We start from the raw sequence: 71,425 nt of genomic DNA on the forward strand, positions 1-71,425 counted from the left end.
GGATGGGAAGTGCTGTTGACACAGTCTAACCTGCATTGAGCAGGGGGTGGACTAGATGGCCTGTCTGGACCCTTTCAACTGTATGGTTCTATAATTCTAAGCAGCGGCTGGACAGAGACTTCTCCTGGATGCTTTAGGCTGATCCTGCATTGAGCAGGGGGTGGGACTAGATAGCCTGTCTGGCCCCTTCCAACTCCATGATTCTATGATTCTAAGCAGCAGCTGGACAGAGACTTTTCCTGGATGCTTGAGGCTGATCCTGCATTGAGCAGGGGGTGGGACTAGATGGCCTGTCTGGCCCCTCCCAACTCTATGATTCTATGATTCTAAGCAGTGGCTGGACAGAGACTTCTCCTGGATGCTTGAGGATGATCCAGCACTGAGCAGGGGGTGGGACTAGATGGCCTGTCTGGCCCCTTCCAACTCTGTGATTCTATGATTCTAAGCAGCAGCTGGACAGAGACTTTTCCTGGATGCTTGAGGCTGATCCTGCATTGAGCAGGGGGTGGGACTAGATGGCCTGTCTGGCCCCTTCCAACTCTAGGATTCTATGATTCTGTGAGCTGCCTCAGCCCCACCCCCCACCTCACAGGGTGTCTGCTGGGGGGAGAAGAAAGGAAGGCGATTGTAAGCTGTTTTGAGAGTTGCAAAAAGCAAGCTAGAAAACCCCAGATTGTCTGCTGTTGCTGCACCTTCTCCTGTTGTTAGGCAGAGGCTCGATGGCCCTCTGATAGCAATGCCGATTCTGTGAATTTTGGCAGATTGTGAGAGGGAGGGTTGGGAGGGAAGGGATGAGTCAGTGCTGCGCTGTCGTGGCCCTTTCTTATCAGCCCACCCCCATTTTGACGTTGGGAAGGCATTTTCCTCCAGGTCAGCTTGGCCCAGGGATCTCAGTGGGTTTTGTTTTTGCAGGGAGGGGAGGGGCTCATGGTAATTGTAGTCCATGGACATCTGGAGAGCCAGGGATTGGCCACACCTGCTGGTTTGATTCCCAGACCCTCTGTATGCAGCCAGCTAGGTGACCCTGAGCTAGTCATAGTCCTGATAGAGCTGTTTTCACAGAGTAGTTCTCTCAGAGCTCTCTCAGCCCCACCTGCCTCACAGGGTATCTGTTGTGGGGAGAGGAACGGAAAGCAGTTGTAAGCCGATTTGAGATCCCTTTGGACAATGAGAAGCAGGGTATAAACACCAATTCTTTGTCTTCTTAATTTAGAAATTGTGACTTTCTGGCCTCCTAGTTAGTATCATGTAGTACTTAGAGTGCTAGATGAGGTTTTGTGACAGCTGGGTTTGAATTCCCTTGGAAACTTGGGCCAGCCATGTACTCTCAGTCTATCCTGCCTCACAGGGCTGTTGTGAGGGGAAAATGGACAAGGGGAGAACGTTGCAAGCCATTTGGTGTTCCTATTGGAAGGGTGGTGGAAGGTGGGGGTATAAATGAAACAAATAAATAGTGTAATGTCCAAGAACGGCTAGCCTACCAAGATTAGAAGAACGGGAAAACAAACTTGCCGATTATGCAGTAGGGGTGCCATTAATGACTTGTTTGAGAAAAGAAATCGGGGTTGAAATCTGAGGAAAGATGGAGCGTCTGTTACAGAAGCGGGGGGAGAAACTTAGCATGAGATGCAGTTCAAAGTTTGGAATGAGAACTCGTTTAAAAATAGAACACAAATGTATTGTGATGCATATAAATGTATTGCGATTCAGAAGCAGAACGAGGCCAAGTTTTGAATATAAATGTCTAAGGAAGTGGATTTTGAACAAAAATACCTCTTATCTATTATTATCCGACATAGCATTGACCTTCCTTCAAACGTTGAGATATTAATACCTATAGCTAGCATGTAGACATGACAAAACATGTAGTATAGAATATGCAGTGACGAAATTATTATATATATATATAATATAATAGATATGTTATTATACTTGCAAAATAGATTGTAAAAAAGATCCGTTATGAAGTTTGAAATATAAAAGGTTCAAAAACTGCTAGCATGCCTTGAGATGTAATCATAGAATCATAGAATCATAGAGTTGGAAGGGGCCATACAGGCCATCTAGTCCAACCCCCTGCTCAACGCAGGATTAGCCCTAAGCATCCTAAAGTAATGCAGTTAAATTATCTGGGGTCCCAAGTGCCTTCATACGGAGGAGGCTGCTTGACATGCCTCTGTATGATTTCCTGATCAACGAAAGATGCGTAATGCTTTATCACCCCCACTCAGAATGGGTAATTCTGCTTTGTCTGTCTCAGACATAACACAGTCATTCAATCTGACTTTTGGAAAGACATCCAGCTTCAGAAGAAGCTGCCCACTGCATCCCTGTATGAGTTACTGTACAGAAAGTCTGTGTGGCATAGCGGTTGTTGTACAGAACTGGGATCCGTTATATCTAGGTTTGATTCCCTTCCCTGCCACAGAAACTTGCTTGGGGACTCTCTCACAGCCTAGCTTAGCCTACCTCACAGGGCTGTTTTTGAGGTGGGGAGAACAATATATAGTAAAGCTGCTTTGGATCTCCATTTGGAGGATACAAATATCGCCATAAATAATTGGAGACCAGTGATTCACAAGACATTCCCCAGCGAGTAAAGCTGGGGCCCAGTAATTCTTATTCTTCCACACCACAGAAGTAGACCTTTTCAGTTGTTAAGGGGGTTAGGTGCTTCCAACATAAATTCAGGGGAAAGAAAACAAAACGACAAAAAAGTAGATCTCAGCTGCCAGAACTCTGAGAAACTTGGCTATAATTATTCTTAAGTGTGGGGGGGGGAAAAGATCTTCACAGGGAAGGCTATGAATAAGTGTGTCCAGCAGAGTACGAAGTCGATAGCTAAGCGGACTAGTCTGTAGAAACTCACAAAGTGGAAGGCACAGAGAGAAGCATGCCGGAGGAAAATCTTTGCCGTAATTTCCCAAAGAAGCATGCGGTTAGTCTGAATTCTGAAGCGAAGCCGGTTGGGGGGGGGGGGGCTCCCTGTAGGTCATCAGTACATTCCTTTGAGCTCTGCAAAAGTTAAAGAAAGTTCTGCCTAGTGGTTAGAATGCTGAAGCTTGCCAATTTCCAGTGGTAATTGGGGTTCTTCTGGGCTTACCACTGATCTCACACCGACGAAGATCAGTACCCCTTGGAGAAAATGGCAAACTTTGGAAGAAGAAGAAGAAGAGTTGGTTTTTATACCCTGCTTTTCACTCCTCAAGGAATCTCAAAGTCATAGAATCATAGAGTTGGAAGGGGCCATACAGGCCATCTAGTCCAACCCCTGGCTCAACGCAGGGTCAGCCCAAAGCATCCTAAAGCGATTGTAAAGTCGCTTACAATCACCTTCCCTTTCTTTTATCACAACAGACACCCTGTTGTGAGGCTGACGCAAAAATGAATATTTATTCAAGGTGTGAGCTTTCAAGTGCAAGTCTGAGGAAGAGTGCTTGCACTCGAAAGCTCACGCCTTGAATAAATGTTCATTTTTGTGTCATTGATTCCTGCGGGGTTCCTGTTTCTTATAATATATTGGACTCTCAGTGCTGTCTTTCTGTTGCTCTTCTCTCTCTTGAAGGTTCCTGCTGCATTGTGTTTCCCCTGGGGGTTGGCAACCTTAGAATGTTGTCTCACTGCTGATTGAAGAAAACCGGCCACAACCCCGCAGTCTGCATCCAATCAGCTCCAAGGGCTGGACTGCTCAGATAGAACTGATTGGAGCCAGATGTTTCACAGCAAACGTTCTAGCCAATCAGAGGCCTGGGACAGAAGCCAATCAGAAACCAGTGCCAGCTCCCAGCTGGGTACAGCCTGTGGGTTCTGCCCTTTCCTTGGATAATTAAGAGGGACATCACACATTCTGTTTATGCCAGTACTTATTCGAATGTGGGCAGTTTTCTGGCGCATAATCATGTCTCTTTCTCTTAAAGAGATGCTTATATAGGTAGATGAAGATGTAACAGACAGGACCGAGTCCTAAATTCATCACATCATCAGCAGCAAGAGAAACAGCCTGTCTGAGGAAGGGTGCTTGCCCTCGAAAGCTCACGCCTTGAATAAATCTTTGTTGGTCTTAAAGGTGCCACTGGACTCTGATTTTATTGTCCTAAATTCACAGTCTGCACTGTTAAGGGCTGACCTGATCTGTGATTTCATGTCTCCTTCCAGCTTTGCTTTGGTTCCACTAATAAGGAGGAATCAAGGTCAGCTCGGAATTTATTGCTTACTTCCCTACCAGGATGGGAGCGGAGACCAAGATGTTCCACCAGGCAGGCCATGTGCCAACAGAGGACAAAATAATCTGGGGTTTTAAAAAAATAGGGGGGAGGGGGACAAGGAATTCACCTTCTGCCTGATAACCAAGGGCCGGTCCCAGTGCAGATTTTAAAATCTACCTTGGATACAGTTTTGGGTTCTGAAAGAAGAAGAGTTGGTTCTTAGATGCCGCTTTTTTCTACCTGAAGGAGTCTCAAAGCGGTTTACATTTTCCTTCCCTTCCCTCTCCCCACAACAGACACCCTGTGAGGTGGGTGAGGCTGAGAGAGCCCTGATATTACTGAAGAAGAAGAAGAGCTGGTTCTTATATGCCGCTTTTCTCTACCCAAAGGAGTCTCAAAGCGGCTTACCGTTGCCTTTCCTTTCCTCTCACCACAACAGACACCCTGTGAGGTGGGTAAGGGTGAGGGATCCCTGATATTACTGAAGAAGAAGGAGAGTTGGTTCTTACATGCCGCTTTTTTCTACCTGAAGGAGTCTCAAAGCGGTTTACATTTTCCTTCCCTTTCCTCTCCCCACAACAGACACCCTGTGAGGTGGGTGAGGCTGAGAGAGCCCTGAGATTACTGAAGAAGAAGAGTTGGTTCTTATATGCCGCTTTTCTCTACCCAAAGGAGTCTCAAAGCGGTTTACATTCACTTTCCCGTTCCTCTCCCCACAACAGACACCCTGTGAAGTGGGTGAGGCTGAGAGAGCCCTGAGATTACTGAAGAAGAAGAGCTGGTTCTTATATGCCGCTTTTCTCTACCCAAAGGAGTCTCAAAGCGGCTTACAGTCGCCTGCTCTTTCCTCTCCCCACAACAGCTTAGCCGATGGCACGCCCCTATTCTGGGTATGATTAAAATTGTCTATTTTTAAATAGAGGCTTAATGAGTGGAAACAGGTGAGGAGATGCTGGCCTCCCTGTCTGAAAGTCTGCCTGCAGGCAATATCTTAAGCACCCCTGCCTGATGGAAATCTATCATCTATCAATATTTTATATGACGGGCTACCACAAGTTTCTGCTGTTGGACTAGTTGGGTTTAAAAACCAAATTTTCATTTTAAAATTGTGTTGTATTGAATTACTTTGGTTTTAATCTTTCTTGTAAGCTGCCTTGAGCACTTGTGGGGAATGACGGGGTATAAGTCTAAAAATAAATTTTAAAATAAATACACGGCATGGAGGTAAATAACAACCTGTTAAACCTCTCAGGAGGCAGCTTGGTGTAGTGGTTAAAGAGCAAGGTTTGATTCTTACGAGCTGGGTTTGATTCCCTGCTCCTCCACGCGCAGCCAGCTGGGTGACCTTGGGCTAGTCACAGTCCTGTTAGAGTTGATCTCACAGAGCAGGCCTGTTAGAGTTCTCTCAGCCTCACCTCCCTCCCAGGGTGTCTGTTGTGGGGAGAGGAAAGGGAAGGTGCTTGTAAGCCGCTTCGAGACTCCTTATGTAGTTCTTCAAGAGAAGGCACAATTTTCTCCAGGTCTCATCTCCTTTCTTTCCTGAGAACAGGCTTTGTCAATCAGGGTTTTGGGAAACCCTGGGATTTCTTGACAGCTCTGGAAGGGTTTCCCAAATGGGTGGAAGTTAATTCACTTTCGATATACTTTTAAAATTTGTTAAATATTTATCGGGTAATCTAACCATATATAGTCAAGTCTACCCCCCCCCCGCCAAAATAGCAAATGAAAGGCCAGGAGGGGGTGGGAAGGGGCCCTGGGCAGGTGTGTATACAGCCATGCTTCCCAAACATACTCTGCACGATTGCGCCACTTCTGGGGTTTCTCAAAGCCTAAAGAATTTTTCAGGGGGTTCTCAGTGGTAAGAAAGTTGAGAAAGGCTGCCTTATACTATATGTGCACCTCTTCAGAGGCTTTCTTGAGGTAGCTTATAACTAGTAATCTGTGTGCCAAGGCAGCATGGTGGTCAAGAGTGTCAGACATATAACTGAGAGTCCTGGGTTCAAATCCCCACTTGTGCCATGGAAGTTTGCTGGGTGACCCTCTCTCTCAGGGTTGTCAGGAGAATAAAAATGGAGGAGAGCAGACTAAAGCAAGCTGCCTCGGGTGCCCAGCTGGGGAGAAAAGAGGGATTAACATGAATAAAATAAAATAATCAAAGGAAACTCCAGCTGTGCATGTGCAGAAGTTGCACAACCCATGCTACGGGTGGCACATTGGTTTGCCATAGCAACCTCAAATGCTCCGTGCCAGTTGGGCAGCGGACGCCACAACAAGCAGGAAGGGAAAGAGGGGAATGAAAAGGAAGCCGAGCTGGAGATTTTCAGGAGCAGGGAAGAAGGTGGGGAGGGAGAAGAGAACTGGGGGGGGGGGTGAGTCCTTGCAGATCCCCGTTGATATTCTCAGGTTTCAACGTTCACAGTGAAAAGGGCACGCTTGACGTAGCAAAGCCAGAGGACTGAAAGCAAAATAGGCCGACGAACATTCGATGCAGTTCGGTGCGTTTTCATTTCCTTGTTGAACGAGAGGGAGCCTTTATCAGATCCTGCTGTAGGGTTGCTGGGTCTCCCTGGCTACGGGGAGGGGGGGAAGGGGATGAGGGGTTTGGGTTGCCAGTTCCAGGTTGGGAAACTCCTGGGGTTTCAGGGGTGGAGTCTGGGAGGACAGGGACCTCAGTGGGATACAATGCCATGGACTCCATCCTCCCAATTGTCGGAATATGTAAGATCTGCAGTAATTGCATAACTGAGCAGAATATAAAGGGTATCCAGCAGGGGGCATCGGAGGAGAGGCATATTTAGCATAGGGTGGGAACATCCTGATGTTTTCAAATGATCTCTTCCTGATTGGCTCCCCAGCAGACTTCCTGCTTTTTGAGCACACTTCCTCACTGATTGCCTCCAGAACAGCAGTTGATCATAGAATCATAGAGTTGGAAGGGGCCATACAGGCCATCTAGTCCAACCCCCTGCTCAACGCAGGATTAGCCCTAAGCATCCCAAAGCATCCAAGAAAAGTGTGTATCCAACCTTTGCTTGAAGACTTCCAGTGAGGGGGAGCTCACCACCTCCTTAGGCAGCCTATTCCACTGCTGAACTACTCTGACTGTGAAAAACTTTTTCCTGATATCTAGCCTATATCGTTGTACTTGAAGTTTAAACCCATTACTGCGTGTCCTCTCCTCTGCAGCCAGCAGAAACAGCATGCTGCCCTCCTCCAAGTGACAACCTTTCAAATACTTAAAGAGGGCTATCATGTCCCCTCTCAACCTCCTTTTCTCCAGGCTGAACATTCCCAAGTCCCTCAACCTATCTTCATAGGGCTTGGTCCCTTGGCCCCAGATCATCTTCGTCGCTCTCCTCTGTACCCTTTCAATTTTATCTACGTCCTTCTTGACGTGAGGCCTCCAGAACTGCACACAGTACTCCAGGTGTGGTCAGACAGATCAGACAGAATGGCTTCGGACAACAGCTAGCTAGATAGTTAGGTCTCACCTCTCCTTTTTCTGAGCAGAGTTGTTTCTTTTCTAAATAAAAAAACTATTTTATTCTTTAAGCCACCTGATGCTCCGCCCTATCTGCCGATTCAAATTCAGCCAACACAAAGGGTCCTTTTCCTCCAGGGGAACTGATCTGTGTAGTCTCGAGAGGAGCTGTAATTCCAGGGAGCTCCCCAGGTCCCACCTGGAGTCTGGCGCCTTTATCCTGCTGGATTCTTCTCTTCCTACTTGATCTGGGAACTGGGAAACATTAGTCCCTACATCCCCCCCCCCCCCGCTGATCCAGCAGTAGCTCCCTTAAAACAGTGAAAAATATTGCTTGACCCAAACATCATGGGCTTTTAATCGGGTCTCTGGCTTGATTTCCTGGTGACTTAAGGGGAAACAAAAAGAACTGCTCTCTAGGGGACTAAAAGAAGCAATACTTCCCATTGAGTTTCTGTAATGTTTTTCTAACGGCCTGCTTGTGCTTTCCAAGGTATTGATTTATAGACGGGGAAACTGTCAATCGGCAGCGGTGCACCAAGGGAACTGCCGTACGGCGTACGGCAATAGACCCACGGTCATGCCAGGCTCCTCTCTAGCTGAAATGTGACGGTTCTGGGAGGCTGGCTCAGAGCTTGTCTCTGTGACACAGAGGAAGAACACTTCTTGTGATGAACTGGGCCTCGGGCCACTTAGGGTTGCCAACCCCCCAGGGGGTAAACACACCATGACTCAAGAAGAATTTGCATGATATAGAGGAAAGGTTTAGCCAGTGCAAAACATGGCAACACTGCTGAGAGATTCAGAAGCTGTAGGATGCCAGATCCAAATGAGGAACCGGTAAAGCCCAGGTTTCACTTGCAAATGCTTCCTCAAGTGGACCCCAACTCACATTTCACTGCAGTCATTGTTAGGGGAGCATCCAGCCTAGGTTGTACTTTCCTTATAGAGTTTTATATGTTTAAGGGTTGTTACTCTGCAATTAAACTATGGAGAAACTCATTATTTGGGTGTGAATATTATCTAGAGGCCACTGGGCACTGTGCAGTAAAGTTTTATCCATCCATCCCTCCATCCCTCCATCATCATCATCATCATCATCATCATCATCATCAATTTGATATCCGTCTGTCCGTCCATCAATCTGTCCATCCTTCCATCCACCCATTTATCCATCTATTTGTCCATTTATCCATCTGTCCATCTATCCATCCGTTCATCTATCCATCCATCAATCCATCTGTCTGTCCATCCATCCATCCATCTGTCCACTCTGTCCACCCTTCTATCCATCCATTTATCCATCTATCTGTCCATCTATCCATCCATCTGTCCACCCTTCCATCCATCCATTTATCCATCTATCTGTCCATCCATCCATCCATCCATCCATCCATCTGTCCACCCTTCCATCCATCCATTTATCCATCTATCTGTCCATCTATCTATCCATCCATCCATCCATCCATCCATCCATCCATCCATCCATCCATCCATCCATCCATCCATCCATTTATCCATCTGTCCATTTATCCATCTGTTCATCTATCCATCCATCCAACCATCCATCCATCCGTCCATCCATCTGTCCATCCTTTCATCCATCCATTTATCCATCTGTCCATCCATCCATCCACCCAGAAGGATCCACATCGACCAGTTGTCCTACTTTCATGTCCCACCCCCCATATTGTTGTGATCTTGCCCAAACTTTGTTTGGTACATCACAGCCAAACTACCTTTGTGATCTTTTCAGACAGGGAGGTGCCTATTTTTGCAGGTCCTGCTCACACCAGTGTCCTTTTCCTTACCTAGCTCCCATGACTACCATTCCCTTCCTGAATGGAGGACAAAAAAAAATCCAGAATTGCTTCATTGTCTGGAGCATTATCAGAATGTCACAGCGATCTCCTGCAAGAATATATTTATTCATAGCTTCCATTTTGATTTTAAAAGAGAGCGAGTAAATCTCTGGTTCTTTTGTTCATGCAGCAATAGATGGTCTAATGGATAGGCTTCATCTTTTCTCTTATAACTTTACAACAAAAAGGGCAAGAAAGAAAGCTGAGAATGAGTATGTTGTAGCAAAAGAACCTTATAATGTCATTGTGCTGTTGTACTTAATTACCAATTTCCTTATTTAAAAGTTTGAAAAGTGTCCTGGTGGTGGTGGTGAAATGGCAGCCACCTCTGGGGATGCTCCATTTCCACAGCAGCACTGAGGAGTACACGGAGAATCGTCTCCACACAGAAGGAGCCCTGACAAAGGTATTTATCAATGGAGGCAGGATGGGAGCAGCCTGCAGCAAATTCATTCCACCCTTTCTCATCTAACATTTCCATTGCTAAAAGCCAGAACTATCTAATCGCTCCATGGCCCAGGATAGCTGGGGGAAGAAGCCTGGTCCGTCCTCAGGGCAAATGCCGCTCAGAGATGCCACCCACCCACCCACCCACTTTGTGCTCCATGCTCTTCTGTCTTTTACAGCAGTCTGATGTGCAGCAATGATACCGGAGATGGTCCCCCCCCCTGTCCACTGTATGTCTGAGACAAGAAACCCTTTTTCCCCTGTGCAATTTCCAGCAAGCCAGGCATCACACCTGTGCTCACGGTCGATCGACTGCCATGTTTCTATCTGTCTGGCTTGTAATAAACCCAAAAGCAGAAGTCAGTCTCGGGTGCATCGGCTGGAGATGACAAGAAGGCCTTTTCCCAAGCCTGAAAGACCCCCGTTTTTCTGCTCAAGTGGTTTTTGCAATTTATCAGGCTTACGGGAAGTCAGTGAGGCAGCAGGGAAGAACTTGACAGCTGCCAGAGAGAGAGAGAGAGAGAGAAGTTCTGGCTTTCCCCTGGCTGGGCTCCTGTGCTTTCAACAGGTGGGATTCAACAGGTGAAGTATGCTTTATCCAAGTCTTCGTGCTAGGTGACTCTGTCCTCGTTCGGCTCAAGTTATCAGAAGAAGATGAGCGACATTTTGCTACCTGAAGGAGACCCAAAAGAAATACCTTCCCCCTCCGCTCCCCACAACGGACACCCTGTGAGGTAGGTGGGGCTGAAAGAACTCTAGGAGAACTGCTCTGCAAAAACAGCTGTAGGACTACTGCGACTAGCCCAAGTTGTGGAAAAGTGGGGAATCCAGCTTGATTCTTCAGGTTAGAGGCCCCCAGTCTTGAACCACTACACCATGCTCACTTCTGTTGCAGGGATGCTGAAGATGGAAAGAAAATGCAGAAGAGGGTAAAGAAGTTGGAGGGGTTGGAACATGTTTGCTAGGAAAAAAGGCTAAAGAGTATGGGCCTTTTCAGTTTAGGAAAGAGATGACGGGGGGCATAATAGAGGTTTAAAAAAATATGCCTGGGGTAGAGAGAGATGAGGGGGCACAGAGAGCCATTTCTGCCTCTCCCAAAATACTAGAACTCAAGAGCGTCAAATGACGCTGACGGGCAGTAGGTTCAGGATGGATAAAAGGAAAGACCACTTTACTCAGAGAGTGATTAAAATGTGGAATTCTCTGCTAGTGGATGTAGTGCTGGGCACAGGCAGAGGAAGCTTTAAAGGGGGATTATACAGATTTATGGAGGCCTATCAGCAGCTACTACACCATGCATGTTCAGATGTAGAGCCAGGAAGCAACATTGGAGGAAGCCTCAGCCTCTTTGTCTTGCTGTTGGGGGCATATAAGAACCAACTCTTCTTCTTCTTCTTCTTCTTCTTCTTCTTCTTCTTCTTCTTCTTCTTCTTCTTCTTCTTCTCCTTCTTCTTCTTCTTCTTCTCCTTCTTCTCCTTCTTCTTCTCCTTCTTCTCCTTCTCCTTCTCCTTCATGCTAAAACATTGGGGTGAAAGATGGGATATAAATAAGACCCGTTAACTACAAGCCTTCCATTATGGGCCTCAATCCAGCTTGGGAAGGACTGCACCAAAGGAGGAGGAAACCCGGAAAACAAGCAATTGGAAAATGGCATCGTGTGGATGCTTAAAAAACAAGAACCCTGTTCCAGTTTGGTGACGCTACACCTGGGAATACAGCCGATGTCACGAGTATGTCAGGACGTGGCCAAAGCTCTCCTTGGACCTACTGTGTCCTTGGCACGGGGTGAGGTTCAAGTGGCTTTTTGCCTCTGCAGGGCGTCATGTCAAATGTAGCCACACTCCCCTTTTGACTACGAAAGAAGAAACGGCTCCTTGACGCAGAGGAATGGCGCTGAGTTCCAGTTCAGCCCCCGAGGGCAGAAGAATTTGGCCACCCATGCTTGTAAATGACTCTTTATTCCCTTTTCATTGTCCTCTGGATATTAGCAAAAGTAGAATGTCTTTTTCCTCCAGCCCAATGTTTCCTATGCTATATAAAACAAAAGATGTTCCCAGCCTTTGAATGGAAACTGCCCTTTTCCAGATTGAAACTCTGCTTATTATGTTATGTTTTTTTTTTTTTTAAGGTGGGGTGAAAACTAAGATCCAGGGGAAGGGATGAACCCAAATGACCCAGTGTTGGCTCCCCCCTCCCTACAAATGGGTCAGCCAGAGGCAAAACAAGTCAGCAGGGCTGTTTCTCCTTGTAGTATACGTAGGAGGGACTTATAGGCCGTGAGCTAGATTTAACGGAGCCTGTATCTACAAGCTTTCATCTCACACGGTTGGATCCAGGGAATGGAACTTTCCTGCCTTCCGTCCTCCACCACAGCCCAAAGCATCCAGGAGAAGTATCTCTCCGGTTGTTGCTTAGAATCCTAGAATCCTAAAATGGGAAGGGGCCAGATAGGCCATCTAGTCCCACCCCCTGCTCAATGCAGGATCAGCCTCAAGCATCCAGGATACGCATCTGTCCAGCCACTGCTTAGAATCATAGAATCCTAGAGATGGGAGGGGCCAGACAGGCCATCTAGTCCCACCCCCTGCTCAATGCAGGATCAGCCTAGAGCATCCTGGATATGTATCTAACCAGTGGCTGCAAAAAGGCTGCCATCCTGTTTCTGGCGGTGGAACTTGCCAGCAAGAGCTGAGCAGAGGTGGCTTGCCATGTGGCAACCTTGTGTGTTCCTTGGTGTGTATATGTGTGTGTGTGTAATCCAGGCAATCTCCAGCCACCACCTTGAGGTTTATAACCAGCTCCTGCTGATCCCTCCTCGCCTGAATCGGGCTGTCCCTAGAGGACCCGAGGACAGTTCTGGCTCCGTCCCATGCCCCAGCGGCACTCCTTCCTGGCCGCTGTCCACAAACACAACAAGCAGCGCATCAAACAGCATGCACCGAGCGATTGGCCGCTCCATCCTCTGGGATCTGGCAAACGCCTTTCCTCAGATGTGGATACCCCCCCCCTCTTTGGTGCATGTGACCAAGGGTCACCCATGTGGCTCTGGGGGGCAACCATCAGTCCCGCTGCTGCCTCATTCAGCGGGGTCTGACCTTGGGCACCGGCGGATTCCTGCACAGAGGGGTGGGAGGAATCCAAGTCAATGTTTGCCGATTGCTGGACGGACACAGCTGTGCCATTGTAAACACAGACCCTGGCCTCGGCCGGTCCAAGGCCAGCGATGGGGCCCCCCTCCCTCCCTGCCTGGCTCCTGCCTCTTCTCCCACCCTGCTCTGGGGGTCATTAGCCCTTTGCTCTCGACCACATGGCAGGAAACACGTGGAGAGGAGAGGGGTGGGAAGGAGCCAAGTTACGGAGGACAAGGAAACCAGCCAAGCAAAATCCCTGGCAAGGATATGGGCAGATGCACCATCTCTGCTTTCTGTAGCAGAGGCATGGTTTGTATAGGGCTGCCAGCTCTGGGGGAAGAAATACCTGGAGATATTATTTTGGGGGGGGGATATGACCTTAGCAGGGGACGATATCGTACGGCCTACCCTCCAAAGCAGGCTTTTTCTCCCAGGGAGCCGTCGTCTGGAGTTTGGTTCCAAAATCAGAACTCCAGCCCCTGCCTGGAGTCTGGCAACCCTAATTTGTGAGTGCTGTCAAACTCAGCAAATGACTGGCTATCTAAAGGAGTGGTGGGTAGCCACTTCTTGGCAGAGAACCCGTGGAACAGCGGCAGAGAGGGCAGAGAGTCTCAAGTTCAATTGCTCCCTAAAAAGATCAAGAAGCCATCCATGGGAAAGATCTCTGCCTGAGATCTCTGCCCGATCTCTGCCAGAGAGCGGCTGCCGGTCAGAGTAAACAATGCTGACCTTGCTAGACGTGGGTCTAAGGAAGGCAGTGTCATCTGTGTTTACGTACGCCTGTTCAAGGGTTAGCCCTTCGGAATGGCTGCTTTTCATCCGTTCCTCAAACTGGCACTGGAACAAATCCCGTGGCAGCTGTAAATTTAACTCTGACTTATTTGGAATTTCAGGCAGACAGCTTTCCTGGCCCAGGTTGTAAGGAGCCTTTGGGAAATCCAGCCTGAGAGGGCTGAATCGACAGTGTTTTAAAAAAAGGAAAAGAAATTCCGCATCCAGAGAATCTAAATTCTGCGCCAAGAGAAGCTCAGCCCTGTAACCTCTTCATTACGGTCTCTGTTCTAGGGGGTCTGGATATTACATAGGTTTTTAGGCAAAACTGCATGATAATGGAAGGCAGGATCACTAAAAAATATGAGAGTGTCCCACAAGCTATTATAGTCTCCTTCCACACACATTCCATCAGCTTTAGAAGCTGATTTGCCTGTTTTGCGCAGCAGAACCCCCCTGCAAAAGCACACTAAAAGTGCATCATCCAACGTGTGCAGAATGAGCCACGGTAGATGAATTGCAAAGCAATTTTTGCATATTTTATTCTGGCACTTCGACTGCTGGGCACCACGGTTTTTCTACTCATGAGGAGTACAGCAGGGCCATGAACACTCACCTTATTCAGCCACTCCCCCTGGTACTGTGGCATTTCAGCTGACATTGCCTACAAGTTTCGAGTTGATTGCCATACCCATAAGTACTAGAAACTTTTTTTTTTTAATGCAATCTGAGATTCACAGCAAACCAATACGAGTCTGAGCATTCACAAGGAAACAATCTGTCTAGGGCACTTATTTATTTTAATTTATATCCCACTTTTCACCCCAATAGGGACCCAATATGGCTTACAATATTCCCCTCTCCTCCTTTTTATCCTCACAACGACCCTGTGAGGTAGTTAGGCTGACAGTGTATGGCTGGCCCAAGGTCCCCTGGTGAACTTCCGCAGCAGAGTAGGGATTCAAACCTGAGTTTCCCAGTTCCTAGTCCAATTCTTCTGTCTTGGCTCTTTGCCCTCTTCCAAGGAGTGGAGGATATGTGATTTCCCGTCTCCATCCTTATAACTTCACTTGCTGAAATAGGCTAATCTGAGAAGGAAAATGACCAGCCTAAGGTCATCTTCATGGTGAGGCTTATTGCAGTGTGGGAATTTGAACCCAAGTCTCCCAGATCCTAGCCGAATAAACACTACACCAGTCCTGAACTATGGAAGGCCCACACTTCTCTGCAAATTATTTTTCCTATGGAGACAGGCCGAACAGTTTGGAATTCTTCTCCTTGAATCATGATATGGAGATTCGCACAGGCTTGATTTGGCCATTTAAACTAATAGGAAAATGATGGTTCGGATTCGAATCGGATGCGATTCGGCTGATTCATGCCCCAATCATGGCTGATTCAGGTACTTTCCCACCAAATCGAATTGCACCTGTCTGCTTTTCAGTCTAGAGACATGATAGAGGTTTATAAAATTGTGCATTGGGTGAAGAATTGAGGCTGACCCAAAATCACAAATGCTGATTTTATGGATTGAGACAGATTCTTCATGGGTGGGCAGGAAGGGATGTGCCAGTGTTTCTCTCTTGTGGCCCTTCCTTGCATACCCAGGAAAATGCTGATCGCCACTGTGGGACGGTGGGTGAATTTCCTCCAGGCCAGGCTGGATTCTGGAGATTTTTAGTAGAGGGATCACTTGGGCATGAAATTGGGGTCACCATGGGTGGGCAGGTGGTTGTGAATTCCTGCATGGTGAAGAGGGTTGGACTAGATGACCCTGGAGGTCCCTTCCAACTCTAAGATTCTATGATCATCCAGCCAACTGCAGGTGGAGCAGGAGTGGGGAACAAACCCAACTCTCCAGATGAGAGAGCCAGTTTGGTGTAGTGGTTAGGAGTGCGGACTTCTAATCTGGCATGCCAGGTTCGATTCTGCACTCCCCCACATGCAACCAGCTGGGTGACCTTGGGCTCGCCACGGCACTGATAAAACTGTTCTGACCGGGCAGTGATATCAGGGCTCTTTCAGCCTCACCCACCCCACAGGGTGTCTGTTGTGGGGAGAGGAAAGGGAAGGCGACTGTAAGCCGCTTTGAGCCTCCTTCGGGTAGGGAAAAGTGGCATATAAGAACCAACTCTTCTTCTTCTTCTTCTTCTTCTTCTTCTTCTTCTTCTTCTTCTTCTTCTTCTTCTTCTTCTTCTTCTTCTTCTTCTTCTTCTTCTTCTTCTTAACTTCACCATCCTGATCCAGCCGGCTCTTCGGATGAACAAGGGGACTTTTAAAACGTCATCTTTTTCTGTCCTAGGAATTGCTGGCTGACCCAGCCTGTCATGCCGTGTTAAGGGAAAGCAGCTTCTGCGGAATTTCCCTGTTCGGCACGGCTCTTAAAGGCACAGCGTCCTTGTCCTCCGTTTCATCTGAGCCCAGTGAAGGAATGCTGCCGGCGTGCACAAACCCAACAAGCAAAAGCCACACTGTCCTCTGAAGCTGTAGGAAGGATGCCTTTGCCACTCTTCTGGCCCACACGCCAACGAGGTGTAATCTCAGCGCCACCTGGCGGCCAGCTGGAAGCTGTGGCCGGCTGCCTCGATTCTGGCCTGTGCCATCAGCGTGACTCACTTTGGGGCTCAACCAGATCCCTCTTCTGGTCTCTCTGCAAGAAACAGGTGCGGGGGTTGTGCAGAGTGGGTGGGCTGCACTCAGCTGTGAGTCACGACTGGCGCAAATCTGGTTTGAACGGTGGCGGCTGCTTCTCGTCCTTTCTGACGGCACCTATTTAACAGGCGCGGCGGCAAGCCCATGTACCAGTTCCTGAAGCATGTCAGATGGCATTTCAGCCGCTCCAAATGAGCCTGTTTGGCTGGGAGAACAGAAGCCCGGCTTTCTTTGACTTGGCAGTCGCACGAACGGCGTGGCCAATTGTGGAGATCGGATTGGGGAGTTCTGGGGAAGCTGCCGTTTCAATAGCCCATCTATTGTTATGCATTGCACCAGTGGGGGAAATGAGTGTGAGGGCTATTCTCCATGACATGCTGCTTAGATCAGGGGCAGTCAACCTGTGGTCCTCCACATGTCCATGGACTGCAATTCCCATGAGCCCCTGCCAGCATTTGTTGGCAGGGGCTCATGGGAATTGTAGTCCATGGACATCCAGAAGACCACAGGTTGACTACCCCTGCCTTAGATAAGTTTCCTGGCTCTCTAGGGGTCTGTTCTCATGGGTCTGGGGTGGGGGGGAGTTCTCCAAACTGGGAGTTTGAATGGCCAAGTCACAGGCAGCTCACCAGATTCAATGCTCTCTCTCTCTCTCTCTCTCTCTCTCTCTCTCTCTCTCTCTCTCTCTCTATTTTTCTCAGCTGCCACATAGGTTGCCAACCTCCAGGTGAACTCTGGAGATCTCCTGGAGTGGCACTGGATTTCCAGACTACATAAATGGCTTACTCTGGAGCAAAGGGCTACTCTGGAGTTAGTTCAGGCTGACTAAATAAGACTGGCCCAAAGTCTCCTAGCAAGCTGCCAGAGATGATGATGATGATTTAATTTTTAGACCGCCCTTCTCCAAATAGGTCTCAGGGCGGTTTACAACATAAACAAAACACAATAAAATCCCCATAAAACCCCCAATTTACATCAACAAGTCACATATAACAGATAAGCGGCGGTGGTCACAATTCTGATCGTATTTACCTGACTTCCCCCCCAAGTTCAGCCTGGTGGGGAGAATAATATTCAGAAGAGGACGGCGCCAATGCAATACATCTAACAATGATCTCGATGTTAGAGATCTCAATATTGGAGGGGATCCTCTGATGGATTAGTGGGAGAGCTGATGATGATGATGATTTTAAATTTATTATTATTTAAATTTATTCCCCGCCACTCCCGGCAAGCCGGCTCATTGTGGGTTACCGGATAAAAAAGCCACAATACAATAACTCCCCTTAAAAACCTGGTTAAAATTACAAATTGCAATAGCAAGCAAGGCGGAAAAACACCCCCTCCATCTACCCCTGCTGGGGCAACAGGGCAGCACCTGTTGGCCACCACTGATGAAGCAAAAATATGGTGGAGTAACTTCCTTTTGGGGGGGGGGGAGCATCAGATCTGCTCTCTGCCCTGGCCTCAGCCATAAGCCTGGCGGAAGAGCTCCGTCTTGCAGGCCCTGCAGAACACCGAAGGCTCCCACAGCATGTGCTGGCAGGGGCTCCTGGGAATTGTAGTCCATGGGCATCTGGAGAGCCACAGTTTGGCCACCCCTGCTCTTGTGTGGAAATCCATTGCCGGAGAATGTAGGCTCTTGGTCTGATTGACCAAGGCCATTCCTACCTACGGACTCTCCTCCGACTCCCCTCCCGAGCTGGAAAACTCTGGGCGGAAAGGCTGAGTTTTCCATTTGCTTTTGAAGTGGGAAGGGATGTGTGTGTTTATGTGTTTGGAGGGGGAGGGGGGAGTTGAGAAAACGAAAATTAACCGTGGGCACAGCCCGGGATTACGAAATGGAAAGAGTCATCTGAGCCGCCACCCCTTCCCATCTGAGTTCTGTTTTTCCAAAGAGCAGGAGATCTTGAGTCAGCAGCACCAGACTCGGGGCGGGGGAGCTGTTCCAAAACAGACACCACAGGCATCTCCTGGTCAACGTCCCCCGTGTCTACCCCAGGCAGGTTCCCAAAGAGCAAATCCATGCTGGAAATTAAGCTTTGTGAGTGGCACCACCTGACTGTAGGGGCGAAACTTCCCAGGAAACCTTGCCTCCCCCCCTCCCATGTGCCTTCTTACAATATTTCAGAGCCTCTGCTACTGTCAGCTTAAAGAAATGGAATCTGACTGTCAAGCCATTTGGGCCCCGCGTTGAGAGCCGTGCTTTCCTCAGAAGGTTTCGTTCCATCCTCCGAAACCACTCCGGATGGGGGGGGGGGGTCTGCCCTCGATTGGCATAGCCGGTGGGCGAGCTGATCCCCACCAAAACAAATCGAGTGGAACGCTGCCTCCTTCCCCTTGGTGCTTTCGCAAGCTGTCATAAACACGGAGGTATCAACACAGATGGCGGTGCAGACGCATCCTTGCGCGTACACAAACACACAACTGCAGCCTCGCTCTTACCCCCTTCAAAATGCTGGATTAACAAGGGGTGTGATTTCATCTTCTCGCATCTTTTCGGCCAGTCTGGGGGCTGTAGCATTGGGGGGGGGGACGCCAGCCCTTTGGTGTAGAGCCAGTTTGGTGTAGTGGTTAGGAGTGAAGACTTCTAATCTGGCAAGCCGGGTTTGATTCCCCACTCTCCCACATGCAGCCAGCTGGGTGACCTTGGGCTCGCCACAGCACTGATAAAGCTGTTCTGACTGAGCAGGAATATCAGGGCTCTCTCAGCCTCCCCTCCCTCACAGGGTGTCTGTTGTGGGGAGAGGAAAGGGAAGGTGACTATAAGCAGCTTTGAGACTCCTTCGGGTAGAGAAAAGCAGCATATAACAACGAGCTCTCCTGGTTTGGAATTCTATGCCCCTGGAAGGATTGATTTTTATTTACAGATGATGACAAATGAAGAACAGCATTATTATCCCAAGCTTATCAGTTTGTTTAGATTAGATGTTGTACTGGCCTGCCAGCTTCTGGTGTCGGGTTACAGCTTCTTTTCCTGTTCTCCAAAGATAACAAGGCCAGCATGTCGGCATCTACATCCTGCTGTGGTTTTTACTGTGTGCATTCCTTGTGTTTTTGTGTTCTCTGCAGGATGGGGGGATGCAGTAATCATTTGTTGAGCTTCATAATGTTTGGGGGGTACGGGGTTGTTTATAATTTCACTTTGTTCTCTGGGTAGGCTATGGGTGTTGAGAGGAGAAGAAATTTGAGCACTGTCTACATAGCCCTGTCCTTGGAGCCGAGGAGTCTGGTGGTCGGGGCTTGCCTTGGGTGTTTCAAATGTGCCTAGGAAAGTCTTAACAAAAAGTATAATGATCTTGGTTTGTTTCTTTTCAATAACTCGCTTTTGCTGAACAAGCCAAGTGTGTTTATTTGAGAAATTGACTTGGATCACGACACCCTGGGGAGGTTTTAGAAGTCCAGGGTCATTCCAGTCCAAAGTCAGGTTTCCAGAAATCAGTCAAGGCCTTATCATCCGGTCCAAAGTCAAGCTGTTAGGAATCAATTAAAGCAGTGTTGACAATTCAGCATTTGCTGTGCTCGTTCCCATGCGCTCCACACCCTACATTTTCCCTCAGGAGACTTTATAGCCACACTCCAGCTTTTCAGTCACAGTCCTGCAAAGACTCATCTTCGCTATCAGCAAGTAACTGACATCAAGTCAGGAGGTGTGCATTTTGCCCCCTAGCTTGTAACTCTGTTTTGAGCCTTCTTCTACTTTGTTCCAAAGGTGCAGGCAATCTCAGAGGACTGGCAATGGCCAACTGACTATCACCAGGGGAAATTGAGCACTAGCTCTTGACCATAAATCCTGGCATGCCTGGATCTTGTTTTTCGGCTGATTAGTCTTTATTGACTCTGGACTAACTACATGGGGCTCCTCTGAGGAATCCTCACCATCACTAAGCCCTGGTTGACCCATGACTGGTATTTTGAAACTGGCATGTGCAAAGCCAGGAAGGACAGAAGATAACACAGGAATAGGCTGCCTAAGGAGGTGGTGAGCTCCCCCTCACTGACGGTCTTCAAGCAAGGGTTGGATACACACTTTTCTTGGATGCTTTAGGATGCTCTGGGCTGATCCTGCGTTGAGCAGGGGGTTGGACTAGATGGCCTGTATGGCCCCTTCCAACTCTATGATTCTATGATTCTATGATTCTAACACAGTGGTACCCAGGTCCCTGTCCTCATTGCAGCCCCACCTGCTGCAGTGCATTTTCTTTACAAAGATCCAGCAGCCCCCAGAGAGGATTCCTGGGGTGCTGAATGCGCTGCAGGAGGAAGGGAAGTTTGGGGGAAAGCCCCTTCCACTGTTTCCATCTGTGAATTTTTCACCTGGGTCCAGCCCAGAGAAGGGTGCATAAAACTGTAGCATTAATGGATGTGAATGTTTCCTTCTGCCCAAAGGACACCTCCTTTGAGGTGCGAGCCTGGAACAAGTGGAATTATCGGGGAGATTTCTTCTGGGCACGTGCCAGCTCCCAACGCTAGTAATCAAGTGAACAAAGCCATCCCCTTCAACATGCTTTAAATAATAATAGTGACACGGATCCTACCTTATGCGTGTGCGCGATGTCCCATTAAGTTGCTTCCTATTCATGGTGTCCCTATAGATAAATAACCTCCAAAACATCCTATTATGCCCAGCCTTGGTCAGATCTTACAACCTGAGGGCCATGACTTCCATTTACTGAGTCAATCCATTTCATCCAGGATCGTCTTCTTTTCCTGCCGCCTTCCACGTTTCCTTGCATTATTGTCTTTTCCAGACTTCTCATAACATGTCCAAAGTACAATAGCCTCACTTCAGTTATTTTCACTTCTATGGAGAATGTATGGTTTGATTTGATCTAGAACCTACTCATTTGGCTTTTTGTAAAACTCCCCTCCAGCACCGCATTTCAAAGGAATAAACTTTTCCCCCCATCTGCTTTCTTCATTGTCCGACTTTCACACCCACATATAATAATCAGGAAATACTATGGTACGAATTATCCCGATCTCAGGAAAACCTCGAAGCCTTCCTCTAGCCTAAGGAATCGTTATCCAACTTCAGTGTCTCTCCTGCTCTGACAGACATTGCAGGAAAGTTCATTAAGCTACCCTAAGCCTTCATTTGGTGAAGCAGAAGTCAAGGATACCATCCACTTAAAACCATTTCATATGTTTAATTGGAAACAGAGTTCAATAGATCTCATATTTTTTAAAAGCCTGACTCAATCAGGACCTCTTTGACTTGACTAATAAAGTGCTTTTCATCAATGTTAAACACCACTTGAGTTTTTGTTCTGGCGTATTTCGCAAACTCTGGCTTTTCGTTCTCCTGCCTGCCTCTCTAGCCCCAAATGGACCCCTGCTTCTCCTGCCTTCTCTCTGCGACAGTGTTGCTTGGAAACCTTCCACCTTGCCCCTTCCAAGCCATTAGATCGTTTCCCGGTGATTTGGTCGGCTGATTTCAGATGGATTCCCTGAACTGTTAAGGCGGCAGACCACAGGAGGCATGGCTCAAGGGAACTCAGCAGGGTTGTGGCTCAGACACGTGGCTCAAGGGACGACTCCCAGCTGTTCAGCAGACTATCTGCCCACATGGGACTCCATTCACCCAGCAGTTTCTGGGACACATGGAATACACACTGATATGCATGCAGTCATGCAAGCAATAAGGCCACACTCATCTGAATAACTTCTTTTTTATTTGCTCCCCAGATCCAAGGGAAGTTGGGTGGTGTCTTGGCACACTCTGATTCCCCCAATGCTGTGACATCGGTTGCTTGACTCTGCTTTCAGGTTTCATTGACCTCTTCCATTTCCAAGTTTCCCCAGATGGGGCGGTGAAGGGGCAGAGGAAGAGATATCTGCTGGTCATATATCTCTCGCACATATATTCCAGATAGGTATGTTGACTGACCAGAACACTTAGTTCAAATAATATCATCCAAGGTTGGTATTTCTGTGCATAGCTCAATGGTTTGGGGGATGAGCATCAATATAAGTTGGGGGTGGTGCTTTTCTGAGCCATTCCTTGGCTGGGAAGTGAACCGAGGATCTCTCAGGTTGGCGTACTTTTCATCCTTCCCTTCCATCTCTGGCCTTCAGGACCAGGGACAGCTCCAAAGCAGAAGTCAAGTTGCTCCATCCTGAGAACAAAACAGAGCCTTTTGGACCACTAGTATTTGAGTATGCTCAGCTGTCTTTCATGAAGAATGGGCTGGCACATAAAACTGGCTTGGATATTTCACTCTGATGTTGCTTGGTAACTCCCTCACTGGTATATTTCCTAAAGCCTTTTCCAGGGCTGTGAATACTAAATTAGGAAACTCCTAGTTCGTGTATTGAGTGTTCAGGCTAGTCCCTGCTCCCTGTCAGATGCTATTTTCCAGGATTAGCTTCAAGTCTTCCAGGTAAAGGGCTGTTATCCACTAATTCAGTTTCAGATAAAACGGGTTCATGATAGTATTCCACCACCTTGTTTTCCGGGCCTGATGGCCATATTGACTTTACTAGAGCAATGTTGTTCTGTAATTTTGGTGCTTGGGGGACAACATCAGAAGGTCCTCTGGAGTTTTGGCTTACCTGGGGGATCTCCTGATGGCACCTAGGTTTTGGCTATTGTGTGAGCCATTGGCCTGATCCAACATGACACCTGGGTTTTGGCCACTGTGTGATAGAGGGTTGGACTGGATGGGCCCTTGACATGAACCAACATGGCTTCTCTTATGTTCTTAAAGCCAGTGGTGGACCTCCTGATGGCACCTGGGTTTGGGCCACTGTGTGACACTGAGGGTTGGACTAGATGGGCCCCTGATCTGATCCAATAGGGCTTCTCTTATGTTCTTAGCTGCTGTTGGACCTCTTGAAGAAATCCTGGGATTTGGCCCCAGGAGTGTTGGCCATTGGTCTAATCCAACATGGCTTCTTTTATGTTCTTAAAGCTGCTGGTGGACTTCCTGATGGCCCTTGGGTTCTGGCCACTGTGTGACATGGAGTGTTGGACTGGATGGGCCATTGGCCTGATCCAACATGGCTTCTCTTATGTTCTCAAAGCCACTGGCGGACCTCCTGATGACACCTGGATTCTGGCCACTGTGTGACACAAAGTGTTGAGACTGCATGGGCCACTAGCTTGATCCAACATGCCTCCTCTAAGTTCTTAAAGTTGCTGGTGGACCTCCTGATGGCACCTGGGGTTTGGCCCTTGTGTGACACAGAATGTTGGCCATTGGTCTGATCCAATATGGCTTCCCTTATGCTGCTTCTCTCCAGTTGTCTGCCTGGAAACCCAATGTATTTCCATCTCCCCCCCCCCCCCATTTTCCATGCACGGCTCTGAGCCATATGAAAGTCACTCTAGAAGAAACAGTTCAAGACAGCTCTCACCCTCCCTTCTATCTGAGTCATGGGCAAGAGAAACGTTTAAAGGTTTCTTTTGCCTTTTGGCAGTGTCTGCAGCCCACTCCGGTGTTCCGGAACATTCAGGCTTCAGCAAATGGATGGTGACGTGGGTCAAACATTCATAAAAGTCTCCATAGAAAAGGTCAGGTCGGAGAACACACTTAGAGACACAAAAGGCAGAGAGCAGGTGGTAAGACCAGTGAACGACATGAAAGGGCCCAAGCTTCCTTTGAATTCTTTGGCTTTACAGCATTGTCAGTGTGAGTGTCCTTAGCCCACCCTTCCTATTAAAATGTGGGCTAATCAGAACGTTACATGGTTGCAAATTTAGGATTTGATACCACACACTGTAGGCCGGGGGGAGATTCTTCAGACTAATGAGACTTCCTCCTGCTTTAAGCTGCTCCTGAACCTGGTGGCACGCTTCAAACCGTCCTTCGGGGTGTGATAGCACAGTTCTCCCCAACCTTTTTATCACCGGGGACCGGTCAACGCTTGACAATTTTACTGAGGCCCGGGGTGGGGGTAGGCTTTTGCCGAGGGACGTCGCCACCACCGCCTGAGCTCCTGCTCCACTTGCTTTCCGGCCGGCGCCCCTGACTTCCCGGCGCCCACTGGGGGGCACTGCCAGCAGCAGCTGTGGAGTGCCACGCCGAGGGGGAGCCCCAGCCACGGTGGCCGCTGGAGAGCACCAAAGGTGAGCCGGTGGCAGAGTGGCAGGGCAGCTCCCATGGCAGCAGCTGGGAAGAAGGACGAGGAGGAGCTGCAGCCCAGTACCGATTGGTCTACGGACCGGTACTGGTCTCCGGACCGGGGGTTAGGGATCACTGTGATAGCATATGCGGACTGAGGTGGAGCTGCCTACTGGATTTTCCTCTTGTCTGATTTTTTCATCATCCAACTTTCACAGCCATGAGTGGCTACTGGAAATATGATAGATGGAACTAATCTACATTTGGGAGTCAGGCTTATGTCCTTGCTACTCCACGTTCGGTTCAAGCTTGTTATTGCTGAGCAATCTGACGTTTTGTTTCCAGACTGCAATCGCCACTCTCGTCCATTTGCGATCCGGGGAAAGTGAATTCTTGAACGCTCTCGATCCCTTCACCATGAATTGTTACTGTGACACGTCCGTTCTTTTGCAGCGGTCATTATTTTTGTCTTTTTAGTGTTCGAGAAAAGGCCAAATTCATTGACCTTTGTAACCAGCTGTTCTAGGCCTGCCTTAGTTTCTGACAGGAGGGTCGTGCCAGCAGAATTATTATCCCTCAAGTATGCATAAGGTGTTTTTTGGGTATTCTTACTCCAGCTCAGCTTAGTAGTAGTAGTAGTAGTAGTTGTAGAAGAAGAAGAAGAAGAAGAAGAAGAAGAAGAAGAAGAAGAAGAGCTGGTTCTTATATGCTGCTTATCTCTACCCGAAGGAGTCTCAAAGTGGCTTACAGTCGCCTTCCCTTTCCTCTCCCCACAACAGACACCCTGTGAGGGAGGGGAGGCTGAGAGAGCCCTGAGATTACTGAAGAAGAAGAAGAAGAAGAAGAAGAAGAAGAAGAAGAAGAAGAAGAAGAAGAAGAAGAGTTGGTTCTTATATGCCGCTTATCTCTACCCAAAGGAGTCTCAAAGCTGCTTACAGTCGCCTTCCCTTTCCTCTCCCCACAACAGACACCCTGTGAGGAAGGTGAGGCTGAGAGAGCCCTGATATTACTGAAGAAGAAGAAGAGTTGGTTCTTATATGCCACTTTTTTCTACCCAAAGGAGCCTCAAAGCGGCTTACAGTTGCCTTCCCTTTCCTCTCCCCACAACAGACACCCTGTGAGGGAGGGGAGGCTGAGAGAGCCCTGATATTACTGAAGAAGAAGAAGAGTTGGTTCTTATATGCTGCTTTTCTCTACCCAAAGGAGTCTCAAAGCGGCTTACAGTCACCTGCTCTTTCCTCTCCCCACAACAGCTTAACCGATGGCACACCCCTGTTCCGGGTATGAGCTTTTGTGCGCGTGCACACATCTTCAGTGTGGTTTGCTTGCTTTCGGTCACATGCAGAGAAGCACGCGCCTATGATAAATGCCTTCCAAGATTCTCAAGCTGGTGCAGTTTGGGTCTTATAGAACAAGATTAAAAAAAACCCTGTGTGTGTGTGTGTGTGTATGGGAGATCAGATATAGCAGCTTCCTGAGTCAGACAGCGAGGAGAAGCCATCGGCCGGAACAAAGGAGAAAATCTTCTGAGTTGGAGGCTGTCATTTCCATTCTCGTGTGGAAATCTAAAGGAGAACTGGGAGTGGGGGAGCGAGTGGGAGGATTTCAATCCAAACCCATCCTGTTCCCAATCGGATCCCTCCGGGAGGGAAGCACCGCTCATCCCCAGACTGACTCAGGAAATCTTTGGCTGGTATGACGGCTGGTCTTTAAAGCATCCCTGGACTTTGGTTTCGTCTTGCTCAGGGGTAGTCAACCTGTGGTCCTCCAGATGTTCATGGACTGCAATTCCCATGGGCCCCTGCTAGCGAACGCTGGCAGGGGCTCACGGGAATTGTAGTCCATGAACATCTGGAGGACCACAGGTTGACTACCCCTGCTGATAGGGACTAAAATGCCAGCCTAGCTGACATTACTGTGTGCCTACGCGACTCTGGAAAACAATGGGGTTCACCCCTTTATGGGTGGATGGGGGCCTGGACCAGCATCCTTCAAAGGAGGTTTGTGTGTGGAAAAGTTGCCTCAGTTGCAGTTTGGATGAGAGACACTGTGGTGGAGCACTTAGAGCCGGGATTCTCAACCAGGGTGCCGGCCCAACTCTTCTTCCTCTACATAGAATCATAGAATCCTAGAGTTGGAAGGGACCTCCTGGGTCATCTAGTCCAACCCCCTGCACAATGCAGGACAGTCACCACCCTATCGCTCATCCCCTGTGACCTGCCACCACTTTGAGCCTTCACAGAATCAGCCTGTCCGTCAGATGGCTCTCCAGCCTCTCTTTAAAAATCTCCAAAGATTGAGAAATCACCACCTCCTGAGGAAGCCTGTTCCACTGAGGAACCGCTCTACCTGTCAGGAACTTCTTCCGGATGTTGAGATGGAATTTCTTTTGAATTAATTTCATCCCATTGGTTCTGCTCCGTCCCTCTGGAGCAAGGGAGAACAACTCTGCTCCATCCTCTACATCAGTGGTCCCCAACCTTTTTATCACCGGGGACCACTCAACGCCTTTTACTGAGGCCCGGTGGGGGGGGGGGTAGTTTACTCCTCTACTCTCAACCACTGCCCTAACGCTCTCTGATCACTATGGTGATGTTTTAACATCCCTTCAAAATAAGATACAGACACGCCACAACAATGAAGTGTGTTGTAAAGGGCTGGGGGGGATGAAGTAAAGGGCTGGGGGGGGAGAAGGCATCCTTCGGGGCCCACCTCCTTCGGGGCCCACCTCCAATTAGTCAAAGGACCACATGTGGTCCGCGGACAACAGGTTGGGGATTGCTACTCTACATGGCAGTCTTTTCAATACCTGAAGATGGTGATCAGATCCCCTCTCAGTTGCCTCCTCTCCATGTTACCAGCATGGAAAGGCTTGAGGGAAAGAAGGAGAGGACAAGAAAGAGAGAGGAAAGGCAGTCTCTTGGATAATGGATGAGCAAAGATCATTTCCCCATTTTCTTCATTTGTTCTCCTTAAGCAAACGAAGATGTTTTTTTTTTTTTTTTTTACAATTCCATCCCTTCCATCCCTAAGAGCCTTGTGGCACAGAGTGGTAAGGCAGCAGTCTGAAAGCTCTGCCCATGAGGCTGGGAGTTCAATCCCAGCAGCAGGCTCAAGGTTGACTCAGCCTTCCATCCTTCCGAGGTGGGTCAAATGAGTACCCAGCTTGCTGGGAGGTAAACGGTAATGACTGGGGAAGGCACTGGCAAACCACCCCGTATTGAGTCTGCCATGAAAACGCTGGACGGCGTCACCCCAAGGGTCAGACATGACCTGGTGCTTGCACAGGGGGTACCTTTATCTTTTCTCCCTTCCCCAACTGTTTGGTAAAACCAATGCCTAGCTCTGCTGCTCTGAGCTGAAATTCCTTACTGAAGCTGGAGGGGAGAAACAATAAGAAAACCAGGAAGGCTTCCATTATTTTAAGAATGGCTGGGAAGTAAACAGAGGTCCCCAAGGGAGGATGCCGGTCTCCTCTTTTGGAAGTGTGAAGGGACTGGCTTGAAATCAAGATCTTTCCAGAAAGCCTTGGTGTATTTCAGGCACTGCCTAAAGAGGCAAGAGCCAAATCGGATGTCGCCGCCTGTTTTTGAAAACAAATGTCATCTTAGACGTTTTAATCACATTGCAATATAGGCGTTTGTCCGGCTAATGAGAATCTACACCAGTAAAACCATTTCACATCAGTAATACAACTGGTTGGGCTCTATGATTCCATTTTGTGTAAAGTTTTCCTCCAGCTAGTAGGGGAAAGTTTGCCATGGATGACGGAAGTCTTCTTTGGCGGAAGGGAAACTTGGTGGGAGGGACACCCAGGATCCAAACCTTACTAGTAATACAAACCCTAAAACAGCAACGGAGCAATAAGATTTGTATCTTTTTGGCCAGCCTGGAGATTGAAATGGTATAACAGGATTCTTCTAAGTGATTTGGCTACACTAATCCTGAGCAAGAGTTGTCATGATACTTTATTTGCAAAGAATTTTTTCACTGTCAGATAGAGTTGCAGGCTCCATTTGGGAAAATACCTGGAAATTTTGTAGGTGGAGCCTGAGGAGGGTGGAGCTTGGGGAGGGATTTTGACGGGGTACAGTGGCATAGAGTAGTGGTTGGGAGTGGCGGCTTCTAATCTGGAGAACCGGGTTTGAGTCCTCCACATGCAGCCAGCTGAGTGTGCTGTTGTGCAGCTTCAGGCCAACACGGCTACTCACTTGAATCTATCTTTAATACAGTTAAGTAAGGCTTTTTGTTGTTGTTGTTGTTGTTGCCATCTCGTAGCAGTGTTTCATAACTCTGGAGAAACATATTGAACACTGAGAAATATATTACAGAGGAAATCGATGCAGCCTGTCGAGTGACTTAATGGACGTGCGAAGCAGGTTTATCGTTGCAAAGGTTTTATCTCATGCTGTGTCTGCACGCACTGCGCAGCGTGGCATGAAGTGTTTTGTGCATTACAAAGTGAGACCGAATCTGAGGCCGTGCCAGAGATTTGGATTTCACCGCGTGGGCCACCTTTACCCTCAGATTGCTTGAAGCAATGTAGAAATAAGGTCCTTGTGCAATTCCCCAACCAGAGGTTGGCCAAGCAGAGAGCTGCTGAAGCAAAGCTGCCTTTGTCAAGTGCTCTTAGGCTGCTAGGGGGGCCAAACTGTGGCTCTCCAGATGTCTATGGACTACAATTCCCACGAGCCCCCAGGGCTCGTGGGAATTGTAATGCATGGACATCAGGAGAGATGGGAATTGTAGTCATGGGAATTTTAGCCCATGGACATCTGGGGAGCTACAGTTTGGCCACCCCTGGGCTAGTCCCTCAGCCAGATCCCTAGTTTGGGATGCCAACTCTGATTGGGTATATCCTGGAGGCTATGGGTCAATGTCTGGGAAGATGGAGTTTGGGGAGTGGAGGAAGCTTGGCAAGAATTTTTTGAGAGCCAGCATGGTGTAGAGCAGGGGTAGTCAAACTGCGGCCCTCCAGATGTCCATGAACTACAATTCCCAGGAGCCCCCTGCCAGCATTCGCTGGCAGGGGGCTCCTGGGAATTGTAGTCCATGGACATCTGGAGGGCCGCAGTTTGACTACCCCTGGTGTAGAGGTTAAGAGCAGCCAGCTGGGGGACCTTGGGCTGGTCAGAGTTCTCTTAGAGCTGTTCTCACAGAGCAGTTTTCCCAGAGCTCTCTCAGCCCCACCTACCTCACAGGGGGGAGGAAGGGAAGGTAATTATAAGCTGCTTTGGGATTCCTTCAGGTGGTGAAAAGTGGAATATAAAAACCCAGCTCTTCTTCTTCTACTCCTCCTTCTCCAGGTGTGACTGAGGGTTGTGAGATGATGGACAGTATGGATAAACTATTATTGAGTAACTGGATGAAAGGGGCTTTGTAAATTGTGTTGAAGGTTGTTTTTGTATTTTAAAAAATTAATGTTTGGAGTATTGCTTTGTGGCAAATGAACTTTTGAGTCTTGTAATTTATAATTTTGAAGTTGATAATGTTGAGTTTTGTGGAGTTTTTGAAAGATTTGCATACAAAAAAGAATGGCATATGTTTTGAAAAATCAGCTTTAAATACATGGCATTTTGTAGAATGGTGACAATTTAATAAAAATATTTTTACTGTCAATATAATTTCCTCCTCTCCCCCTCCTCTTCTTGCCTTCAGAATTTCAATGTTGCCTGGATATTAAGGGAGACCACAGAGTCTGACCTCTGAACCCACCATTCCTCCAGGGCAGGGGTAGTCAAACTGCGGCAGGAGCTCATGGGAATTGTAGTCCATGGACATCTGGAGGGCTGCAGTTTAACTACCCCTGTTCCCGGGGAACTGAATTGATCTCAGCAATCCAGAGATGTTGTCATTCCAGGAGAACTCCAAGCCCCACCTTGAAGCGGGTAACCCTACTGGTAGATGCTTCACGACCGAAGAAGCTAATTGCAACTTACATTTGCAGTTCCATCACTAATTCATGCATCTTTGAGGGTGATTCCCCCCCCCCACACACACACACACTGCAAACTAACTAGGTCAGCGGGATGCAGAGATTCCTTCTGACACATCAGGCTGGATAGATGAGTGTTCCTGAGCCAGGAATAGCAAAGCAAAGCAAAGAAAGAGGAGAAAGCAGATGATTTCTTTCAGCCCATGCTTCTCCTGTATCTCCTCTAGCTGCTTCTTCTTCTTCTTCTTCTTCTTCTTCTTCTTCTTCTTCTTCTTCTTCTTCTTCTTCTTCTTCTTCTTCTTCTTCTTCTTCTTATTATTATTATTATTATTATTATTATTATTATTATTATTATTATTCTATTCTTGGTGTAGTGATTAGGAGTGCAGACTTCTAATCTGGCGAGCCAGGTTTGATTCCCTGCTCCCGTACATGCAGCCAGCTGGGTGACCTTGGGCTCACCTCAGCACTGATAAAGCTGTTCTGACCAACCAGTAATATCAGGGCTCTCTCGGCCTCACCCACCTCACAGGGTGTCTATTGCGGGGAAAGGGATGGCGAATGTAAGCCGCTTTGAGGCTCCTTCGGGTAGAGAAAAGTGGCATACAAGACCTGACTCTTCTTCAGTAATATCAGGGCTCTTTTAGCCTCACCTCCCTCACAGGGTGTCTGTTGTGGGGAGAGGGAAGGGAAGGCGATTGTAAGCTGCTTTGAGACTCCTTCGGATAAAGAAAAGAGGCATATAAGAACCAACTCTTCTTCTTCTTCTTCAGTAATATCAGGGCTCTCTCAGCCTCACCTCCCTCACAGGGTGCCTGTTGTGGGGAGAGGAAAGGGAAGGCGACTATAAGCCGCTTTGAGCCTTCTTCGGGTAGAGAAAAGCAGCATATAAGAACCAACTCTTCTTCTTTTTCTTCTTTTTCTTCTTCTTCTTCTTTTTACTGCTCCCAATTGCTTTCACTCCCATAAGGTTCCATTTCATAGCGCTAAATCTACATTTGAATTCTTATTCAGCAGCTTCTGGTAGGTATTGAATGACAATATCTCTGGCAGCGCTTTCTCAATGCCGAAAGTAATTCTTGCCCGTTATCCAAGGGTGCCTTACAATTTCCCCGCGAGCTAAGCTGGTATTATTCCTCTTAATGAGATGGACAGTGGGACGGGAGCCAAAGCGGAGAAAGGGGGGCTACTTAATGAATTCCTCGCTGTGGTTAAATCATCAGCCACTAAATCCTCAAGGCCCTAATTTACAGCTTATTCTCAGGCGGCACAATCCTCATGTATATTTACTCAAGGATTTTAAACAGCCACACAAATTCCATTCATCAAACAGGAATTACGGACCCCCCTCGATTTGCCTTGGGGTCATGCAGGGAAGGGAGAGATGGTTTAACTCTTTGGTGTCTGCTCAGTTTCACTCCAAAAACGCTAACGAGAGAGCTGTTGTTAAAAACAACAACAACAGAGTGAAAACTGCAGTGCTAAGACCTTTCTCCCTTCTTTGCGTTACCCAGGGCAAATGCAGGCTGCAGGAGCCTGTGCTCTGAATTTTGTGAATGTGTTTTTTTCTTGGCTGAGCCCTCACAGAGCTCTCTGGGGCTTAATGCCAGGTCAAAATGCCTGTGATTTGTGGATCTGATGCCTCTGCATGGAAGTTTCACTCCAAACCTGCCTTGCCATGATTTTCTTTGAGGGTCGGTGGGTGGGAAATTGCAAGGACGTTTTGCAAACCGTGTAGATGGGAAACAGTGTGCTTTTGAACGTCCAACCCACTTGGTGCCTTTTTCTTTACATTAGCTGTTCACATCCGCCATGTTCCTCGTTGTTCCACTACAGAGCTTTTCCAGGCATTTCTAAAAAATAAGAAATAAAATAAGGATGAGAAGCCATGTTAGCCCACGTGTAGCTGTGGGGAAGGCCCTGGCAAACCACCCCGTATTGAGTCTGCCATGAAAACGCTGGAGGGCGTCACCCCAAGGGTCAGACATGACCCGGTGCTTGCACAGGGGATACCTTTACCCAGGGGTAGTCAAACTGCAGCCCTCCAGATGTCCATGGACTACAATTCCCAGGAGCCCCTGCCAGCGAATGCTGGCAGGGGCTCCTGGGAATTGTAGTCCATGGACATCTGGAGGGCCGCAGTTTGACTACCCCTGCCTTTACCTTTTAGCTGTAGAAAACAGCAAGAGGCCAGGAGCACCTTAAAGGCTAACACAATTTATGGCAGGGGAGGACCTTTCGTGAATCCCTGCTCACTTCTTCAGATACAGTTAGAAATCAGGGTCCATCTGTCATTATACCTTGGAGTCAGATCAAGATGAGTTGCCACGTTTGTCTGCAGCTGCAGAAAAGACCAAGAGTCCCAACAGGGGAAAGAGGTGTCACTCTGAGTGCTCTTAAAGAGGGGAAAATTGGGGAGGAGAGAGACTATAGCCCTGACTGATAGGGAGAAGGTACATTGCACAGTCCCTGGAAGCACAGGGTCTATAGCACGTGCTACATGTGCCACATGGATAAACAGGCCCTGGGCTGGAGCAGGGCAGAAAATCAACTGTCTGTGTAGAGGATCCTTTGAGGCTTCAATGAAAGCCACATGGGCATTATATGGATGCAGCCTACATTCCCACTGACCTCATATTCCTAGCCGTGGTTGCCTGAGTCCATTTAAGAGTTTGCAGGGCCTGAACAAAGCACAACTGTAGCGGGATCAGCCAATCAGGGGGCACAGGGGAAAGGAATGTCACTCCGAGTGTCCTTAAGGAGCTCCATCAACCAAGCTCGCTTTATTAAAAGGGCCTTGCCAAGAGGGTGTTGAAAGGAGCGGAGGAGGAGGGGGCCTCTGATTCATCTGCCGCTGTCTTGTTTGTGGCCCATGCAAGAGGCAGAGGCAGTGGAGGCAAGAGAAGCACGGAGGAAGGAGCAGTGAGGAAGGAGCACGGAGGAAGGAGCAGTGGCAGCAGTGAGGAGGCAGCGGGTGAAAAATGGAGCAGGCTCGGATGGAGGAGGATGAAGCAGTTTTCGTCTTCTGCCTGCTGTGGTGCAGAGAGCATGCGTGTGCAGGTGCACTCTTAGTTCCCACTGGGCCTTGTGGCTCTGCCTTCTTAGGGCTACACCAGAATAATGCAGCCACCTTCCTTCCTGCCCCAGAAGAAGAAGAAGAAGAAGAAGAAGAAGAAGAAGAAGAAGAAGAAAAGTTGGTTCTTTTATGCTACTTTTCCCTACCTGAAGGAGGCTCAAAGTGGCTTACAGTTGCCTTCCCTTTCCTCTCCCCAGAACAGACACCCTGTGAGGTGGGTGAGGCTGAGAGAGCCCTGATATTCCTGCTCGGTCAGAACAGCTTTATCAGTGCCATGGCGAGCCCAAGGTCACCCAGCTGGCTGCATGTGGGGGAGCGCAGAATCGAACCCAGCATGCCCAATTAGAAGTCCACACTCCTAACCACTACACCAAACTGGAGAGAGGCCCAACTCACTGTTCTAATTGTTGTCTGCGGCCATTTTTCTGTTCGGGCAGCAAGCAGGGAGGAAGTGTGTCCAGAGGAACAGGAAGCGTCTGATGGAGCCAATCAGGACACTGGGAGAAATTATTTGAGAATCATCTGGACGTTCCTGTTATTTATTTGCTTGTTGATTTTTATCCCGCCACTCCTCAAAGGCTTGTGGCGGGTTATAGAGTATAAATACATAAAACCCCAATAAACACCCGTAAAAATTTATAAAATCACATAATCTACAAGCCCGAGATGTAATGCGACGATAAAAGCGCCCCCCACTACCTCTGGGGTAGACATAGGGGGATGCCATAAACCGCCAAGGATGGTTCCAAAGGGGGGTCAGACCTTCCTTGGTGCTCTGGCCTCAACCATGGACATGGCGGAAGAGCTCCGTCTTGCAGGCCCTGCGGAATGCCAATAGCTCTTACTGGAGCTCATTCCACCATGTCGGGGCCAGGTCCGAAAAGGCCCTGGCCCTGGTTGAGGCCAAGATCGCCTCCCTCGGGCCGGACACGACACTGTTCCACGAAACGGCAGTGAGAGTCCAGGTGGCCAAGAACATTAGGGGGGGTTCCCATTTGCCAATCATCCAGGGGAGAAAAATAAAAAAGTTCTACTGACTTACAGGAAGTTCTGACCATATTGTTCCTGGCAGTTCCTAGAGTGACCTAGAATTGCCAAGGATAGCTGTAGAAATCACCGTAAACTCTATGGTAAGATTACCACAGAGCTCCTATATAGGGTGGCCAACTCTTGAGTTGGGAAATTCCTGAAGTTTTGGGAAGAGCCTCAGGAGTACAGGATTCAGGGAGGAGAGGGACCTCCGTTGAGTATAATGATGTACAATCCACTGTCGAGTGGAGCCATCTTCTCCAGGGGAATGGACCTTGTTCACCTGTTGATCAACTGCAACAGCAGAAAAGAAGAAGAAGATGAGTTGGTTCTTATATGCCGCTTTTCCCTACCCGAAGGAGGCTCAAAGCGGCTTACAGTCGTCTCCCCATTCCTCTCCCCACAACAGACACCCTGTGGGGTGGGTGAGGCTGAGAGAGCCCTGATATCACTGCTTGGTCAGAACAGTTTTCTCAGTGCTGTGGTGAGCCCAAGGTCACCCAGCTGGCTGCATGTGGAGGAGCGGGGAATCGAACCCAGCATGCCAGATTAGAAGTCAGCACTCCTAACCACTACACCAAACCCATCTTCTTCTCAGCCTCACCTACCTCACGTGGTGTCATCTGGAGGTTGGCATCCCTACTGCTAGAGCTATCTAGCTCTACGGCAAGCAATCTGGTCCAGAGTAATTGCTTGCAATGAAATGCTGGATTAGATGGACCCCTGATTTGACGCAGGAGGGCTCTTTGGGGGTGTTCGCCCACCATCTTAACTGGCAGTTGCAAGAAGGCAGAAATGTTCTGCAAATGCATTGCCACGCTCACCAACCCTTGCATTGCAGGGCTTCCCAGCCGAAGGACTTTCCGAAATGAGATTCTAACGAATCAATGGAGCCGAATCCCCTCTCAAAGAATCTAGGCTAAACATCTGGGGCGGGCAGTGCCAGCGTGTCCCACTTTTCGCAAATGGCTTCTTCGGTGTGCTTCTCATCCATAATTGAAAATCCCTCTGCTGGGTCTGTTCAGGACCCGGTGACGTTGGGACAGCCAGTGGCACTGTGGCGGGAATGCAACGCACAGTGGCTTTTAGCAGCAGGCTCAAATATTGCTTGGATCGGGGACACTTTGCAGAGTGCGATGGCACGCTCGGGTGGGAATGGCAGCGTGCCGAAATGGATGGGGAGTCTGAAGACAGGAGAGCCAAGTTGGTGTAGTGGTTAGGAAGGTGGACTTCTAAGCTGGAGAGCCAGGTTGGATTCCCTGCTCCTCCCCCCGCATGCAGCCAGCTGGGTGACCTTGGACTCTACACAAGCCCTGAGAAAGCTGTTCTGACCGAGCAGTAATATCAGGGCTCTCTCAGCCTCACCTCCCTCACAGGGTGTCTGCTGTGGGGAGAGGAAGGGAAGGCAAATGTAAGCTGCTTTGAGACTCCTTCTGTTAGAAAAAAAGTGGCATATAAGGACCGCCTCACCTACCTCACATGGTGTCTGTTGTGGGGAGAGGGAAAAGATCAGTGAGCATATGTCCTTTGCTGTCCTTTGCTGAAGCAAGGAGCAGCAACCATTAAACCTCTCATCTCTCTCCATCTGCTGATGTGTGGCATGTAGTCACACATTGCTGGGATGCTCTAACAAATGCCTCAAACCATAGAGCTGGGGGGAGGAGGGTTTGCTAGAGTGTCCTGTGAGGTGTGAGATCACTTCCAGTTCTGACCGGAAGTGATGCCACAGCATCAGATGATGCCCCTCCCCCATAAGGTTGGCCAGCCTAATCCACACATTACCAATTGGCATATTTATACCATCACATGAGTCACATTCCTCAAATGAGTGGCAGGTGGGTTTCCCCTTCTGCATGAACGGAGTGCCGGTGCATCATTTACATCCCCAAAAAAACCAGCGGCTTGTCATTCAAAAGAGAAAATAGTACCGGGTAAGGTCTAAGCATGTGACCTTCCTTCGCTGCCATCAGTCAACAGCCCGTTAAACTTTTCCTGGTAGCACCGGATGTGGGCCAGCCTTTGAGGCTTTCATGTTAATCTCTCTCTCTTTTCTCATTTCAAGTTTCCTCTCCAAAACAGATCAACTTCCTCCATTCTCTGCTGATGCAGATCTGGTGAGGTTGGGGGCGGGAACAGAACCAGACAAGCCAGCTTGCTGGGGCCGCTCTGGGTAGCCGGGATGGACTCTTGGCAGGCGAGCACCAGATCCGCAAGCGGGTCTACCTAGCCCCTTTCGGGGCTCTGCTGAAACCTGGGTGAGTAGCAGCCACCGGACGCTGCTGGCGGGGGCAGCTGTGCTCCAGGCACCTGCCGCTGGGCAGAGAAGCAGCTGTCACCATTGAGGGCATGACAGGAATCAAGGGGCAGAGAACAGCAGGAGAAATAAAGGTTGGGAAGAAGTAGAGCAGAAGAAGGAAGGAAGGAAAGGCTGAGGTACTTGGGTATGTTCAGCTTGGAGAAGAGGAGGCTGAGAGGGGACAGGGTGGCTCTCTTGAAGAACTTGAAAGGTTGTCAGAGGAGGCAGGAAAAGGTTCCTGTTGGCAGCAGAGGACAGTAATTGGTTTAAACTATGTGTAGAACATTACCGGCTAGGTATCAGTGGAAAAATGGTCACAGTCAGAGTAGTTAAGCAGTGGAATCGGCTTCCTAAGGAGGTGGTGAGCTCCCCCTCACTGGCGGTCTTCAAGCAGTGGCTGGACAGAGACTTCTCCTGGATGCTTGAGGCTGATCCTGCATTGAAAGGGAAGGCGAAAGGAAGTCACTTTGAGACTCCTTCGGGTAGAGAATAATGGCATATAAAAACCAACTCTTCTTCTTCTTCAGTAATATCAGGGCTCTCTCAGCCTCACCTCCCTCCCAGGGGGTCTGCTGTGGAGGGAGGAAAGAGAAGGCGATGGTATGCTGCTTTGAGACTCCTTCGGGTAGAGGAAAGCGGCATATAAGAACCAACTCTTCGTCTTCAGTAGTATCAGATCTCCGCTTCACCTCCCGCACAGGTTGTCTGTCGTGGGGAGAGGAAAGGCAAGACGATTGGAAGCCACTTTAAGACTCCTTCAGGCGGTGACAAGCAGGGTATAAAAACCAACTCTTCTTCTTCTTCTTCTTTATGTGCCCTCCTTTCAGAACAGCCAAGGTAACTGAAAAAGGAGAAAGAATGGGCAAAGGATCAAGAAAATCCGTGGCTCTGAGGTTCAGATGAAGTGTATTTCCACTTAGAGGCTGAGAAGAAGCCGTTCCTTGGTTTTCAGAAGGTGGGCAAGCTCTCTTGTTAGTTGATTTTTTAAAAAAGGTATCTGGTTTGCCATTAAGTTCCCCTGGTAATTTCTTTCACTCTGCCTGCCTTTCTGCTAGCTATGGAGTGTCCTTCACCGCGGCTGAGCCCATCCTCTTGGGAGCGCCAACAAGCATGGGCCAACCAGTACCGTACACGACCCAGGATGGTGATAGAAGAGGAGGAGGCCGGTGGTCCCCAGGAGATGCCTAAGCTGCAGTCCTCTTTGGAAGATGTGTTCTTGAAAGGTGAGGAGGTGCCTAGAAGTGCGTTGTGGCACACCTGTCCAGGTCTGTGGCACACCTGTGGCACACCTGTCCAGAAGGTGAACAAGTTATGAATACCAAGATCTAAAGAAGGTAGATTTCGAACAAATATATCCTTATTTGTAATGTGAGATAAATAATTGATCCTTTTTATAAAAGAAGCTGGGCGCATCTGAAGCAGTGGTGAGTATGTAGAGAAGAAGCACCAGGTAAAATGGAATATGTAGCAACGATGAAAATAATAATATCGCCGTGAAATATATTATAAAATTAGAAATTTAAATGTGAAAGGTCAGAAGTAAGATATTTTATTCTGATACTCTAACATAGGCTTGGGGTCGTGGTTAGGGGCGAGGACTTCTAATCTGGCGAGCCGGGTTTGATTCCTCGCTCCCCCACATGCAGCCAGCTGGGTGACCTTGGGCTCGCCACAGCACTGAAAAAGCTGTTCTGACCAAGTAGTAATCTCAGGACTCTCTCAGCCTCACCTCCCTCACAGGGTGTCTGTGGTGGGGAGAGGAAAGGGAAGGCAAATGTAAGCCCCTTTAGACTCCTTTGGGCAGATAAAAGCAGCATATAAGAACCAACTCTTCTTCAGTAATACCAGGGCTCTCTCAGCCTCACCTCCCTCACAGGGTGTCTGTTGTGGGGAGAGGAAAGGGAAGGTGATTGGAAGCCCCTTTAGACTCCTTTGGGTAGATAGAAGTGGCATATAAGAACCAACTCTTCTTCTTTTTCAGTAATATCAAGGCTCTCTCAGCCTCACCTCCCTCACAGGGTGTCTGTTGTGGGGAGAGGAAGAGATGGTGACTGTAAGCCACTTTGAGTCTCCTTTGGGTAGAGAAAAGTGGCATATAAGAACCAACTCTTCTTCTTTTTCAGTAATATCAAGGCTCTCTCAGCCTCCCCTCCCTCACAGGGTGTCTGTTGTGGGGAGAGGAAAGGGAAGGCAAATGAAAGCCCCTTTAGACTCCTTCAGGTAGAGAAAAGTGGCATATAAGAACCAACTTTCTTTTTCTTCCTCCTCCTCCTTAACCAGGGTTTCCTGAATGGGCAAGAGTTAATAAATTTTAATACATTATCAGGCGATATGACCAGATATGGTCATGCTGACCCCCTAAAATGGCCAATGATAGGCCTGGAGGGTGTGAGAAGGGGAGAGGCCCTGAGTGGGCATGTTGACAGTGATGCTTCCCTACCTATTCTGCATGATTGCTCTACCTCTGGAGTTTCTCCAAGCCTGAAGAATGTTTCAGGGGGTTCTCAATGATAAAAAAAACATTGAGAAAGGCTAATCTAACAGCTAGGCCACAATGACTCTTGTATAATGGTAGGTAGAAGGGGTATGTATTCTTAAAGCAGCCTTTCTCCACTTTTTTACCATTGAGAAACCCCTGAAATATTATTCAGGCTTTGAGAAACCCCAGCAGTTGTGCGATACTGCAGAATATGGTTGGGAAGCAGAGCTGTGGACATGCCCACCTGATGCCCCTCCCTTTCCCAGGCCCATCACGGGCCTGGATATTGTCACATTACCCAAAATACACAAAATTAATGTCCACCCATTTAGGAAAACCTTTCAGGGCCATCAAGAAACCCCTGGGCTTTATGAAATCCTAATTAAGATAGCCTGGCTTAACCCAAAGATTTTCCGCTAGAGTTTTGCCTCCCATTCACTTTTTCTTAGTTAACTGGCTGAAGAGATTTCAGAAATTCCAGCTCAGGGCATGGGAGGACCAGCCAGGGAAGGGCGAGAGTAGAAAAACAGAGGTCAGGAAGGAAAAGGCAGGTTGTCGCAGGGTATTGTGGGATAACCCAAAAAGTTCAGATTCATAAATGTCAAAATACCTGAGAAGGAGCAGCAGTGGACACATGCATCTCTTGTTTCAAACAGGAAATTCATCCAGTACGATTGAAAACTGGCTGGACCAATGCAGGTAAGGCGATGTGCGTGAGGAATTGGTTAGAAGCAGCGTTTCGCAATTATGGGATGAGACCTTCATCGAGGCTGTCCTTGAGATCCCCACTTGGTGTAGCGGTTAAGAGTGGAGGCCTCTAATCTGGTGAAAAAAGGTTTGATTCCCCAGTCCTCCCTCATATGCTGCTGGCCGGGTGACCTTGGCTAGTCACATTTCTCTCAGAGCTCTCTGAGTCCCAATTAACTCACAGGGTGTCTGTCGTGGGGAGAGGAAAGTGATTACAAGCCCCTTTAATACACATGAGGCCTGCTGGATAACCTTGGGCCAGTTACAGTTCTCTCAGAGCTCTCTCAGCCCCATCTACCTCATAGGGTATCTATTGTGAGGAGAGGAAGGGTAGGCAATTTGAGATTCCTTCAGATAATAAAAAGCAGGGTACAAAAACCCAGCTCTTCTTTAAAATGCAAGTAGGCAAGGGGAATCTACCCATATGTTAAAAGTTTCCTTAGACATGAATGTATCTTTTAAGAAATCAGACCCTTGGTTTATCAAGGTCAATATTTTCTATTCAGACTGTCAGCAGGCAGAGGACACACAAGGGACTCTGCTGGATCAGACCTGTGCTTCATCTAGTTACTATCAAGGAGTTCAGCCTCCTCTTCTCCTACTTATCCCTCATAGCCTGAATTGTGCTGTCTGCAGGGCTAGTCAACCTGTGGTGCTCCAGATGTTCATGGACTACAATTCGCACAAGCCCCTGCCAGCATTTGCTGGCAGGGGCTCGTGGGAATTGTAGTCCATGGACATCTGGAGCACCACAGGTTGACTACCCCTGCTGTACATCACCTCAGTACCATAGTTGGGAAACTCTGCTCTAGCCACTAAAAGAACATTCACAACGGAGACTGTAGGGATTAGACACCAAGATGCAAAGCCATTTTTTTAAAAAGAGATATGAATGGTTTGCAAGAACCTGAACGCTATCGCAGCATCTGGTGAACATATCCAACTCAGGGCTGTTTCCCCACATTTACCGAAAGATGCACAAGCACTAAAAATAAGGCAGGAAATGCGCCACGGCATATCCTCCCCGCCTGTTTCCCTGCGTCCTGGTGATCGGCAGCAAGCACAACGGACTCTGAGTGGAAGTTCAGCAGTTTCCAAAATTGCAGTTGGACAGGGCATGGGGTGGAGGAGGATGCAAGGCAGGCAAATGCCTGACCTCTTTCTGAGACGGTGATCTTAAGAGTATTTTTCCGGGGACGAAATAAATGCAATAAATAAATAATAAAACTCCTCCTGAATAAAACAGAGCTCACTTCTTAAGGAGACCGGTTTAATGATTGCTCTGCAGATTAAGGCATTGGGCGTGACTGAGGTTGCCAACTGCCTGGAGAGGGTGGAAATGACTTTAACAGAGAGTGCCAGCAATGTGATTTGCCTCCACACCATGAACAGCGTCACCTGCCCATTTCCATACCTGAAACTCCTATTAAAGAGACAGAACAGCCCCTGCGCCTCCAGGCCAGTTGGCAACCCGTTTAAATCAGCAGGGAGTTATGCCTGACAAATCTGATGTAATATTGAATCAGCCTCTAGGGGGAGCAAAACAATAGCAGAATGGAAAACCCCTTGGAAGAAAGAGGAACTTGCAAGTGAGGAAAATGAAAACTCAGAACAGGGAGGTTGGGAAGATTCCTGGGATAATCCCCAGGATGCTTGGGTGAAGCAGAATTACTGCATCCATTCTTCTAGTGCATAAAGGATTTCAGTGCTGCATGCAAACAAAATAAGGGGGGAGTTGTCAGCATGGAATGAAACTCACATGAGATGGATAGAGAGGAGAGAGAGAGACAGAGACAGAGACAGAGACAGAGAGACAGACAGACAGAGAGAGAGGCATTACCCCCCTTTAATGCTTTCAACAGTCTCTGGAAGCCTAACATTACAATGGCAACTGAGACTCATGGATTTTCTGCAAATTGCCTAGCTTAAGAAACTCTTGGAATTGATCCACTTGGAGGACAGAGTGCTCTCAGCCCTGGCCCCACTCTGGTGGAATGAGCTCCCGGAAAAGCTAAGGGCCCTGACGGAATTCTCTGGGTTCTGCAAGGCCTGCAACACAGAGCTCTTCCACCAGGCATTTATCATAGAATCATATAATCATAGAGTTGGAAGGGGCCATACAGGCCATCTAGTCCAACCCTCTGCTCAATGCAGGATCAGCCCAAAGCATCCTAAAGCATCCAAGAAAAGTGTGTATCCAACCTTTGCTTGAAGACTGCCAGTGAGGGGGAGCTCACCACCTCCTTAGGCAGCCTATTCCACTGCTAAACTACTCTGACTGAAAAATTTTTTCCTGATATCTAGCCTATATCGTTGTCCTTGAAGTTTAAACCCATTACTGCGTGTCCTCTCCTGTGCAGCCAATGGGAACAGCATCCTGCCCTCCTCCAAGTGACAACCATTCAAATACTTAAAGAGGGCTATCATGTCCCCTCTCAACCTCCTTTTCTCCAGGCTGAACATTCCCAAGTCCCTCAACCTACCTTCATAGGGCTTGGTCCCTTGGCTCCAGATCACCCTCGTTGCTCTCCTCTGTACCCTTTCGGTTTTATCTACGTCCTTCTTTGGTTGAGGCCGGGCTGATGATTTGGAGTTACCATCTGTGGATCCCACCCATCTTGCTTTGACATTCTGCTTGGATACCAGCATAGGCACTGGGGGCCCACCGGCAAGGCTGAGTACTAAGGGCTTTTTTTAGGAGGATGGAGACTTGGACCCCCCAGCCTATCACAAGTGATGTTACACCCAGATTTAGAAAAGTGCCCTTTAAAAAAATTGTAGCTGCAGAATAAATACACCAGAGGAAAAAGTATGGTGTGTAAGGCAGGGACAGAATCTGAAGTCAAATTTAAAAGTCTAACAGCACGGAAAATCTGCAGTAAGATGTGCGTAAGTAATGGGCCAAAGTTTGAGTCCAGTGTCACCTTTTAAGACCCTTTAAGACCCATTAAATTCAAACTTTATCATATCATTCATTGCTTTTCTGTTCTGCCCCACTAGAAGGAGCACTTCTGCAATCAAAGATGAACTAGGCCTATTCAGATAGATTCAAGTGGGTAGCTGTGTTGGTCTGAAGCAGCTCAACAAAACAAAATCAGAGTCCAGTGGCACCTTTAAGACCAGCAAAGATTTATTCAAGGTGTGAGCTTTCGAGTGCAAGCACTCTTTCTCACACTATAAACTGACCGTCATGATGGTGGGACTCTGATTTTGTTTTGTTAGGCCTATGCAGGTCAGATTGTCTGGACGTATACAGTTGTATGATGCAACCAGTCAGGAATTTACTGCTTTCCCCTCTCTCCTCACAAAACAGACTCCCAAACACTTGATCCAGTTCTTTCCTAGTAGTCTGTCGGCATGAACAAACATCGCTGTCTTACAATGACCCCCTCCCTGCAAATGCTCTGGACCTGTTTGTATTGTTGCACGGTTGTATTGTCTGTATTATTTATACTGTTACATTGTTATACGGTTGCAACCATTAGTTTAGTATTGTAGAGTTATTCACGTGTTTATAGATTGTTTTATGTATTGTTGTTTGTTCTTCTGTAAACCGCCCTGAGCCCTCGGGGAGGGTGGGATATAAATAAATAAATAAATAAATAAATAAATAAATAAATAAATAAATAAATAAATAAATAAATAAATAAATAAATAAATAAAGAATGAATGAATGAATGAATGAATGAATGAATGAATGAATGAATGAATGAGACCTGAATTCAAATTTCATAACAAAGTTTGTGTCCAGTCACAGTGCCTTTAAGACCAACAAAACTGCATTCTTGGGCTAAGCTTCAGTCTCACATGGAAACCCACCTTCAGTTTCATAGACAAGGGTACATTATTTTGAAATAGCATTTAGATAAGTGGAAGTTCATTTCCCCCACATATCAGCAGTGCTGAGATTCATCACTGGCTGACTTTGAAAATAGGCCAGAAAGATGATGAAGCATGGAAGTCCTTGGTTATGACTTCATATTTGTACACTGTTTCTGTTTTCTTTTAATGCGGGGGAGGTAGGATGAGAAATATTTCAAGGAATGTGCATAATATTCACATGCTGGTTAAAATATACGTGTGTGTTTGCGGGGGACGGACGTTTGTGCCGTGATCTTTCTTGGTGTTGACAATCCCAGACTGTGCTGGGGCACACAAACAAACCAACCAACCAACAAACACTGGGTTCTTTCATATGCTCTGAAAAATGTGCTCTTTTTTTTCCTTCTTGGAAAATAAAACTTGCATTGTGATATTGTTTGATTCTCTCTTTACATCCATTCTTTGTATCACTCACTTCTCTCTGTCTTCACGCAGCTGTTTCTTTTCTGAATAAAACTTTTTTATTCTTTAAGCAGCCAGTGCTTTGCATTTTCAAACTCTGCTAATACTTCAGGCCCTGCCGGGAGGCTGGGAAACTGGTCTGGAAGGTTCTTATGATTTCTTAAGTCAGTGAGTAACATGGAAACAGTGGAAAAGGCAACGGTAAAAGTTTAAGGCAAATCAGGTTCAGGGCAGGGTCAGCTAGGCCTCCTATCTCAGATGGTGCCTGCCATGTCCCTGCCCCCCTAGACGCCCAGGCCTGGCACCGCTACAGGGCAGTCAAGGAGGGTTGACCAAAAAAGCCTCCCCTCCAAACTCAATTGCAGAGGCTTGTTGGGCTTTTCCTAATTTTGATGCCATTTCTGGGAAGACTTTGCCATTTACGGTCACCCCATGGCCCTCAAATGAGCAAGGGGGCCTCTGCTGTGTGATGTCACAGCCTGATCTCACTCTAGGACTCGTGTGTCTCCCAGGCTCTGTGGTAGACTCTATGGTAGTCCAACCTTCCTTCAGGAGAATTGATCACTGTAATCTGGAAATCAGTAATTCTGGGAGAACTCCAGGCCTCCCCTTGAGGTGGGTTATGGTACTCCTTGGCTTGCTGCTCAACTACAACCCCCAGGGGGGAAAAGAATAGCTGTAAAACGTATTTATGTCTCTAGTGTGGACATGGCCTTCAAATCTAGGAAGATGCCTATGGTAGAAGGTGACAGTTGATGGATTTAGGGGAGGAACCATGGCTCTGGCGTAGAGCGTCTGCCTTGAATGTAGAAGGTCCCAATTCAATCTCTGGCATCTCCAGTTAAAAAGACTAGGCAGAGGGTGATACAAAAGACATCTGCCTGGGATCCTGGAGAGCTGCTGCCAGTCTGAGTAGACAATACTGACCTTGATAGACCAGTGTTTTGATTCACTATAAGACAGTTTCCTGTACTCTGGTCCATTGAGGCTGGTAAAGGTCAGCTTGGCGTCGTGGTTAAGAGCAGTGGCTTCTAAACAGGAGTGCCAGGATGGATTCCCTGTTTCTCTACATGCAGCCACCTGGGTGACCTTGGGCCAGTCACTGTCCTGTTAGAGCTGTTCTCACAGGGCAATTTTTCTCAGAGCTCTCTGAACCTCACCTACCTCATAGAGTGTCTGTTGTGTGGAGAGGAAGGGAAGTCAAGCTGCTTTGAGGCTTGTTCAGGGAGGGAAAAGTGAGGTATAAAACCCAGCTCTTCTTCTTCTTCTTCTTCTTCTTCTTCTTCTTCTTCTTCTTCTTCTTCTTCTTCTTCTTCTTCTTCTTCTTCTTCTTCTTCTTCTTCTTCTTCTTCTCCTCCTCCTCCTCCTCCTCCTCCTCCTCCTCCTCCTCCTCCTCCTCCTCAAAGCCCTGGGGACTTCATTTTGAGATCAGGCTTTGCTGAGTGGGGTCGATGGCTGATAATGTTCCAGCTAAGATCAAACAGAACAAGGATTCATTTATTACCATGTTAACGGAGGTGCTTTTGATTCTGGTTTTTAGCTCTTCCAGGGACCCTTTCATGGACAGCCTCTCTGCTCAGGGCGCCTCAGGTAAGCACCTCCTGGAGTTTTGTGGTGGGATGCATCGATGGCCTGCGTTCCTTCAGCAGGGTGAATAGCAGCTTCCAGAAGCAGTGTTGCCAACATCAAGGTAGGAGCTGGAGATCTCTTGGGATGTCTCCTCACCTTCAGGGTGACAGAGATCAATTGATGGGGAGAAAGTGGCCACTTTGGCAAGTAGACTCCACGGCATCCTACTATGTTGAGGATTGTCCCCTCCCCAAACTCTGCCCTCTGTAAGGGCCAAGAGCCAGCTTGGTGTCGTTTTCAAGAGCGGCAGCCTGTAATCTGGGGAACAGGGAGAACACTCCTCCTCCACATGCAGCCAGCTGGGCAACCTTGGGGTTGTCATAGTCCTGTTAGAGCTGTTCTTGCAGAGCAGTTCTGTCAGAGCTCCCACATCCCCACCTATCTCCCAGAGTGCCTGTTGTGGGGAGAGGAAGGGAAGCCGCTTTGAGACTCCTTCAGGTAGTAAAACTCGAGATATATAAACCTACTCCTCTTCTTCCAACCCCATCCTTTCCAGGAGCTGACAACCTTGCCCTGAAGCCATTTCTGATCAGGGAACAAACAAATCAGGGGACATACATAATCCTCACATGTTATGCTCTCAATTTGAATCCCCCGGTATGCCTGTTTCCTCCTGCTTGAATTGACCCCCTGTCCAACTTTTGAGTGATTCTGGATGGTTGTCTTGCAGGACCTTGTAGCAACAGAACCAGCTTTGAAGATGACCTTACTCTGGGAGCAGAAGGTAATTGGTGTAATCTTTCTGGGTCCACAGATTAAAACATGAGGAATGCCTTGCAAACAGTTTAGGGGGGTGGTAAAGAACGGAGCTTTGGCCTTAGAAGGTTTGCATTCGAGTGCAGAGGTCCTTATCCAAAGTTTGTCCCATCCCATGGGCTTCAGAGGGATTGGGTGAATCTCTTACTCACAAGAATCATTCCTCTCTTTCCAGCCATACTGCTACTGGACAAAGACACAGCCGAGTCCAGGTGAGCAACAGGAGCCAAAATGTTCAGCTTTGCTCTGAAATCCAGCAACGTTTCACAGGTGATATCTGAAAGGCTTTCTGTTTGACACTGGAATTTAGATTCTGAAGAATGCCTTTTGACAAAAACAAGAAGGGTACATTTCATAGACAATGGTACATATCCTGCTGCCCATTTCGAATTGGCATTATGTTTGTGGAAGTCTTCCTTCCTTCCTTCCTTCCTTCCTTCCTTCCTTCCTTCCTTCCTTCCTTCCTTCCTTCCTTCCTTCCTTCCTTCCTTCCTTCCTTCCTTCCCACTCCACTTCCAATCTCCTTCCTTCCTTCCTTCCTTCCTTCCTTCCTTCCTTCCTTCCTTCCCTCCCTCCCTCCCTCCGGCTTTTCCACATTCTTATTTTCCTCACTTGTAATGTTTTGCGCCCTCTAGTGATCAATTTAATATTACAGTAATTTGTGTCTGGCAGATTTAGTTGTAGGGTTTTAAGCCATGGGGTCGCGATTAGTTGGACAGGACTTCGCAACTAACAACAACAACAAAGCCAGACATAACCCAGTATAATATCAGACTGACCACTTGGAACAGAACGCCTGGCCCAAGAAACAGGAACTTACATGTTAGGAAAAGGAGAAGGCAGAAAAACAGCTTTGGCTGTTCATTTCCACTGAAGAAGTCTTTATTAAAGAACAGGATGTTAATACTTTCATTTTAATTTTGAGTGGCCAAGCACGTAGCTGGAATAATCAAGTGATTTTTGTGTGTGTGAATGGGTGGGTGATTCAGGGGTCAAGGACATCAGTGACACATTGATGTCACTTCCAGCTAGAACCCAGGGTGATATAGACCAGTGGTCCCCAACCTTTTTATCACCGGGGACCACTCAACGCTTGACAATTTTACTGAGGCCCGGTGGGAGGGGGGGTAGTTTACTCCTCTACTCTCAACCACTGCCCTAACGCTCTCTGATCGCTATGGTAATGTTTAAACATCCCTTCAAAATAAGATACAGACACGCCACAACAATGAACATAAGGAACATTTTATTTTCATTGAAATTTTAACTCATGACAATGACAAATTAATGGGAACCCTGAGCTTGTTTCTCTGCAATGAGATAGTCCCATCTGGGAGTGATGGGAGACAATGACACCCGAAGTGTGTTGTAAAGGGCCGGGGGGGATGAAGTAAAGGGCTGGGGGGGGGGAGGCATCCTTCGCGGCCCACCTCCAATTAGTCGACGGACCACATGTGGTCCGAAGCCCATAGGTTGGGGATCGCTAATATAGACGATCTAGGATTTCAGCCTATCTCTGTGATAAAAACCATAGATCGGCAAGGTTCCTAGAATGTCACTAACATCCTCCCTGCCATTGCTTCCCTGCTATCCAACTGGGCACTGGTGGGAATGGTGGAGTGTCTGTGGGAGTCTGCCCACTAATACCTGGCAAGTAGTGAGCCAAGTTTCAACAGAGGTGTGTTTATCAGTTGCAATGATGATGTAAGCTGCCTTAGAAATAGTTCATGGAGAATGCAGTAGAGAAAGTTTCTAAGAAACAAAATGAAAGAAAATGTCAATCTCAAAAGAAGAATTCTCTCCAGCTACCTCCCCACAATAACTGTAGCAGCTACAGTCCAACAGAAATACCTTCAAGTCTTACTACTACTACTACTACTACTACTACTACTACTACTACTACTACTACTACTACTACTACTACTACTACTACTACTACTACTACTACTACTACTACTGCTACTGTCTTTGCTTTTTTGGCAGGACCCCCAAAGGTGCCTCCTGGTCTGATCTACAGCTCAATCTGGACCACAGCCTAACTTCTAGCGCTTTCTCTGTCAGCACCAACAAAACAAGTTCCAGGTAAGGATGGAGAAGATGTGTTGAGGGCTTGGGTGTGAAGCGCTACTCCTTGGGGGCCACCTGAGCCAGCAGTGGGGTTGTGGCCGTGCACAAGATATGGACTAAGAAGATGGGGGCTCTGGTTCTTGCTCCGCTCGGAAGCCAGTGGGAATGACCCTCTGCATATCACCCCTAGTCCCATCACACTTGCTACACTCATTGTCCTGCTATTGTGATTTGCCTGCCAATGTCATTCTGCATCTGAAATCACTCCTCTGTCCAAGATATAAGGGCGGATGGACCCCCCTCCTCATCTGGAGGAGTGAGCAATGACTCATGAAAGCTCCTACCTGCCATGAGTTTTGTTAGTCTTTGAGGTGCTCCTGGACTCTGGTTCTCTTCTACTGCTACTGCTCTTATCTGCTTTCTGATCTATTGTGAGGATTGTCACACCAGGGCTGCGTTTCCCACCACTCAGGGCACCTGTCACCCCACTGCAGGAGGCCTTAGAAGAAGAAGAAGAAGAAGAAGAGTTGGTTCTTATATGCCGCTTTTCCCTACCCGAATGAGGCTCAAAGTGGCTTACAGTCCCCTTCCCATTCCTCTCCCCACAACAGACACCCTGTGGGGCGGGTGAGGCTGAGAGAGCGCTGATATCACTGCCCGGTCAGAACAGTTTTATCAGTGCCGTGGCGAGCCCAAGGTCACCCAGCTGGCTGCATGTGGGGGAGCACAGAATCGAACCTGGCATGCCAGATTAGAAGTCCGCACTCTTAACCACGACACCAAACTGGCTCTTAGAAAGCTGGGCCAACATCATTTCCCTTGCTCCTTCCCTGAGCAAAAGGATTCATGTGGAAACTGTAGCACCTTGCCAGTGAGACATTATTTAGGAACATAGACCCAATGTAGGTTCACCCAAACCTAAAAAAATATCCAAAAATGACTTATTGGTATTTTTTTTTAAATTTCTAAGCCAAATACAGATTCCCTAATCTGTTCCGGCTACTGGTATAGCTGACAGCTGAAATGGCTTTTTTTGGTATTTATTCAGGCACATTCAGCATCTCTGCCACTGAAATGGCTGCCAGCCATTTAAACTTAACAGCTTGACCCAGCCTTGTTCAAGCTTTTTGAACACGGAGAAGCCTCTGAAAGAAGTGATGTCCACTGGCCACACCTCCCTGCCAAACCCCCTGGAAGTGACACGTCGCCAGAAGAAATGTCACTTCTTGGTCCCTCAAAGAAATTTGCATCAAATAATTTTTAAAAACATAAATCGTAATCTTCTAGCACAATTTATCTAAAAGTGAGAGCATTAGCACCCAAACATAAAAGCAGCAATTAAAAAAAAAAAACAAGTCATTACTGCCTTTTATTTTTTATTTGCAAATTAGAACTTTTAGACAGACACACACCAAATAGTTTGTGTTCAGATGAAACGATAATTTGAGGAAACAGATTATTTATTTGGGTTGGGATTGGGAGATCAAAAGAGGGCCAATGGCTGTTTTGTACATAACTTAGTAAGTAGTTTTAATGAAAAAAACATGCAGGGAAAAGAATCCGAAGGGCAAATCCAAAGTATGGATGGAACTGGTGCTCCTGTGTTTACACTCCCTTCTTCTCCTGCTAGTATCTCAGAAGTACTAGAGCAATGTGAGGTGGATGCAGAGACCGTCCTCTCCAACCTGGGCTTTATACAAGAGGAGACCTCAGCTACATCGTGGATCCCAGCTCGGTTCTTCGCCATTCCATCCCAGGCCCAAGGCATTGACGTCCAGGTGTTCTTAAGAGCCCAGGTTCAACGGCTGGAGATGGAGGATCCTTACCTGATGCTAGCAAGTAAGGGCCTTCATGATCCATCGATGCAGTGATGGAAGTGCTGTCAAACTGCTGCTGTTTATGGGCTGTTCAGAGTTGGGTTGCCATTGCACACCTCTGGTGTTCCTTGGTGTCTCCCATCCAAATATTGACCAGGTCTGCCCCTGCTTAGCTTCTGAGATCTGGTGAGATTGGGATAGGCTGGGCTATCGAGGTGAAAGTATCGATAGGCCTCGATAGCTGGAGAGATATTCAAATGGGAGGCATGCTTGACTCTCACTCCAAAACAGAGTCTGAGACTGACTAATTTTTAATATAATTTTTATTTCTTTATATATCGAGACTGACTATTGAAGTCCACCCAGAGAGCTTCACAACCAAGAGGGGATTTGAAACCACATCTCCTTGATTTTAGTCTAACCCTCTAACCATGCCAGCTCCCAAGGAACAGCAATTAAGAGTTGGGGGTGGGAGGAGGTCCTGTCCAGCAATACTTTATCCTTAGATTCTTCTAGGCACCACTGCTTTAGGATGCTTAGGGCTGATCCTGCGTTGAGCAGGGGGTTGGACTAGATGGCCTGTATGGCCCCTTCCAACTCTATGATTCTATGATTCTATGATTCACTGCCCCCTAATGGCAGAACCAAGACATTGCCAATGATAGAAAGGGAACAAAATGGGGCCTATATTACGGGTGCCTACACAGGCTCCATTGCAACGATTGGAGTCATTCCACTACACTTCTCCTAAGAAACGTAGGGTGGTGCACATAGCTCATGGCAGAGAACAGACCCCCATCTGATACACCACATTGTTTTGTATTTCCTTTTATACTTTCCACTTCCTTCTTGTAGGTCGGTTCCGGCAGGTCCAGACGCTGGCCTTAACAGCAGATGCTTTCTTCTGCCTTTACTCGTACGTATCGAAGACCCCTATCCAGAAGATTTCCCCTGCCCACCTGTTCACAGCCTTCCCGGAGACCCCTGATTCCCAGGACGTTTCTTCCAAGCAAGAGGCCGGCTCTCCTCTACAGCGCCTGAGGAAAGCCATTGCGAGAATGTGCTTGTACACTTTGCCTCGAGAAGAAGGGACCTCGGGGCCACCCCAGAAGCCACCCCAGATGAGCCGCCTGGAACAGATTGTCTGGGAAGTGATAGACCTGGTGCGCAAAAACAGATTCCCGCTTGACGCGGATAATGGAAAGGAAGAGGCTCTCACGATGTGTGGCGGAAGGCCTTTGCTCCAAAGCAGAATGAGAAGTGCCTCTTCTACGTTCACCACAGTGGAGACCACTCCCGTGGCTTCTTCTGGCTTCCATTTTGAAGCTCCTGGTCATCCTGGGGGAAAGAGGGAATTTCCGCACGCTCTTTCCTTGCCGGGTTTGGCACCTTGGCCTCCTCACTGCTCAGATGGCAGGAGTACGGAGGGGTCAGGCCACATTGGCTATCAAGAACAGTACTGTTATTGGAGACGTTCTCCAAAGAAGTCTTCTTCAGCAGAGGAGAGCAGTGAAGACTCAGAAGGGAACTGGTCCATAAGGAGAGGGCCTGCAGTTGGCAAGGATAACTGGACATCTTGATGGAGATACCAACTGGGAGCCGTCAACTGGAAGGTCCAGGTCTTGGCTTAGCCATGAACTTAGCGCATAGCGTTAGCTGTATTTACCACCTAGACTGAGCTCTGTGATATGGGGATATAGTAGCAGATACCTCCTTGAAAGGTCGTTTTGGGGATTATGGAGTGACGTCCACCTATTTGTTTCCTGGCAACTACTTCCTTCTCCCCTAAAGCATCTCTTCTCCTAAGCAATGAGCCAGTCCCGGCTTCTTCCCTGTCCTCATCTCTGAAGAACAGAAAACATTCATGCAGAGAAATTAGCTAGCATAGGAGGTTATGTAAGAATTTCCTTCTTTGAACTTCAAGGAAGGAATGATGGATAATACTTAGAAATAGTTTCCTTATGGTGTATATATACTGCCTTTGGGGCAAGCCTACTGTTTTCGTTGTTCCTTGAAAATAAATGCATTTTTTAAAAAAAGACCCTCACTTGCCCTTATTTTCCATTATTGATACCATCACGTCACCAAGATTAGTTGTACGTGTGGGTTTTGATGGACAACTAATGATTTCACAGCTTCAGACATAGGAGCACAATATTATTTAATTTATTTTATTGTCACTGAGGGGACGGGCTTACCCTTATGTTTGGGAGGTAAAAGGTAAAGGTAAAGGTATCCCCTGTGCAAGCACCAAGTCATGTCTGAACCTTGGGGTGATGCCCTCTAGCGTTTTCATGACAGACTCAATACGGGGTGGTTTGCCAGTGCCTTCCCCAGTCATTACCGTTTACCCCCCAGCAGCAAGCTGGGTACTCATTTTACTGACCTCGGAAGGATGGAAGGCTGAGTCAACCTTGAGCCGGCTGCTGGGATTGAACTCCCAGCCTCATGGGCAAAGCTTTCAGATGGCTGCCTTACCACTCTGCGCCACAAGAGGCTCATATGTAGTAGTTGTTTGGGAACAAGTCCAGAATTTGAGAGGATTGTATAAAAGACGGCATTTCCATGGTGGAAGCCTTTGCCGGTGGGAATTCTAGTCCCCACCACAATCCCATGTTCTCACCTCCGAATAGTAAAAGTTGACACCAGGCAAGGACTAGCCTAGGTGCCTTATTCCAACCTCAAGGTGGATTTGTGTGAGAATTGTGTACACAAATATTGCCCATGACCGCTAACATTGACTCGTTGGATACAGACCCTTGTTCATTAAGGCAATATGAACTTCAAAAAGGACGTGGACAAAATCGAGAGAGTGCAGAAGAGAATGACCAGGAAGATCTGGGGCCTGGAGATCAAGCCCTATGAGGAAACACCAAGGGGAATGTTCAGCCTGGAGAAGAGGAGGCTGAGAGGGGACATCCTTAAGTATTTGAAAGGTTGTCACTTGGAGGAGGGCAGGGGAAAGGTTCTGATGGCAGCAGAGGAGAGGACCTGCAGTCATGGGTCTAAATGACATGTAGAACGGTACTGGCTAGATATCAGGAAAAAAATTTTCACAGACAGAGTAGTTCAGCAGTGGAATGGGCTGCCTAAGGAGGTGGTGCGCTCCCCCTCACAGGCGGTCTTCAAGCAGTGGCTGGTCAGACATCATGGATGCTTTAGGCTGATCCTGCACTGAACAGGGGGTTGGACTAGATGTCCTGTTTTTCTTAACTCGGAGCTGACAACCCAGCCTAGATAGCATTCTTTACTTGGGGGGGGGGATCTAACTTCCTTCCCCAAAGAGCCTGCTTGGTGTAGCGGTTAGGAGTGCGAACTTCTAATCTGGCAAGCGGGGTTCGATTCCCGGCTCCTCCACATGCAGCTAGCTGGGTGACCTTGGGCTCGCCACAGCACTGAGAAAGCTGTTCTGACCCAGCAGTAAAGTCAGGGCTCCCTCAGCCTCACCTACCCTACAGGGGGTCTGTTGTGGGGTGAGGAAAGCTGCTTTGAGACCCTTGGTACAGAAAAGCGGCATATAAAAACCAACTCTTTTTTCTTCTTTTAACTTTTTCTCATTTTCCTGCAAACCTGAGGATTCCAAGTTCACTCTGTGCCTGTATGCTGGGAAGGGCCCTGGCTCAGTGGCAGAGCATCTGCCTGACATGCAGGAGGTCCCAGGTTCAGTTCCTGGCATTTCCATTTAAAGGGATAGTAAGTGATGGGAAGGACCTCAGCCTATGCCTCTGGAGACCCACTGCCAGTATTTGTAGAAGACTCTGATGTTGGAAGACCAATGAACTATTTCAGGAAGTTTCATGAGTAGATGACATATGCATGTTGTTCTGGGAGTATCCAAAGTCAGCTATTCTGCTAAGCCTGGGGCAGAGAATTCAAAACTGACCATGATGACACCCTTTCCAACCAGACTTGATCTTTCAGGAGCTCTGACATGGAGCAATGGGTAGGTTTCAAGCCCATTACACAAAATACAGAAGGAAAACAACAATGGCTCAGGCTTTTTGTTTTGTTTTGCTGGAGTGAAAATTTGCTTTATTGCTATTATCCTTCAGATTTACTCCCTCGCACAAACAATGGCAAGTTTTGAAGCTGGGCAGAACATTCTGGGACTCTGCTTGACTATTTCAGCCACCAGAGAATCCACCAAAGTCGCCAGAATGGCCAGAATGATGGCCTGTGGTGAACATCATCTGTATCTGCAGAGAGAGAAAGATTGCCAAGGTCAGCCATGTTTGGAGGTACAGGTTTTCCCCAGTCTTCTGTGAAATCGGCTGTTTTGACTCCTGCCATTCCAAAGCTAGCCTCCTAGAATTTCCTCAGCAGTGCAGAAACGGACAAGAAGAATATCGTCCAGGGGGCATTGGAGGAGAGGTGTATTTAGCATAGTTAGGATAGGAACTTCCTGACATTTTTCATATGATCTCCTCCAGTATCCTGACTAGCTATATAGGAAATTTCCTCCTCCTTTCAGCGTACTTCCTCCCTGCTTGCCTCCAGAACAACAGAAAGAATGAATGCGGAACAGTTAGATAGTCAGGACTCTCTCTCTCTCTCTCTCTCTCTCTCTCTCTCTCTCATTCCCCTCTCTTTCTATATATCCTGTTCGGCTCTTCTTTGTACATTGAATCTCTGCTGGCGGATACAGACAGGTCCCTTCCTTTCAAAGAGCTGGCATTGTCCTCGAGGCCTGGCATTTCAACCAATAATCCCATTATCCACAAAAAAATCTGCACAACCAGTTCCATATGACTGTCATCTCCACAGGTAGCTGTTTCGTGGCACTTGTGCCAAAAAGCTCATCCCTCTTCTATCCCATGGAGTTGAACTGGACTTCCCCCAGATAAACATGCATAGGACTATAGGTTCAGACAAATCTAAGCTCGGTTCGAAGACGGCAGGCACTTTCTTTTTATCTCAATGAAAAGGCTGGGAAATTGCTCTGTGTTCAAACCAAAAGGTAAATGTCCAAGGGGAAGTGGTTGGAGCCAGGGACTCTAGCTTTGATCCTGCTCTTCTAGTTGCAGACTCTGGTAGGAAACCATAAAAAAGACAGAGTATGTTTCTCTTTTTGGTTTTGTCGCTTCCGTATTTCATGTGTCTAAAGACTAGAGATTTGGTGTAACATTTTGTGTGCTGTTCTAGAGAAGGCCTTCACTTGACCCAATAGGAGGAGATTGGGAGCCGGGGAACGGACATTTTTGATGTTGCTTTGACACCACGACATCACTTCTGGTGAGACGTAGAAACAATGTCAATCAACTGAGGCAAGGCCCTTGCATTTAACCACACCTGTATAGTTAAATCCATGAGTGTTATCTGCTAGAGCAGGGGTAGTCAACCTGTGGTCCTCCAGATGTCCATGGATTACAATTCCCATGAACATCAGGAAGACCACAGGTTGACTACCCCTGTGCTAGATCAGCATCTGACCCAATAACTTCATTTCCTGGTTGTGCCAGTGGTGATATCCCAGTGTAAGCAGGATGGTGAGAGCTCTGCCATTTCCACCAGCATTCCCTTCTCACCAGTTATCTCAGTGGCAGCTGGCAGAGGAGGAGGAGGAGGAGGAGCAAGAGGAGGAGCAGGAGCAGGAGGAGGAAGAAGAGTTGTTTTTTATACCCTGCTTTTCACTATCTGAAGGAGTCATGGAACTGCTCTGCAAGAACAGCTGTAAGAGAACCAAGGATCACCAGCCCAAGGACCGCCAGCTGGCTGCATGTGGAGGCCCAAGGACCGCCAGCTGGCTGCATGTGGAGGAGTGGGGAATCAAACCTCCTTCTCCAAATTAGAGTACGCCGCTCCGAACCACTACAGAATTACAAAATGCATGGAACCTCTGCATCCTTTCCACACATTCTCTTATTTTGGACCTTTTCGCAGAAAAACACGCTGCAAGATTTCCCAATCCCCAGGGGAGGAATAGGAAATATTTGCTAGCTGAGGATTCTGCCAATACAGATACTTTGCAGGGCCAGAACCAGCCATAGCTGATTAAAGAGGTTTGTTTCGCCTGTTGTAAATTGAAAAAAACTTGTCCTATACAATGGTGTGGAACTGCATATTGGCCTCTGAGGAAGACCAGCATGATTGAAACGTGTGAAGTCTGAACTTGTTGGCCTTTGTGGTGTACACACTTTGAGATGTTCTATGCGTGCCCATCAGATAGGATATTCTTTGATGGATTTTAAACATTTTTGAGCTCTAATAATACCTGGTTTCTATTTTTCTATGTTTGGTTTTATCACTGACCATTGTGGTTGTCACCAATGACATCTCATGCTTCACGCTCTGAGATACTTACGTGGATCGGTGGTGGTGCCGTTAGTTGTTGTTTCATCATGGAAATCTGAAGAGGGATATTTATTTATTTATTTATTTATTTATTTATTTTTATTTTAGAGTTCTATACCACCCTTCCCTACGGCTCTAGGCAGCTTACATTAAATGTTGTGGAATGCTTACACGGAATCCTTATCCATGGTTCCTCTATATATATTTGGCAAACAGCCTGGGGTCTGGAACGTGTCTGGCTGTCCAAGTTGGAATAGGTCCAATCGGGATGCAGCAAAGCTGGCTGCACCCTGATTGGCCCTGCCCCTGCAGCTCCCGTCCTCCATTCCAAAGGTGCATTCCTTTGCTCTCAGATGCACCTCAGTGCCTGGAGCCAGCAGCAGGTAAGGGGGGAAGGCCCTGGGCAAAGGGTGGTGGGCCTCCTGGCCTGCTGACTGCCTGCTAAGGAGCAGGCCAGCCCCTGTCTGCCCCACCTGATACCAGCTGTGAGCTGCGGCCCAAAGCCATCTTAAGCTGCCCAGGGCCAGGGAGGGGACCCTTTGAAGTTGTATTATAATAATGCAATAAATAACAATCATAACATAACATGGCATAAATCAAATCAAATACTCTTTAGTACGGTGCTAGACCAGCAATCAAATTACAAAATACATAAAAGAATCATTGATCATTAAAATAGTTTAAAATTTGAAACATTCCACCTATAAGAACCAACATTATAATTTTAAAACTCACAGGCATTTTCAAGCAATTGAGACTATCTCTACCTACATTGCTCCAAATCCACCCACCTCTTCCTTTTTTTTTTTTTAATTGCCTTCCAAGGAAATCTGGCCACAACAGAAGTTGAACACGGCATAACATGCGTTTGAACATGGCATAACATGATCACAGCATAACATGATAACCAGAACAGTGTTATCAGAGGAACATTACAACTCGTCATCTGCCTCTCAGACCCCCTCAGGTTTTGGCTGCCTGAGGTAAATGAACTTTCCCACTGCCTTGAACCTTGAGAGGGGGAATTGTGGTCTCATCATTGTAGCCTCTTATCCTGAAGGGAAAGGAGGGAAGGGAACGGGTGCTTCCCATGTTCTGATGCCACCCAGCATGGTGAAGCAGTTAATGAGAGGCAGCCTCTAATCTGGAGAACTGGATTTGATCCCCTACTCCTCCACATGCAGCCCAGTAGTCACAGTTCTCTCAAGGCTGTCCCCACAGAGCAGTTCTCTTAGAGCTCTCTCAGCCACACCTACCACACAGGGTGTCTGTTGCGGGGAGAGGATAGGGAAAGGTGTTTGTAAGCTGCTTTGAGACTTCTTCAGGTAGTGAAAAGCAGGGTATAAAAACCAGCTCTTTCTCAGAAGAAGAAGAGTTGGTCCTTATATGCCGCTTTTCTCTACCCAAAGGAGGCTCAAAGCGGCTTGCAGTCGTCTTCCCATTCCTTTCCCCACAACAGACACCCTGTGAGGTGGGTGAGGCTGAGGGAGCCCTGATATCACTGCCCGGTCAGAACAGCTTTATCAGTGCCGTGGCGAGCCCAAGGTCACCCAGCTGGCTGCATTTGGGGGAGTGCAGAATCGAACCAGGCATGCCAGATTAGAAGTCCACACTCCTAACCACTACACCAAACTGGCTCTCATATCATGTGTTGTTTATATGTTTTATGTAAACCACCCTGAGTCTCCGGGGAGTGCGGTATACAAATATAATAATAAATAAATAATACACTGAATGAATGAATGAATGAATGAATGAATGAATGAATGAATGAATGAATGAATGAATATATTGCCCATTCACTTGTTTGAGATTACATGGGGGAGAGGGTTGCATTTGAGAAAATGAGGTGAAGGCACAAGTGCCCCCATAAGATAATATATTGAACTTGTGGGGAGGAGGCTTGTATTCCTCCTAGAAAATTGCTCCACTTAGCAGAGGGCCCTGGGAGACTCCCGTTCCAAGTAGGAATGCTCCCGGACTCTAATCTAACTGTTCTATTGTGGACCAACATGGCTGCCCCCTGAAGCTATCCATAGAACATGGACTTTTCCAGACCCTGCATCTGAACCAGGGCTTGTCTCCCTGAACCATGCAAAGACATGCAACTCGTCACTAACATCACATGCATCACACTCCAAGATACTTACGGGTTTCGGTAGTGGCATTGGTTGTCGATTCATCATGGAAATCTAAAGAGGGATATCAGAGAAACATTAGAACTGTGATTGACCCACAGTCAACCAGCTGGCTGCATGTGGAAGAAAGGGGAAGCAAACCTGGTTCTCCAGATTCGAGGCCACTGCTCTTGACCACGACACCAAGCTGGAAGACCCTTCAACTGGAGGTGCTTGGGATTGAAATTAGGACCTTCTGCATGCCAAGCCCCCCTTCAAGGATCGCTGCCTTGTTGTGGCAAGGGGGCTTGCGTAGTTCAGTGAAGCTATGAGCTATGCCGTGCAGGGCCACCCAAGACGGACAGGTCATAGCTGAGAGCTCTGACAAAAGGTGATCCACTGGAGAAGGAAATGGCAAACCACTCCAGTATCTTTGCCATGAAAACTCTATGGACAGTTCCAATAGGCATAACGATATGACGCCGGAAGATGAGCCCCTCAGGTCGGAAGGTGTCCAATATGCTACTGGGGATGAGCAGACGGCTAGTACGAGTAGCGCCAGAATGAATGAAGCGGCTGGGCCAAAGCCGAAAGGACGCTCAGTTGTGGAAGTAACTGGTGGCGAAAAGACAGTCCGATGCTGTAAAGATTTTTATTCCATAGGAACCTGGAACGTCAGATCCATGAATCAAGGTAAGCTGGACGTGGTCAAACAAGAAATGACAAGACTGAACATCGACATTTTAGGAATCAGTGAACTAAAATGGACAGGAATGGGTGAATTTAATTCAGATGACCATCAGGTATACTACTGTGGACAAGAATCTCGCAGAAGAAATGGAGTAGCCTTCATAATCAATAAGAGAGTAGGAAAAGCAGTCTTGGGATACAATCCCCAAAATGACAGAATGATCTCAGTTCGAATCCAAGGCAAACCATTCAACATCACAGTGATCCAAGTCTATGCCCCAACCACTGCTGCTGAAGAGGATGAAGTTGATCAGTTCTATGAAGCCCTACAACACCTTCTAGAAGCAACGCCAAAAAATGATGTGCTTATCATCATGGGGGATTGGAATGCTAAAGTAGGAAGCCAAAAGATAACCGGGATAACAGGCAAGTTTGGCCTTGGAGTACAAAATGAAGCAGGGCACAGGCTGGTAGAATTTTGTCAAGAGAATACAATGGTCATAGCAAACACTCTTTTCCAACAACCCAAGAGACGACTCTACACATGGACATCACCAGACGGTCAACACAGAAATCAGATTGACTATGTGCTCTGCAGCCAAAGATGGAAAAGTTCTATCCAGTCAATAAAAACAAGACCAGGAGCTGATTGTGGTTCAGATCATGAGCTTCTTGTTGCAAAATTTAGGCTTAAATTGAAGAAAGTAGGGAAAAGCACTAGGCCACTCAGGTATGAACTAAATCATATCCCCGACGAATACACAGTAGAGGTGACAAATAGATTTAAGGAATTAGATCTGATAGACAGAGTGCCTGAAGAACTATGGACGGAGGTTCGCAACATTGTACAAGATGTAGCAACTAAAACCATCCCAAAGAAAAAGAAATGCAAGAAATCAAAATGGCTGTCTGAGGAAGCTTTACAAATAGCTAAGGAGAGAAGGGAAGTGAAAGGCAAGGGAGAAAGAGAAAGATACACCCAACTGAATGCAGAATTCCAGAGAAAAGCTAGAAGAGATAAGAATGCCTTCTTAAATGAACAGTGCAAACAAATAGAAGAAAACAATAGAATGGGGAGGACCAGAGATCTTTTCAAGAAAATTGGAGATATGAAGAGAACGTTTCATGCAAAGATGGGTATGATAAGGGACCAAAATGGTAGGGACCTCACAGAAGCAGAAGAGATTAAACAAAGGTGGCAAAATTATACAGAACAACTATACAAGAGCGAGCTTAACATCCCTAATGACCACAGTGGGGTAGTTACTGACCTGGAGCCAGACATCCTGGAATGTGAAGTCAAATGGGCCTTAGGAAGTCTGAGCAATAATAAAGCTAGTGGTGGTGACAGCATTCCAGTTGAACTATTCAAAATCTTAAAGGACGATGCAGTAAAAGTGCTACACTCAATATGCCAGCAAATTTGGAAAACTCAACAATGGCCACAGGATTGGAAAAGGTCAGTTTACATTCCAATCCCAAAGAAGGGCAATGCCAAAGAATGTTCAAACTACCACACCATTGCACTAATTTCTCATGCTAGCAAAGTTATGCTCAAAATCCTACAAGCTAGGCTCCAGCAATATGTGGACCGAGAACTTCCAGAAGTACAGGCAGGATTTCGAAGAGGCAGAGGAACTAGAGATCAAATTGCCAACATACGCTGGATCATGGAGAAAGCTAGGGAGTACCAGAAGAACGTCTACTTCTGCTTCATTGACTATGCTAAAGCCTTTGATTGTGTGGAGCACAACAAATTGTGGCAAGTTCTTAAAGAGATGGGAATACCAGAGCATCTTATTTGTCTCTTGAGAAATTTATATGCAGGTCAAGAAGCAACAGTGAGAACTGAACATGGAATCACTGACTGGTTCAAAATTGAGAAAGGAGTTCGGCAAGGCTGTATACTGTCGCCTTGCCTATTTAACTTGTATGCAGAGCACATCATGAGAAATGCGGGATTAGAGGAGTCACAAATTGGGATCAAGATTGCAGGGAGAAATATCAACAACCTCAGATATGCAGATGATACCACTCTAATGGCAGAAAGTGAAGAGGAACTAAAGAACCTGTTGATGCGGGTGAAGGAGGAGAGTGCAAAAGTTGGCTTGAAACTCAACATCAAGAAAACAAAGATCATGGCATCCGGCCCTCTCAATTCCTGGGAAATAGATGGGGAAGAAATGGAGATAGTGACAGATTTTATTTTCCTGGGCTCCAAGATCACTGCAGATGGGGACTGCAGCAAAGAAATTAAAAGACGCTTGCTCCTGGGGAGGAAAGCTATGGCAAATCTAGACAGCATCCTAAAAAGCAGAGACATCACCCTGCCAACAAAAGTGCGTTTAGTCAAGGCTATGGTATTCCCAGTTGCAATGTATGGCTGCGAAAGTTGGACCATAAGGAAGGCTGAGCGTCAAAGAATTGAGGCTTTTGAACTCTGATGCTGGAGAAGACTCTTGCGAGTCCCTTGGACTGCAAGGCGAACAAACCGATCAGTCCTAGAGGAGATCAACCCTGACTGCTCTTTAGAAGGCCAGATCCTGAAGATGAAACTGAAATACTTTGGCCACCTCATGAGAAGGAAGGACTCCCTGGAGAAGAGCCTAATGCTGGGAGCGATCGAGGGCAAAAGAAGAAGGGGACGACAGAGAATGAGGTGGCTGGATGGAGTCACTGAAGCAGTAGGAGCAAACTTAAATGGACTCCGGGGAATGGTAGAGGACAGGAAGGCCTGGAGGATCATTGTCCATGGGGTCGCGATGGGTTGGACACGACTTCGCACATAACAACAACAACAAGCATGCCAAGCAAAGACTCTGCCACTGAGACACAGCCCTTCCCTGTGTGCCAACGTACGCCATTCTTCTAAAGACTGGAATCCCCAAGTATTCAGGAAAATGCAAGAAGTTAAAAATAATCAGAAGGGGAGATAGATTTTTCCCAAATAAGGAACATTGACTAGTGGGTAGCTGTGTTGGTCTGAAGCAGCAGAATAAATTTAGAGTCCAGTGGCATCTAAGACCAAAAAAGCTTTCGTAGAGTCCAGAGGCACCTTTAAGGCTGCCAGCTCTTTAAGAATATGGATGTCATCTACTTACGTGCCGATACCAAGGCGAAGGTGATGCCCATCAGCAGGAGCAGGACTGAGATCTTCATTGTCACTGCTGTTGACGGGGACGAGGATATTTCCAAACAATCCTCAGGGTGCTGCAAACCAGCTCTGGACCTGCATTCAGCTTCATTCCTCCTAATAAAGGGCTGAGACACCAATCAGAAGAGTTGGCAGAGCAGTGCCGGATTACCACAACGATGCCTTTTCTGGGAAACTACAACTCTGCGGATAAATAAGGAAGCCTTTGGTGATGAACGCATTGCCGTTTAGGCTGTGGGCCAAGGACGAGATTACTCAGAGTTAATATTTGGTTTAAAATTACCACCGAGTTTTAATCTGATTCGAAGTAGCCGCATAAGATTGCCATTTTGGTGGAGAAAGGTCAGAGGAAGGCAGGTTAGGTGGAAATATTTGGAAGGGCAAGGACCTCTTATTTTTTGAATAACAATTCATAAGGGAGCTGGCACAGAACAGGTATCTCATCATGTGCATGAGGAATGGAGTAGCCAGAGGGATGGGGCAGCAAAAGCCACAGGGCTGGATCCAGACTAGCGTGGATATTGTTGGCAGTGCTTGAATATGCACAGCGAGTGGAGCACCAGCAGCTTAAAACATTGAACTGTCCTGCTAAAAAAAGATCTGGCCAATAAAACATTTCCACTAGACCAGCCTTTCTCAGCTTTTGTACCATTGAGAAACCCCTGAAACATTCTTCAGGCTTTGAGAAACCCCAGAAGTGGCCCGATCCTGCCGAATATGGTTGGGAAGCAGAGCTGTGGCCACGCCCACCTGGGGCCCCTCCCCTTCCCACCCCCTCCAGGCCCATCATTGGCCATTTTGGGAGGGGAGGGGATCAGATCAACCTTATATGGTCATAACACCCGATAAATGTTTAACAAATTTAAAACATATCTAAACTATTAATGGACTCCACCCATTTGGTAATCTTTTCCATGGCTTTCAATAAACCCAAGGTTTTCAAAAAATATTATTTTGGGGTTCCCCCCTTTTTTGTTTGTTTTGCACACAGCTATTGTTGTACAGACCTCAGGGGAAACTGGGAGAGGTCAGAGGCCAATGGCCCGACATGTCCGCTGATTTCCCTGCAGTTTGACCGTTATCGGGTCACCGCGACAGGGTGTACCTAGCCTATTTGGCACCTGTAGCAGGTGGGTAGGCATGGCTTGGAAAGGAAGAGTGAGGAAGAGACAGGCACACAGGATCTTAGTGGCATGTAAAGAAGGAGAACACCTGCTTCACCAGCTGGGCCCCTGGCGGACATTGCTGTTGCTCCTCTCCCTGCATGTCTGGCTCATGCTGCACAGGGTGCAATAGCTCAGCCGCTGAACCCATGCTGGGGCCCTGCCATGGCCCTGGCTATTCTCTCTTAGAATCATAGAATCATAGAGTTGGAAGGGACCTCCTGGGTCATCTAGTTCAACCCCCTGCACCGTGTAGGACACTCCCAACCCTATCGCTCCTCCACTGTCACCTGCCACCCCCTTGAACCTTCACAGAATCAGCCCCTCCATCAGATGGCTCTCCAGCCTCTGCTTAAAAATCTCCAAAGACGGAGAACCCACCACCTCCCGAGGAAGCCTGTTCCACTGAGGAACCGCTCTAACTGTCAGGAACTTCTTCCGGATGTTTAGATGGAATTTCTTATGAATTAATTTCATCCCAATGGTTCTGGTCCTTCGTCACCTGTGCCCCCCATCAACTGACTTCCAGGGCAACTGCTCTGGCTGCTGTACCCTAGATATCCTACCGCCCGCATGCTTGTTTCTTTCTCTCACTTCAATCCAGAATTTTTACATGCTTTACTCATCTCACTATAATGGAATCTGAAGTCCCCTATAACAGGGGTAGTCAACCTGTGGTCCTCCAGATGTCCATGGACTATAATTCCCATGAGCCCCTGCCAGCAAATGCTGGCAGGGGCTCATGGGAATTGTAGTCCATGGACATCTGGAGGACCACAGGTTGACTACCCCTACTCTATAAGACATGGCTTGTTCCCACCCTACCCCCAGAATGGCTGAACTGTAACACAGAGGACCATTGGCATGCTCCTTCTACACAGCAGAAGCTCTCCCCTTTAGTTCCAGCCCTTCTCCAGGTGTAAGATGAACAGAGATGTAAACCGTTTTATGCAAATAGCTGTGTTTGAGAATTCCCCGGCATCTCGAATTCTTGGAAACTGGCGTTCGATCTGCTTGAGAACATTGCATGCTTCCGAGACAGTTAGATGATCAGATGATTGCCTCCCGGAATACAACTTCCCCTGAAGGGGCTTCTCTGTGTTTGCAGAACTCTTTAATCTTATGATCCAGAAGGTAAATAAGCCAATAACCTCCATAGTCAAAGTTTCATGGAGGATACGAGATGGAAAGGTCTGGAACTCGTTGGCAGAGCTCATCCTGGCCTTGTGGGAAATCCTGTTTTCAGTCTCTGGCATCTCTCCCCTTGTCCCTGATTGGTCCTTGTTGCCTTTATAGGGTTGCAATTTTAGGCTCTCACCATAATTTCTCAAGCTTCTTTCACCCTCTGGAAGTCTTTGCCATCGTGCTTGAAGATGAAGCTGTGGGTCCCCTTCCTGATGGCAGGCTTTGCTTTTATTTGGGCAGATGCAGGTAAGGACCAGGGTAACCACCTTTGTTTTTGGCTAGGGCCACTCTGAACGAACACGACGGTGATGAAGCAAGTGGTCTCCAAGAACCATCATGATCACCATCATCAATTTATTCTTATAGCCCACCATTCTTCATGGACTCTGGGTGGGCAACTTCAATAAAACAACAGAACAATACAACATGTAGACCAGGGGTAGTCAAACTGCGGCCCTCCAGATGTCCATGGACTACAATTCCCAGGAACCCCTGCCAGCATTTGCTGGCAGGGGCTCCTGGGAATTGTAGTCCATGGACATCTGGAGGGCCGCAGTTTGACTACCCCTGATGTAGACTATTTAAAATTAAATAATTAGGTCAGGCTTTCTCAATCAGGGTTTTGTGAATCCTTCGGGTTTCTTGAAGCCCTGAAAGGGTTTTCCAAATGGGTGGGAGTCAATAAATTTTTTATATATTTTAAATATCTGTTTAGCATTTATTGGGCAATATGACCATATATGGCCATGTGGACCTCATGCCCTCCCAAAATGGCCAGTGATGGGCCTGGAGGGGGTGGGAAGGGGAGGGGCCTAAGGTGGGCGTGTCCACAGCTCTGCTTCCCAACCATATTCTGAATGATTGAGCCACTTCTGGGGTTTCTCAAAGCCTGAAGAATGTTTCAGGGATTTCTCAATGGTAAGCATGTTGAGAAAGGCTGAATTAGGTTTTAAAATCATTATGAAAACTGTTCACCTTAATCTTAGACAGTGGAGGGCTAGTTGATGTTTAACGAGTGGAGATTAGGTGGGTTTTCAAGGAGAGAGGCCAGCATTTTCATGGAATTAATTCCTGGTCTCAGCCATGGGCTTGGTTGTGGCGGGGCCTGCACCTTACTGGTGGGCCCCATCATGGGCACTGTGTTATTTTCTGTTGCTCTCAGTTCTACATTGCATTTTTTACTGGGTCATTGTTCTTGGTGACCCAGCTTGTTGAAGTGGTTAAGAGTGGAGGCTTCCAACATGGTGAGCGGGTTTGATTCCCCGCCTCTCCACATTGAGCCAGCTGGGTGACCTTGGGCTCATCGCAGTCCTGATAGAGCTGGTCTCACAGAGCAGTCCTGTCAGAACTCTCTCAGCTCCACCTCCCTCACAGGGTGTCTGTTGTGGAGAGAGGAAGGGAAGGCGACTGTAAGCCACTTTGAAACTCCATCTTGTAGAGAAAAGCAGGGTATAAACCAACTCCTCCTCCCCTGATTCAGGTTTGATGGTGCTTTTTAAAAAGAGGGATGGGGTCCAGACTATTCTTTCAGTCCAATGCCACTTTTCTGGCATGCACATCAATGCACATCGATGTGCAGAAAGTGTGGCAAGGTACTCTGCCATCCTGTGCTATTACACCCTTATAAATCCACTGAAGTCAATGAGAGTTGGAAGAGAGAAAATGCGCAGTATGGCATCGTAAAGATTGGGAAACAACTGGACACATATGCAACTCTTTTTCTGGCGGCTCAAGGAATTCCACTCACATTTCTTATATACCCCGTTGTAGAATGCAGATAGAGAAGCTGGTTATTCCCATATTTCTTTGGGACAAAAGCCCCCCTGTCAGGTAGGAAATCCGGGAATCAAGAAGATTGTGCTTTCTATTTTTATGGGCATAGGAACATAAGCACTCTGATGGATCAGTCCAATAGTCCATCTAATCCAGCTAACCAGTTCCTCTGTGTTGGGATATGCAAGACCTGCAGTGTGCATAACTGAGCAGAATATAAAGAGCATCCTGCAGGGGGCATCAGATATTTAGCATAGTTAGGATAGGAACTTCCTGATGATTTTCAAATTTTATCCTCCAGTGTCTTGATTGGCTCAACAGGGGGCTTCCTGCTTCTTTGAGTGTCCGTCCTCCCAGCTTCACTCCAGAACAGCAGTTGAACAGAAGAATGACCACAGACAACAGCTAGATAGTTAGGTTTCTCCTCTCCTCCTTTATGTACATAGTTGTTTCTCAGCTAAATAAAACTATTTTGTTGTTTTAAGCAGCCTGGTGCTTCCCATCTCTCTGCAGATTCAAACTCTGCCAAATTCCTGATGGGAATATAAGAAGAGCCCTGCTGGATAAGACCAGTGGTCCATCTAGGCCAGCCTCCTCTCTCACACAGTGGCCAACCAGCTCCTCTGGAGGACCAGCATCAGGGCACAGAGGCTGAGGCCTTCATGAGACCATAAGAAGAGTCCTGCTGGATCAGACCAGTGGTCCATCTAGGCCAGCCTCCTCTCTCACACAGTGGCCAACCAGCTCCTCTGGAGGACCAGCATCAGGGCACAGAGGCTGAGGCCTTCATGAGACCATAAGAAGAGTCCTGCTGGATCAGACCAGTGGTCCATCTAGGCCAGCATCCTGGCTCACACAGCAGCCAGTCAGTTCCCTAGAGTAGCGATCCCCAACCTGTGGGCGGCAGACCACATGTGGTCCTTTGACTAATTGGAGGTGGGCCACGAAGGACGCCTTCACCCCCCCCCCCCCCGGCCCTTTACAACACACTTCATTGTTGTGGCGTGTCTGCATCTTATTTTGAAGGGATGTTTAAACATTACCATAGCGATCAGAGAGTGTTAGGGCAGTGGTTGAGAGTAGAGGAGTAAACTACCCTCCCCCCACCGGGCCTCAGTAAAAGGCGCTGAGTGGTCCCCGGTGAGTGGTCCCCTGCGTTGAGTGGTCCCTGGTGATAAAAAGTTGGGGACCACTGCCCTAGAGGACGAATGACAGGGCATAGAGACTGAGGCCTTTCACTGATGCTGCGTCCAGGCTCGGAGATTCAGAGGAACAATGCTTCTGAATGGGGAGGTGCTCCCCATCCACCCTGACTAATAGCCAGCTAGTAATAGACTTCTCCTCCTCTATCTAATCCCCTTTAAAGCTGTTTGTTCCCGTGGCCATCACTCCATCCTCAGGAAGCAAGCTCCATATTCTAAGTGTTCTCCACAGTATCTCTTTTTGTCCCTCCTGTCATCCCTGCCTGGATTCCAATGTGGTGCACCTTGTGACTTTGTGGCATGTGCTCCCTTCAGCACCATTCAATAGACTTCAGTCACACGTTTCAGGATTGGCCAGATGCTGGGATGAAGCAAGTGTGTGTGCAGAAATCCACATTCTCCCTAAACAATCTGTATCCGTCATGGGTATGGTTGTGGGGTTTTATATTTTGTAACCCGCCATGAGTCGGTGTCCCAAGAGTGGTGGGGAAGAAATTTAATTAATATGAATATCAATAATATTAATATTAATATTAGTATTAATTAATTATTAATTATTAATTATTAATTAATAATCATTAATCATTAATCATTAATCATTAATCATTAATCATTAATCATTAATCATTAATCATTAATTATTAATATTTCATGCAATAATAATATAAAAGCCATTCTTTCTCTTGCAGTTTTAAGCACGGGAGACGAGGAAGATCCTGCTGGTCCTAACGTAGAGAGTGTGGGCCCTCCTGGCCATGCCCACGGTCCAGAGCTGGGCCCTCCTGACTATGCCCATGTCCACGGCCATGCCCATGCCCATGGCCATGTCCACGGCCATGCCCACGGCCATGCCCACGGTCCCCACGAGCACCGACGGCTTTGGTGGTTGTTTGGCTGAACGCCTGCAATTTGATGTCCTCGTCTGTTGCCATTAGGATAGATTCTAATTATCTGAAAATATCATGGTAGAAAAACTTGAAGTGTCCCAAAATCCAAATAGCAAAAACATATCAAATAAACATAGAGATGAATTAATTGCAGTGAAATGTACTCCTGTTGTGTGTTTTTTTTTCTTTCAAGAAAAACCTCAAATGAATATAGGGAAGGCTTCTCAAGCAAATCCCCCCCCCCCCCCAACTCCTAACTTTTTGTTCTGAGAAAAAGTTATTATCTTCTTTAGGTACCATTTGAAAGTAACACAGCCGGTGATTGGAAACTAAACATGGCTGCGTTAAAATGAAATCTATGATACAAAGCTGCAAAGTTGGGATTCCCTCCTCTGAAACGGTCCTTTCTGTCTCAGTTTCTTCTATCCCATTTAGCCTAGCTGCTTTCATTCCACCCAGTAATACAGGTAGCCATAAATAGCCTGAATAACCCAGATGCACTTAATTAATTTTTTTCCGTTGTGGATCCTGCTGAATTCAGATCAGTTTGAACTTGGGTCTTCCTCTACCCTCCTACCCCCCATTGAAACAAAAAATGTTCTGCACTTGATTGGGGAAGCTCAGAACGGGGAGGGGGGAGCCAAGCACAGCAGGAGCCTCTTTTTGCCAAGAGGCAAATCTGTGCTGAGAGAAGATAGGGCTTCTGGAGCACAGTCACTTTAAGGGAAGCCTTGCAACCGGGAACTGGAAAGACTTTGAACTGACGCTCTGGCCAATCTGGGAAGACTGCTTTGGCTACAGCATTGGAGGCACAGTTAATTTGCAAAGAGCAGAGAGTTGCACATTTACTCATGGCAGTTTTTGAAAAATTGAGGCTTATATCCACTCCAGGATATTGCGGGGGAGAGGTAGGGTCACCACGAATCAATCATGGTTGTTGCAGAAGGAAAATTTAAAGTGCTCAAAATCAAAATGCAAATCAAATTCAGTGTAGACGCGAGGGATTCATTCGAACTGGGACTGGGTAAAAAGCCCCATGAAGACTACACCCTGGTCAGGACTTGGAATCTAAGTCAGGATGGCCATGGTTAGAACTTGGATGGGATTGCTTACTTTGGTTATCTAGGTCAAAGTTTTCCATGCTGGGGCTGTCCAGGGTCTCAGGCAGTGGTCTTTCACATCAACTACTTAGTGTAGTCTTTAAAACTGGAGTATTATATTTACAGATGTTCTCAGTTTGACTGGACATGCCCAAAGGCAAGCTTTCTTAACAAGGGTTTCATGAAACCCTGAGGGTTCTTGACAGGGCTTCCCAAATGGGTGGGGTTTAATTTATTTTAATATATTTTTTAAATTTTTTAAACATTTATCTGATGATATCACCATATGACAGCCTCTTGTGGCGCAGAGTGGTAAGGCAGCAGACGTGCAGTCTGAAAGCTCTACCCATGAGGCTGGGAGTTCAATCCCAGAAGCTGGATCAAGGTTGACTCAGCCTTCCATCCTTCCAAGGTCGGTGAAATGAGTACCCAGCTTGCTGGGGGGTAAAACGGTAATGACTGGGGAAGGCACTGGCAAACCACCCCGTATTGAGTCTGCCATGACTCAATATGGGGTGTCACCCCAAGGGTCAGACATGACCCAGTGCTTGCACAGGGGATACCTTTACCTTTATGACCATATAAGGTCATGTTGATCCACTTGCACCTCCCAAAATGGCCAACGATGGGCCTGGAGGGGTGGGAAGGGGAGGGGCCTCGGTTGGGCATGTCCACAGCTCTGCTTCCCCATCACATTTTTTAAAATTTATTTATTCCTTAGATTTTTAGCCCACCACTCTCTGGGGACTCGTGGTGGGGTACAACATAAAAACACCCATAAAACTTGATAAAACCCCAATCCATAACAAACAACAAAACAAAGCATGACCACGTCACTTCTGAGGTTTCTCAAAGCCTGAAGAATGTTTCGGGGTTTCCCAACAGGAAGGAAGTTGAGAAAGGTTGTCCCGAGGCCCTAGTAGACCTTTATGAGATTCTGGTTCCACTTCTAATCTTTCTTGGTCCTCCTCATCAGCCGTGTTTCCTTCATTGTCTATTCTTCAGCTTATTTGCCTCACTCCCTCTAATTGGCTCTGGTTCTTGATTGTCCTACAATCCTAGAATCTCAAACTTTCAACCAATCGGACATGTGGTTTACCAACCCAACCTTTCACAGGGCAGCTACGTAGCAA

At 47.5% G+C, this 71,425-nt stretch overlaps 1 protein-coding gene across 2 annotated transcripts; it reads left to right on the forward strand.

The window, feature by feature from the left end:
- The first annotated feature begins 36,767 nt into the window (after nt 1-36,767).
- Nucleotides 36,768-52,747, forward strand: TESPA1 (thymocyte expressed, positive selection associated 1). 2 transcript variants are annotated; one of them, XM_077329275.1, is made up of 10 exons: nt 36,768-36,910; nt 37,779-37,906; nt 38,007-38,174; nt 40,087-40,129; nt 46,002-46,051; nt 46,761-46,814; nt 47,022-47,058; nt 48,830-48,928; nt 50,544-50,752; nt 51,586-52,747. In XM_077329275.1, exons 3-10 carry the CDS (start codon nt 38,009-38,011, stop codon nt 52,308-52,310), a joined length of 1,383 nt encoding a protein of 460 aa, XP_077185390.1. In that variant the 5' UTR covers nt 36,768-36,910; nt 37,779-37,906; nt 38,007-38,008; the 3' UTR covers nt 52,311-52,747. The 2 variants fall into 2 exon arrangements, with proteins under 2 accessions (XP_077185390.1, XP_077185391.1); XM_077329276.1 differs by having other exon boundaries at nt 36,785-36,910; nt 37,784-37,906.
- Nucleotides 52,748-71,425: the final 18,678 nt, after the last annotated feature.

Source organism: Paroedura picta, chromosome 3 (genome assembly GCF_049243985.1).
Source record: "Paroedura picta isolate Pp20150507F chromosome 3, Ppicta_v3.0, whole genome shotgun sequence".
Classification (NCBI taxonomy): Eukaryota; Metazoa; Chordata; class Lepidosauria; order Squamata; family Gekkonidae; genus Paroedura; species Paroedura picta.

Coding starts and splice junctions, on each gene's coding strand:
- TESPA1 (XM_077329275.1), top strand. CDS start 38,009: ATGGAGTGTCCTTCACCGCGGCTGAGCCCATCCTCTTGGGAGCGCCAA. Junction 38,175..40,086: donor GGAAGATGTGTTCTTGAAAG/GTGAGGAGGTGC, acceptor TGTTTCAAACAG/GAAATTCATCCAGTACGATT. Junction 46,815..47,021: donor CCTTACTCTGGGAGCAGAAG/GTAATTGGTGTA, acceptor CTCTCTTTCCAG/CCATACTGCTACTGGACAAA.